Source organism: Phragmites australis, chromosome 19 (assembly GCF_958298935.1).
Source record: "Phragmites australis chromosome 19, lpPhrAust1.1, whole genome shotgun sequence".
NCBI lineage: Eukaryota > Viridiplantae > Streptophyta > Magnoliopsida > Poales > Poaceae > Phragmites > Phragmites australis.
In genome coordinates, this window is record NC_084939.1 from 7,930,600 (window position 1) to 8,002,688 (window position 72,089).

At 46.3% G+C, this 72,089-nt stretch overlaps 3 protein-coding genes across 3 annotated transcripts; 1 reads left to right on the forward strand and 2 right to left on the reverse strand.

The window, feature by feature from the left end:
• The first annotated feature begins 7,129 nt into the window (after positions 1-7,129).
• On the forward strand, positions 7,130-19,009 carry LOC133900171 (uncharacterized). The gene is made up of 3 exons (XM_062341301.1): positions 7,130-7,378; positions 7,442-7,873; positions 18,980-19,009. The coding sequence occupies exons 1-3, from the start codon at positions 7,130-7,132 to the stop codon at positions 19,007-19,009; spliced, it is 711 nt and encodes a 236-aa protein (XP_062197285.1).
• A 3,603-nt stretch (positions 19,010-22,612) lies between these two features.
• LOC133901070 (protein LAZY 1-like) lies at positions 22,613-27,270 on the reverse strand. The gene is made up of 7 exons (XM_062342366.1): positions 27,130-27,270; positions 26,911-26,982; positions 26,707-26,816; positions 26,165-26,234; positions 24,022-24,854; positions 23,094-23,361; positions 22,613-22,845 (listed from the first exon to the last, which is right to left on the reverse strand). The coding sequence occupies exons 2-7, from the start codon at positions 26,915-26,917 to the stop codon at positions 22,826-22,828; spliced, it is 1,308 nt and encodes a 435-aa protein (XP_062198350.1). The 5' UTR covers positions 26,918-26,982; positions 27,130-27,270; the 3' UTR covers positions 22,613-22,825.
• A 12,495-nt stretch (positions 27,271-39,765) lies between these two features.
• LOC133900811 (uncharacterized) lies at positions 39,766-41,564 on the reverse strand. The gene is made up of 2 exons (XM_062342061.1): positions 40,754-41,564; positions 39,766-39,781 (listed from the first exon to the last, which is right to left on the reverse strand). The coding sequence occupies exon 1, from the start codon at positions 41,474-41,476 to the stop codon at positions 40,757-40,759; it is 720 nt and encodes a 239-aa protein (XP_062198045.1). The 5' UTR covers positions 41,477-41,564; the 3' UTR covers positions 39,766-39,781; positions 40,754-40,756.
• Positions 41,565-72,089: the final 30,525 nt, after the last annotated feature.

Here is a 72,089-nt window from a genome sequence, read left to right on the forward strand (position 1 = left end):
GAATGATCATTAATTTGCGACTTTAGGTTTGTGAAAAGGCTCCTTATCGCGTCCCACGAGTGACTAGGGTCTATGATATCTTCCACTCAAGTGGACCTAAGGTCGGCCATAATAAGCACTCCGACTAGGTTCTAACGCGTCCTAGACTAATGAAGGAAGAACCAAGTAAGAAAATCATGATATGCTGTCGAATGGGTCTAGCATTGAGAACTCCCATCAAATGCAAAAGCATTTAAGATGAAAAATTCCTACAAGTCTAACAAGCTACCAAGTTCTTTATTACAGATTACAAGGCAAAGATTCTACAGTGAGGACCCAACTCCGAAGTCCATCGCAGCCACAAAAGCATCAGCCGCCCCCAAACACTTCCTCTACATTCTGCACTGACTCCTTATCTGTCTCCTCTGTGAAGCCCTCTTGGAGAATGTCGGTGTTGATGTTCGGGTAGTGTGCCTTCAGGATGGCTAGCACAAAGGAAACCATTTCTTCCATGTCCTGCTTGGCTCTGCTCGAGATGTGCTCGGTTACCTTCTCGTGGAGCCTCTCGTAGGCCTCAGCAAGCTTGGTCACACGAGCGACCAGTCAAACTACATCGCCATCTCTAGTAGGCTCCACCTTGATCCTAACTTCGATGAGCACCTCCTGGAAGATATTAAGAGTTGCGGTAAACTGTTGTCAGACAACATTCATTTGGGCCTCCTCCTAGACCATGGCTTCTCGGGTCTGAGAGAGTTTTGCAGAGCATCATGTTTAGAGTGATAAGGTGAAGAGGTGGTGCATCAAAGTTGTTGGAGTCTTACCTTTTGTCCGGCCCTCTAGTTTTGTGCATGATTTTTCCTTATCAGCAACCTCCTGGGAGAACTGGTGGCGCAGCTTGGTGGCCACCTTTTCAAGTTTGACTACTCAGGTAGTAGCCTTATCAGTGTCATTGTGGAGCTTACCCAAAAGCTTCTCAAACAAATACAAAACCTTAGGTCAGTACCTACCATTTCATGAACCAAGAGGCTAACTTACAGGCAAATGCTTACCCTAAAATAGTTGAAGACTAGGTCCTGGTGGTGACCCATCATTCCTTGAACAACCTCCCTTCAAGTCATATCCATAGGAAGCCCTTACATCCCTTTCATGAGTATCGAGGGTGTTGTGACCTCTGGTGCGGTGACCTCCACTTCCTGGTTGTTGGCAGTCAATGCCGGGGACTCGCCGGGCTTGCTCTCATCTACCTCAGAGGAGGTGGTGTCAATGATATGAGGAGGTTGAGATTTGGGGGGTAGAAGCACCACTTCAAGCAACCTGTGAGAAGAAGAGTCTAAACCATATGCTCCTATCAACATAGGAAAGATGTCTATAGCGACAAATATGTACCTAGGTCACTTTCTGGCCAGTGAGGGTCTTAGCAGGACCGGTATGGAAGCCGACATCTTGGCTGCCTTATCAGGGTCGCCTCCCCCTACCCCCTTCTCTAGCATGGTAAGGTTCATGGCACTCGACATGCCCATGATGATGAGTGCCTAAACATACTTAGAGTAAAATATCACAGTTGCAAAAGCTTTGGCTAAATGCATAACTTACCTAAGTCAGAGTCAATACTCCGAGTGCTCAAGTCGTTGTCGGATCCCCTGTGGTCATAGCTAGGATCGGATCTTCGGCTGTCTGAGCTATCACTGGATCCGTAGGAGGTGGGTTTGTGCCTTGGGCCTCGAGTTATGCAAGTGAAGTAGGTGGCATTGGCAAAATGGAGTCATCGATTGGTGATTCAATATCTATGAAGAGGTCGTCCTCATCCAGTGCCTGCCACCGACATAGGATGATGCATGCAACGTGGCACCGCCACCACGGCTTCCTGGCCTTTGGTCCCCGTGATCTGGAACTCATTTGGGTCCACATCCTGAACAACAGTATTCTTGGCTTTCGGGTCAGGCTACCCTCACCCAGGGAGCTTCATAATTTACGACAACCACGACTATGGTTTACGACTACTCAAAAAGAAGATAAATTAAGAAAATGAGAAGGTTCGTGAGACTTACTGACGAGATCTACTCTTGAGCATCGACCTCCACTTCTACGATGAGTATCGGGATTTCGAGCAGCCAGACTCGGGGGCTGAGTCAAACAGGAGATTGGTCCTCTGGTCCACTACCTTTGGTAGTAGATTTGCAAAAACAACAAAGACAATTCATAAGAAACGAGTTCGCAACTTCCCTAAATTGCTACTTAGGATCGATAGGTACATGTCTTACCTTCTCGGGTTGGGTCCATCTTGGCTGTGAGCTACCAAGTGCTAGAGATCCTCAACTTCAGTGGGCTCAGGCGATGCTTGATGAAATCCCTGGCAGCGTTGTACACTGTCAACCCTTTCTCCTTTAGATACCGAATCTCGTTTATGAGAGTCCAGTGGATGGAGGTCTCCTTTAGCTCCTCTGTCCACGTAGCCCTTGGCAGTGAAGCTAGGCCCCGATAAGGAAGTCCCAGCAGGTTGGGTTGGCGATAGAACCACTTGACCAAGAACTCTTAGCGAGAAAATTAATGTACTCTGCCATCTTTCCCTCATGGAGGCAAAATTCGGTGCCACCGACGACCTTGCCCTGGAACCCCTTCAAGAGGTAGAAATACCTGAAGAGGTCAAGGGACAGGCACATACCCGGAAGGCCTTGTACAAATGTGAGAAAATGCTAAGCGTAATAATGGAGTTGGGGTTGAGGTGGTTGATTTCAAGGCCATAGAAAGCGAGCACCTCAAGGAAGAAGCCGGAAGGGGGAAAGTAGAAACTGTAACAGAAGAAATCAAGGAAAACTATGGTCCAGGTAGTGTCCGGACTTGGGGTCGTCTGCCCTACCGCTAGCACACGAGTGATTAATGCCCAAGAAGGGATTACCTCATCATGCTCCACCTTGACCAAGGCCTCCTCTGAAATATCAGACTCCTACCAGGCTAGGTTCGCGCTCGTCACCATGCCAGCAGCGGAGCTCTCCACCTTCTCGATCTTGTTTTGGCCCATGGTGTTGGAGGAATCACAAGTAGATGGTTTTTAGGGTTTTTTGGAGGCAAAAAAAAAAGAGAGAGGCGTGAAGAGATGACAGCAGGTAGACAATGGAAGGGTGCACGCTGAGTGGGCTCCCCGTCTGCTTTTATACATGGCGGCGGCTCTCAAAAATGGCTCTTCAACTAACTCGTGGCATGACTGGAGTCCACGATCTCCTGCTTTGCCATCACAACGCATTTAATGATAGACGCATGTAGGAGTAGTTGGAGCAGTAACCCAGGGAATTATGCGCATTGCGCCATCATGCACGTATGTTTTCCTAGCACAATCATGACCTCCGGTGAGGAAAAAGATTCTCACCACTACCTGAAATCTCCACTATGACGATCCAACTTTCAAAACCGGTAAACAACAAATCTTATCTTCCCCGTCCTTTTGCAAGAATAGGATGATATTTTTTTTAGGTGACTCATAAATCCTACACAAATGGAATACCTTCTCGAGCTCGCTTGGAAACTCGATGGCATTCAGAACCCCAAATAAATGATCTAAGATTCCCAAGAAACCAGTTGGATGCATCATCCTAATCAGGCATTCGAGTCCTACTCGATGGCACAGTTAGCCAAACTTTTTACCTTTGATGACCAAGTATTTGACTCGTCAAAGCCTCATTTCACATACTGGTGGATGGTTTGATAATAACTAGTATGTAACTACCATATCTGGACACCTCATAGTGCATATATTTATCTTTATCTCTGGAAAAGGGATCCCCAGATAAATAAAAACTGCCTGTGGGCACCCAAAATATCTCAAAAATAGGGAGGTTTATCTTCAAGAATGGGAAAAAAACTCTAGATGATGTATGACACACCCCTTATATATACGGAGCCTGAGGACTCTACGGAGGACAATTTAGCACAAGTTATTAGAAGCCAAGACACAAGCCATCATCTACCTACAGAAGCTCTGCAAGCCTTTCACAGTTAGATCTTCTTTGACTACGCACAAGAAAGTCGCCGAACTACGTTAAAGCTACCTAGGCTAGCCACGCACCTCCTTGTAACAGCCTCAGAGATCAATACAAAGGAAACATGATGTATATCTATTATCCTAATGGAGGCCTGAATCTATATAAAAACCTATATGTGTGCTCTTTAATTCGTCTACTTGAATCATCCACTATCTCTTCTACAAGTTCATACGATCAGTGGTTCACTAATCATCGATAGTTGGGTTATCACCACCGGTTCAAGGCATGAACCGACAATGTTACTTATTTTCACTGCCAGTTCTAGTAGTGATAATCTGGATTATCACTACCGCTAATTCACCGCCTGTTCCAAAACCAACAATGATGCCAATTTTGAACCGATAGTGATAGCCTATTTTGTAGAAGTGCTTGACTTAACAAACTCTCATTGCTAATAAAATGTCAGCTTAGTCTTGCGCTGAAAGCTATATTTCCTCAAGTATTTTGTTATTTCACTACTGTCGGAGGGTTAACTCCTGTCGTAGGGATCCTGGGGGACCCCTTTTTAGAGATTCGGTTGGGGGGATGATCCTGAATATGTTCGTCGGAGAAATAAATGGGTATGAATACGATGGCCCGTGGGGTGGAATGATCTAATGCGGAATGGAGTAAATGCGCTGGTGTTTAGACAGGTTCAGGACGCACGGAGGCGTAACACCCTACTCCTGTATGGATACTATAAATGCCTTGAGAATGTCCCTCAAGGATGTTGCTGGTTACAAGAATGTCTGTCTATCTTAGAGCCTGGGGCTCCTTATTCTTCGGTCTGCGCTTCTCTTTGCTACCTCGAAAACTTCTTCAGCCAAAGACTCCTTTTTCCCCTGAGAGCTCTCCCTTTTGTCTGAAAGAAAAATTCTTTTTCGTTCTCTCCTTCTCCATCTTTTTTTTCGTGTCCGTGCGGCCGGCGGCTTTAAATACCCGCCGGCAGTAGCATGCCCCGAACGGGAGGAGGGCACGAGTTCCAAGATACCATAAATAGAAAGGGTGTCATCATAGCATCTATACGAAGTGACCGGGGGTGGAAAATGCGTCCCACGCCCGGTCATCCGTCACCATAAATGCACTGGCAACGGGCGCCGTGGAGAGGGCCCACCAGGCAGCCGCGGAGCGGCCTGGTGTGCCCGCCCTGTCTTGTTCTCTTGCCACAGCAACGTGGCAGACGGAACGCCTTGGCCCTTACGATGTTATCCTGAGACGGGCCGGATGGCACGGGATGGGACCCGTGCATTCAATGACCCCACGCCCTTCTGCCAGAATGTGGCAGGAACTGACACCGAGCGTGGCGGGAGCAGTTGGAGGTGACAGGCCACGCGCGCTCTTTAAATGCGGCCTTGGGCCTTTGACTGGCTGACACCTCATTAGTGGGCCCCTCGGGGGCCACTGTCAGGGGGCTCTCTGGGTCGTCGGGGAACCGAGTGCTCTGGGGTCACTATTCACCTCCCCGAGCACACTCTCCTGAGAATGCCCTTCTTGGTCCTCGGGGAACCGAGTGCTTGGGGGTACCGTTCACCTCCCCGAGCACTCTCTCCCGGGCACGCTTGTACGGATCCTCGAGGGACCGAGTGCTCGGGGGCCGCTGCACGCAGCCCCGAGCACTCTCTCCCGAAACTTCCTTCAGTGGATCCTCGGGATACTTGGGTGCCCAGGGGGCCGCCGCTCGCGACCTCGGGTACGTTTCTCCCGGTACTTAGCTTTCCTGACCGTCGGGGGACTCAGGTGCTCGGGGGCCACCGTATACCTTCCCGGGCACTTTCTTCTCGGCACTTAGACTTCGTAGATCATCGGGGAACTCGGGTACTCGGGGACCACTAATTGTGGCCTCGAGCGCCCCCTCCCGGGACTTAATCTTTTTTACCTTGCGGAGGAGACTCCACGGGATGGCGCCATGTGGCGGATTGCTGGCCTGGCTCGGGATTCTGGGACCCCCGGTTCCTGATTCACCGACAGCACAAGGGCGCTAAAACCCCTGGACTATCCAGATTCCCGGGGTGGACGAGGCGGCCGGCGAGGAGGCCGCAAGCGATCCGGCATAGACAGGTGGCCCGGGCACCGCAGGTGGCGAGCCGCAGGCCAGCGGTGGGGCTACTGCGGGCAGCAGCCACCAGGCCAGAGAAGGAGGCGCCGCCGACAGCGGGGCGGCGATAGCGTCGGGGAACTGAGGGAAGCGCCCCCGGACTTTCATTCCTACACCGGCGTCCCCGCCGTCACTGTCACATGGCGAGGAGGGAGGGCGGGGCGGTCAGTCATCCAGCGCGGGGCCGTCGGCGGGGGCGGCATCTGTGGTTCTGGAACTAGACTTTGATCTTCTTGGGCCTGGTCTGGAGCCTGGAGACCGCACGGCGGCCCCGTAGAGCCCCCCGTGGAAAAGGAGGTGGGAGGACTCCGGGCCAACGCCATCGGGCCCGGGTTACAAGATCCCGGCATCGAGGTGGCAATACCGAAGACCCACATCTGCGTAAGTTTCCCCCCTTTTTTCCAGAGCATACCTTGCCCGGAGTGACTTTGGAGACTTTCCTTCGTTCTTCTTTTGCAGGCCGCCTACGGGCGCCGTCGGAGACCAAGGACGGCAGGAGGCGTCGAGGCCGGCTCCAGCCCCCGAGCCGAGCGTGCCTGAGCCAAGCGCGCCGGTGGAGCCAGAGCCGCTGAGCGCGCCAGCCGAGACGGAATCACAGGCGCCGCCCAGCCCCGAGCGGGTGGCAGCGGCCGTGCCCGAGCAACCGGCGCCGGCTGAGTCCACCCCGAGTGCGTCGAGCGTGGGGTGGTCGACCTCGTCGTGGGCGGTGCCTGCATGGCAATTTTCGGGGACCCCGAGCCCCTCGGAGGAGGCTCGCAGGGGACCCAGCGCATAGCCGTCGCCCAGCCGGCCCACCGACCCCCTCCTAGTCGTGCTGGGAAGCGCCCGGGAGGTGATCGAGCGGCTGGAGCCGGCCGTGGCAGGAGAGATGACACAGCTTGAGGCAGACCGCGCCGCCCTTGCCGCTGAGAGGGAGCGGCTTGTCGCAGGCTGGAGCCTTTTTGAGGCCCGCGTCGCCGCGGCGCGCACCACCAACGAGAGCGAGTGGCGCGCTCAGGAGGAGGAGCGGAAGGCCCTATAGGGCACTCGCACGGAGGTCATGCAGGAACAGGAAGAAGCCGCCCGCCTGACCGAGGCATCGCAGCAGCAGGCTGCAAAGGGGCTCGCCAGGGAGAGGCAGGCGCAGGCGCGAGAGGAGGTGGTCCTGGCCCGTGAGAGGACGGCGGAGGCCTCCAAGGCTGAATTGGCCCGCCAGAAAGGCGAGGCTGACCAGATCCACGCCGAACTCCAGCACTGGGAGGAGGAGCTCCAGAGCCGGGAGGAGGATGTCACAATCAGGGAGACCGATGTCGGCATCACGACGGCAGATCTGGAAGCCCGGGAGGAACTGCTGATCCTACGGGAGACGGAGGCTGCCGAGGCGGTGCTAGCCTCAGCCGCTCGGGAGGAGCGGGCCGCCAAGTGGGAGTCCGAGCTGACCACCTGCGAGCAAGCCCTCTCCGCCCTCGTGGAGTGGGTAAAGCAGGCTGGAGCCCAGGCGTCCGGCGCGGTCGAGGGACAGGGCCTCGAGGAGCGGCTGCGGAGCGTGACGGAGGAGCTCAAGGCCACCAAGACCGATCAGGCCAGCGTGAAGCGGATGATGGAAGACATCCTCCGGCAAACGCAGAGGTCCATGAGGGTGGCTGGGCTTGGGCGAGTCCATGTGGAGGCAAAGGGGACAGGCCTCGGCCAGGATGCCCTTGGCTTTCAGAGAATCAGCCAACGCCTCGAGGCGCTTCCCCAGGCCGTCCAGGAGCTAGCCGCCCGAAAAGGGCGAGGCTTGGCCCAGGCAGTGGCCGAGCATGTCTTGGCCTACTACCGAAGCTGGGACCCAAACTTCTCGCTGGAACCAGCTCGGGAAGGGGTGGTCGAAGCCAAGGAGGAGGCCGCCCGGGAGGTAGTTCGGGGTGCCGCCGCCGAGGTGGCGGCCTGCTTTACGCGAGAGGCGCCGCCGACTCCAGACCCGGGGAGCAGCAGCGAGGGCTCCGATTTAGAGTAGGCTTTTGTAGTTTTTCTTTTTCTTTGTCTTGATGTACATATGGGAGTGATCCCTCAGAATAGCTATCATTTTTTGTGAATATAATGGAAGCCTTTCTTTGGGGTCGCAACTCCAGTATTCTTCTGAGTGCTTGATGAAGTTTCTGTTCTTTTCACTTGATGCCCCGAGGAGTACTCAGTCAGAGCGGGCCCAACCTTTCCCTCCTCGAGAACGAAGTCACCCCGACCACTCGTCGCCCAAGCAGTGAGGCCTTCTCGGCGCGTTCAGCCCCCGAGCCCTCGCGAGTCCGCAACAGCTAGGTCAAAAGATAAAGGCACGAACTTCCTTGCTCGGGAGATAGATCGATCCAGCACGGAGCACGCCATGACCAGTGAACACTTTCCCACTACGCGACCACTCAGCAAGTAGACTGCAGACACGTGCGGGCGGGAATGCGACCAAGAGTCCCCACGGTTTGGTGGTGCCCGGGCTTAGGACGGACCGGACCGAGCACCGATAGCCCGCCCCTGGGGCCTAGGCTCCGGACTACTTGAGCGGCTCGAGCGATAGGATTACCCGAGAACCCCAGGGACTCGGTAGTGCTCGGGGTCCTTTAAGCGGACCAAACACCACGACCACCATGAAAGACTTCGGTCAGACAATGTCGTACGTACGGTACACCTTTCTACTGACCGTTCTGTCGTTCCGGGAAAAAGTGGACACGTGGCAGGGTTTTATGCGCGAGGAGACCATCTCGTCGAACAGATTAGAGTACGAGGGCCCCCGAGGACAACTCAGGAACAATATATTACTGAATGTAGATTCGTATGAATTTAACCACTCACCAGACAGCTGTCAGCTTTTCGGCCAACCGATCCAGGAGAGGCATACGCTCCGAGCTCGGGGTGCCCGGGAACTTGGTTCCCACGGCTGGGGCGCCCGAGCAGTGGGGGCGCAAGGGGGGCCCCGGATCAGGCGATCCCGACCACTCATGCCTTAGTAGTAGGACCACCCGAGGACCCTTAGGGCCGAGCGGCGACTTAGGCACTGAGGCCCTCGCGGTCGAGCCGCTTTTGCTTTTGATTGTCGATCTATGACTTGAGAAAAATAGAGAAATTCTTTGCTTGGTGCGCTCTGTTAGTGCGGTACTCATTATAGACTGCTCTCGTTTCTCGACCCGAGACCTCTCGAATGCCCAGACCGGCGGACAAAAGCAGGCAGAGGCGTAACCCAGAGATCCTATGGTTCGGTGGCGCCTGGGTATGACAAACCAGACCGAGCACCGACAGCCCGCCCCTGGGGCCTAGGCTCTAGACTACTCGAGCGGCTCGAGCGATAGGATTACCCAAGAACCCCAGGGGCCCGGTAGTGCCCGGGAGACTATCACGACACTGAACACCACAGCCTACCACAATAGACGTAAGTCAGCGGCAACTGCCTGCGTGCATACCGATCGGGATTCTTTTATCAACGGGGAAAATGAGAGAGCGAACTTCTCTCGCACAATCGAGCATCTCACCAGACAGATTAAACATATGGAATCCAGAAAAATGAAATTTTGACATAAGAAAGGCACATTGATATATGTATTGTATTGACAATTTTTTTTACAAGGTTGGGTGACTTACCCAGTTAGTGGTAGCCCCCGGTCAACTTGGGCGGGGGGAAGCCCCCCGCCTGGTTGACCTGAGCCTGCAAACATGGCCATCTACGGGAAGAACTTGCGTAGGTGCTCGATGTTCCACGGGTTGGGGAGTGCCTGCCCATCTTCTGTAGCCAACCGAAAGGAGCCTTCTCGCGGGACACTGATCACGGTAAAGGGGCCTTCCCACATAGGGGACAGTTTATTCCTTCCTTCGCGCGATTGGACGCGTCGGAGAACTAGATCCCCCCCCCCCCTCGAGAGACCGGGCCCGGATGTGACGCTGGTGGTAGCGCTGTAAGCTTTGCTGGTAGCGGGCTGCCCGGACGGCGGCACGTAGCCGGCGCTCTTCCAAATAGTCGACGTCGTCGCGCCTTTGCTGCTCCTGTTCGCCTTCAGAGTACGCATGCACCCGAGGGGAGCCTAGATTGAGCTCGGAGGGGAGGACCGCCTCAGCGTCGTACACAAGGAAGAAAGGAGTCTCCCCGATAGTGCGACTTGGCGTGGTCCGATTGGCCCATAGCACGGCAGGCATCTCGTCGATCCACCCTTTCCCGTGCTTTGCGAGCACGTTGTAGGTCCGGGTTTTGAGCCCCTTCAGTATCTCTGTGTTGGCGTGCTCGACCTACCCATTGCTCCGAGGATGAGCGACAGAGATGAAGCAGAGCTTGATGCCGAGGTCTTCGCAGTAGTCCCCGAATAGGGCACTTGTGAACTGAGTGCCATTGTCGGTGATGATCCGGTTTGGGACACCAAAGCGACTGGTGATACCACGGATAAACTGGAGCACCGTGTTCTTGGTCACCTTGACAACTGGAACCGCCTTTGGGCACTTGGTTAATTTGTCGATGGCGACGTATAGGTACTCATAGCCCCCGATTGCTCGGGGGAATGGACCCAGAATGTCCATCCCCCAGACCATAAAGGGCCATGACAGGAGGATGGTTTGAAGAGCCTGAGCTGGCTGGTGAATCTGCTTTGCGTGGAACTAGCACGCCCTGCAGCGCCGAACCAGCTCGGAAGCATCCTGGATGGCTATAGGCCAGTAGAAACCTAGCCGGAAGGCCTTCCCGACCAACATGCGGATCGATGCATGGCCACCACACTCGCCCTCATGGACCTCAGCGAGAAGCTCGCCGCCTTCTACCCGGGTGATGCATTTCAGGAGGATGTCACCTACGCTACTCTAGTAGAGATCCCCATCTACTATGACATAGCGTTTGGACTGCCGAGCAACTCTTTCAGCAGAAGCCTCATCCCCGGGGAGGAACTTTTCCTTCAAGTACCCTTGGATTTTGTCCATCCACGAGGCATCTTGAGAACTGACAGCAAGCGCAGCGCACTCGCCGGACGGCGGCACCCTGTCGGGGCTTCCCACTTAGGGCGCCGCCAGGGTCCCCTCAATTGAGCTCGAGGGTTCCCCTTCGTCCTGTTCGGTAGGCAGGACGGAAGGCTGTGTAAGTCTTTCTTCAAAGACTCCGGCAAGGACGCGTGCACGGGAGGAGGCCAGGCGAGAGAGGTCATCGGCCAGAGTGTTGTCGCGGCGAGAGATGTACCGCAGCTCTAGGCTGTCGAAGCGCTTCTCCAGCTTCCTGACTGCCGCCACGTACGCTGCCATTTGACGATCCGTGCACTGGTACTCTTTCGATACCTGGTTGACCACCAGCTGGGAGTCTCCCTTGACCAGGAGGCAATGAATCCCGAGGCCCACCGCGCCTCAGAGGCCGGCGATGAGGCTCTCATATTCCGCCATGTTGTTGAATGCGTGGAACTGCAGCTGCACGATGTACCGGAGTTCTTCACCCGTTGGGGAGGTGAGAACCACTCCGGCCCCCGCGCCTTTCAGCGTGAGGGAACCGTCGAAGTGCATAATCCAGTACCCGGGCGAATCATGCCCAGGATATGTGGACATTTCTTCTTGGACAACCTCAGGGACAGGTGTCCACTCTGCCACGAAGTCAGAGAGCACCTAGCTTTTGATTGCCTGGCAGCTGACAAAGTGCAGGTCAAACTCCGCCAGCTCCACCGCCCACTTGACGACACGCTCGGTGCCTTCTTGGTTCCAGGGGATGGGCCCCAGTGGGTACGTAGTAACCACCGAGACCTTGTGCGCCTAGAAGTAGTGGCGCAGCTTTCAGGAAGCGATGAGCATGGCGTAGAGCAGCTTCTGAGCTTGGGGGTATCTTGTCTTGGCCTCCCGGAGGACTTCACTGACGAAGTACACCGGTCACTATACCCGGCGGGCCCGGACTGTGGCTTCACCCGAGGGCCCGCTACAGCCCCCGAGCTCGGCGACGTGGTCGGGGCTGACCGGGTGCTCGGGCTCAATTCCCTGGTCGGGAGGAGCCAAGTGCTCGGCCTCGACTCCCTGGTTGGGAGGAGCTAAGTGCTCGGGCTCGACCCCCTGCTCGGGGGGAGCCAAGTACTCGGGCTCAACCCCCTGCTCGGGGGGAGCCGTGAGGACGGCGGAGTGCTCGGGGGCGGTAGGGAATTGGGACCCAGCACCTAACCCCGTGCACTCATCGTGCTCCACCACCAGTACCATGCTCACGACCAGAGGAGTGGCCGAGATGTAGAGCAGTAGTGGCTCGCCTTTGGAGGGGGCCACCAGTATGGGTGGTGAGGTGAGATACTTCTTCAGATCGCGGAAGGCCTGCTCGGCCTCTGGCGTCCAGTCGAAACCACCGGTCTTCTTCAGAAGCTTGAAAAGGGGGAGTCCTCGCTCCCCGAGTTTGGAGATGAAGTGCCTGAGGGTCGCCATGCAGCCGGCGAGACGCTGAACCTCCTAGAGTCGAGCCGGGGGTCGCATTTGCTCGATGGCCCGGATCTTCTCTGGATTGGCCTCGATCCCTCGGCTGGAAACCAAGAAACCGAGGAGCTTGCCCGCAGGCACCCCGAAGACGCACTTCTCAGGGTTGAGCTTCAGGCGGGTAGTGCGGAGACTGTTGAAAGTCTCAGCAAGATCTTCGAGCAGGGTGGTGTGGTCTCGGGATTTGACCACGAGATCATCGATGTAGGCCTCGACGTTGCGGCCAACCTGCGAATCAAGGGTGATGTGGATAGCGCGCTGGAAAGAAGACCCAGCGTTGCGTAAACCAAAAGGCATCGATACATAGCAATAAGTCCCCACCGGAGTGGTGAAAGCAGTTTTTTCTTCATCCTCTATGGTCATGCGAATCTGGTGATAACCAGAGTTTGCATCTAAAAAACACAAAAGATCACATCCCGCGATTGCATCTACAATCTGATCTATGCGGGGCAAAGGAAAAAGATCTTTGGGGCAAGCCTTGTTTAGATCGGTGTAGTCCACGCACATGCGGAGCTTGCTGTTGGCCTTCGGGACGATAACTGGGTATGCCAGCCACTCAGGGTGGAGGGCCTCTCGGATGAATCCGGCATCAAGGAGCTTGCTGACTTGCTCCCGAATGAACTCCTGGCGCTCGGGCGCCTGCCGCCGGACCTTCTGCTTCACCGGGCGTGCATCCGGGCGCACAGCCATGTGGTACTCGATCACCTCCCTAGGGATCCCGGGCATATCGAACGGCTGCCATGCAAACACGTCGATGTTAGCCTGGAAGAAGGTGACGAGCGCACTTTCCTATTTGCCGCCCAAGTCACCGCCGATTCGGACGACCTGGGAGGCGTCTTCGCCCACCACGACCTCCTTCGTAGGAACGGAGGCGTCGGCAGCGAGTCGGGGTTTGGATGAAGAGGGTCCCGGGCCCCCTGGACGACCTTCGACCTCGGCTCAGGCTGAGACCAAGGCCGAGTATAACTGCTCGGTGCAGGAGGCGGTGCTGCTGGTCTCGGTGGACACGGAGATGGGGCCTGCTGGGCCCGGCGCATAGTGCGTGACCACCATGAATCGAGCAAGTGCCGGGCGCCCGAGGATGGCGTTGTAGGGGAGGGGGAGCTCCACGATGTCAAAGATGACGTTCTTCGTCGGAAGTTGTCCCGGCTCCCGAATGTTACGGGCAACTCGACCTGCCCGAGGGGCAGGGAATACCCGGGTGTCACCCCGTAAAACGGGAGCGACTGCTTTAGGCGCTTGAAGGGCACCTGCAGCTTCTCGAAAGCCTCCTTGGAGAGGAGGTTAAGGCCTACGCCTCCGTCGATCAGCACCCTACTGACCTTCACATTGCAGATGGTGGGGGACACTACCAGGGGTAGTCGCCCCACGCCTGCAGTACTAGCGGGGTGATCGGCCAAACTGAATGTGATCGGGGCGTCCGACCACTTCAGGGGCCTTATGGCCTCTTCACTCGGGGTCGCTGAGCACACCTCGCGCCGCCTAGTTTTGACGCTGCGGCGGGAGGAGGGCGTGTACGCGTCTCCATCGATGAAGGCGACGGTGTGCTCAGGCTCTTGGAAGCCGAGCTCTGGGTTGTTGGGGGCGGCTTCATCGTCGCCACCCTGGCGGGGCTCCTCGCGGTCCCTTTGGCGCCGCTCGATGAGGCCCTTGACCGTGCGGCACTCTGTGAGGTCATGCCACCTGGTCTGGTTAATCGAGCACCACTTCCCTGGCTCGGACGCCGCAGGAGCGGGGGCCCTTGCCGGAGCGGGAGCCCTTGCGGGAGCCGGAGCCCTTGCGGGAGCCAGAGCCCTAGGAAGGGCTCGGGCTGGAGCCCTTGTGGGCGCGGACCGTCTATCGGCGGTCGCCTAGCATGCTGGCCCGCGATCAGGCTCCTGGGCTGGCCCACGGGCGGGGCCCTGGGCTGGCTCGACGGGGATAGCCTTGCGCCTCCTTCTCTTTTTCTTTTCCTACCTGTCGGAGCGGGAAGGACCTGGTTGATCAGCGGCGGGGTGCTCAGGGCGCGGAACGTGCCACGCCCGAGCTTCCGCTGCCTTGGCGCACTTGTCGGCCAGCGCGAAAAGTTTCACGGTGGTCTCGACCTCGTGCGTGCCTAGCTTCTTGAGCATCCGCTCGTCGCGGACGCCCTTCCGGAATGCGACAATGACGGCGTGGGGGGTTATCCGCGGGATAGTGTTGCGGACCTAGCTGAAGTGCTGAATAAAGCGTCGCAGCATCTCCCCCTCCTGCTGCTTGACGGCGTGGAGGTCGCACTCCAAGCCGGGTCGCTTGAATGTGCCCTAAAAATTAGCCACGAACTGGTGGCAAAGATCATCCCAGGAGCTGATAGATCCTGGGGGTAAGTTCATAAGCCAAGAGCGGGCAGAGCCCCTCAAGGCAACATGAAAGTAGTTAGCCATCACCTTTTCGCTGCCACCAGCCACCTGGACGGCGGTGGTGTATATCTGGAGGAACTCGACGGGGTCGATTGACCCGTCGTACTTCTCTGGTAGCTCGGGGCGGAACTTGGTGGGCCATTTGACCCGGCGGAGCTCACTGGTGAAGGCACGGCACCCGGTGCCGTACCCTACGGCGCGGGCAGCGCCCTTGGGCAGTGAACGCCGGCGAGCCGAGGAGCCCCGGCGATCATGGGCTGGCAAAGAGGAAGCCTGGTCCTCAGCTTCAGCCTCCTGCCGGGTCTCCCGCTGGCGCTCGAGAGTGACGCGCGCGTCTTCGATGCCCCTCCGCTCGTTGAGGTGTAAGCGGAGGTCCTGGGTTCCGGAAGTGGCCAGGGGGGCGGCGCTCCGCCCTGGAGGCCCCCCAGCCAGCACGAACGCCACCCGACGATGGGCCGGTCCTAGCAGCGCCACACTGGGTGGTGGCGCGGGAACTCTCGGCCAGCACCTGGCGGCGGGCAGTGCCGACCAGGGCGGCGACTTCCTGGAGCCAGCGGCCCTCCAGGGTTTCCCCCGCCGCCTAGACTGGCGGATGCCTGAGGAGAGCGTGCGCCGCAAGCAGCGCGCTCCCGGGACTGGCCTCACCGAAGGCGAGTCTACGCCGGAGAGGTGCCCGGCGTTGTCCAAACGCGGACCTGGCGGCAGGAGTTTCAGCCGCCTCCGCCTGCGGGGGGTTGGGTGGTTCACCGGCGATGGCAGCGGCGGCCCTGCTGGGCCCAGTGCCCTGGTCCCCTTGAGAGGGGAACGCCGCGCGTGCAGATCGCGGCTGCTGTTGGGACGCAGCAGCGACTAGGGCCTCCTGTGCGAGGGGCTCCATTTCCCCGCTGGAGCTGGAGCCGGAACGCTGGAGGCGATGACCACTGGCTATTTTTTCTACAGAAGGAAACAAACAAACAAATTCAGGGATGCTTCCCCCCTACCTGGCGCGCCGGCTGTCGGAGGGTTAACTCCTGTCGCAGGGATCCTGGGGGACCCCTTTTTAGAGATTCAGTCGGGGGGATGATCCTGAATATGTTCATCGGAGAAATAAATGGGTATGAATACGATGGCCGGTGGGGTGGAATGATCTAATGCGGAACGGAGTAAATGCGCTGGTGTTTAGACAGGTTCGGGCCGCACGGAGGCGTAACACCCTACTCCTGTATGGATACTATAAATGCCTTGAGAATGTCCCTCAAGGGTGTTGCTGGTTACAAGAATGTCTATCTATCTTAGAGCTTGGGGCTCCTTGTTCTTCGGTCTGCGCTTCACTTCGCTACCTCAAAAACTTCTTCAGCCAAAGACTCCTTTTTCCCCTGAGAGCTCTCCCTTTTGTCTGAAAGAAAAACTCTTTTTCATTCTCTCCTTCTCCCTCTTTTTTTTCGTGTCTGAGCTGCCGGCGGCTTTAAATACCCACCGGCAGTAGCGTGCCTCGAACGGGAGGAGGGCACGAGTTCCATGATACCATAAATGGAAAGGGCGTCATCATAGCCTCTGTGCAAAGTGACCGGGGGTGGAAAATGCGTCCCACGCCTGGTCATCCGTCACCATAAATGCACTGGCAACGGGCCGTGGAGAGGGCCCACTGGGCAGCTGCGGAGCGGCCCGGCGTGCCCGCCCTGTCTTGTTCTCCTGCCACAGCAGCGCGGTAGACGGAACGGCTTGGCCCTTACGACGTTATCCCGAGACGGGCCGGATGGTACGGAATGGGACCCGTGCATTCAATGACCCCACGCCATTCTGCCAGAATGTGGCAGGAACTGACACCGAGCGTGGCGGGAGCAGTTGGAGGTGACAGGCCACGCGCGCTCTTTAAATGCGGCCTTGGGCCTTTCACTGGCTGACACCTCATCAGTGGGCCCCTCGGGGGCCACTGTCAGGGGGCTCTCTGGGTCGTCGCGGAATCGAGTGCTCGGGGGTCACTGTTCACCTCCCCGAGCACTCTCTCCCGAGAATGCCCTTCTTGGTCCTCGGGGAACCGAGTGCTCAAGGGTACCGTTCACCTCCCCGAGCACTCTCTCCCGAGCACGCTTGTACGGATCCTCGGGGGATCGAGTGCTCAAGGGCCGTTGCACGCAGCCCCGAGCAGTCTCTCTCGGAACTTCCTTTAGTGGATCCTCGGGATACTTGGGTGCCCAGGGGTCCGCTACTCGCGGCCCCGGGCACGTTTCTCCCGGTACTTAGCTTTCCTGACCGTCGGGGGACTCGGGTGCTCGGGGGCCACCGTATACCTTCCCGAGCACTTTCTTCCCGGCACTTAGACTTCGTAGATCATCGGGGAACTCGGGTACTCGGGGACCACTGACTGTGGCCCCGAGCGCCCTCTCCTGGGACTTAATCTTTTTTACCTTGCGGAGGAGACTCCGCGGGATGGTGCCATGTGGCGGATTGCTGGCCTAGCTCGGGATTCCGGGACCCCCGGTTCCTGATTCACCGACAACTATCATATAGAACAATTTTCTTAATGCAAATATTGCAATTACACAATATTCCTGGTCGACATCATGGATAAGTGAACCAATCATGTATAATCGTATCATTATATCTGTAGGAGACACTTGGATGTTTTAGTGGTTAGATATTGTGCCCCTCCCAGCGGGGAATCTGTTTCATCTCTCAATAATCAACCTAGATAGAGTGCAGAATGCGAGATATGATCACATAGTGTGAGAGTATATGATCACATAGTGTGAGAGATCATGTGTGATAGAAAATTGGTTTAGTGATAAAATTGGCAAAGCAAAGTAATTTAGGATTATAGCGTTGGTGATGTGCATGTGTTGATAATATGTTTCTTGTATGTATTACTACAGAACTGCCGATCACTGTCAATTCCAAATCAGCACCATTGCCGTTTTTGGAACCGACGGTGGATAAGTGGCAGTGATAGTCTATCACTGCCAAGCATTATCACTGCCAGGTTCCCAGCCGGTAGTGATGCATTTTTCAGAGAACAAAAAGAAAAGAATAAAAAGCCATACAACAGAGCTCGTTGTCATGGATCCCGTCATAACCCTTCCCACCACACGCCTCCACAGATGCCTCCATCATTGCCCTTCTAATGTTGCCCCTCCATGGATTCGGTAGCTACCGCTCTTCCAGTGTCACCCCTCCATGGATCCAGCCGTCGCTCCATAGATATCAGCTTACCTCTTCATGGACCTCGGAGAAGCAGCTGGACACAAGCTCATCCGCCCTCCCGTGCATGATCCACCGTTAGGGACAAGCACCCACAGGCTCCACACGAGCCCCTCGGGGACGAGCGCGTGTAGGAGGCGAGGGTGATCAGCGTTGCATCACCCTAAATTCTCATGATCTTCTAGGATTCTAGGCTGAATATGCTATCAATCAAATCCACCAAAACTATAAAGCGACATGACTCGAAGAGTGAGGAGAGGGGGCAGGAGGATCCACGAACCTACTTGTAGTGGAGCTTGATGGTATAGGAGAGCAGCATGGGCATGATGCCCCCGCGTTGGAGCACGAGACGATGACGATGGAGGAGTGCAGGAGCTCATCGGACACCCATGTCATGTTGGGCATCCAGAGCGACGATGATGCAGACACCACTAGGACCTCCGATCGCCACTCGGGCGCCTGCACTACCTCGCCCTCGGGCCAGGACTTCTCAAGAGGAAGAGAAGAAATGAGGGGGGAGACTTAGAGATAAGGAGCGGCCGATGGGGACTTATATGTTCCAGGTCAAGTTGATTCACTGCCGATTCATGTAAAAAAACCGGTAGTGATATTATCATTATCATATTTTATTTAGAACCGGTAGTAATATTGTAGTATCCCTGTTGGTTTTTTACATGAACCGATAGTAATACTGTTTTTCTTACAAACTAACAGTGATAATCTTATTATTGTTGGTTCTTTATGAACCAGCAGTGATAACTCGTCAAGAATAAGATGATAGTAGTGATATGCTCATGTTAGTATAGTAATATTTGTAATTTTTGTATATGTAATGCACTCATGTGAGTGATATTGTGTGGATTGATGCGAGTTAAACTTGGAGAAACTTATGCTCAGAATTAATTGTTTGTTTTAATCATATGCAGGGGTATCTTGAGGGTGGATGTGGTTGGTGATTGTGCACGCGGTTAGAAGGTCACACTGTATATTTAAGATATACAATAGTACATGTGAGATGTACGGACTATGATATAATAGAGATAGATCGCACTATAAAAAATAAATAAAAGATATACTGTCTATGATTTGGATGATACGTGACAGACAGACAGACGTCTGCAAGGTGTTAGTTTCTTATTTGACTCGGTTGTAGCTAGCAATTGGAGTCATCTTGGCCTCTTGAGTAGTTCGAAATGCATGCATGCATACACGATAGATTCCCACGGGTTGGGACTTGGGAGTCGTGTACGTGAGCTACCTGGTGGTGTGCTACCGAACAAAAAATGGGCATGGGCCCTAGCGGTTGCATCATTCTTCCTGTAAGGAGTCCTGCTGCCCACGGCGGGCTCAAAAGTCATTGGTGTGTATAAATAATTTTTCTATATGTAATATTACGTATCAAGTATTCGGTTAGTAGATATATATCAGATATTCAGTTAAGCTCACACCAGATGCAGCCCAACTGCCGAAGGCCATTGCCCAGTCCCTACTCCCCACCCTCAGTCCCCTGGCCTGACACAGTGATGCCTGACGGTCTATGCTCACGACTCCACCGGACGCACGAGTGACAAGTCCACATCTGACATCTCTACGAAACCACAAGTCCACGAAGCACGAACACGAATCAGTACGTCTAAGATATGGAGGGGTGAGAGTGGCGGTGGTGTGGGCATGAGCGTGAGGTTGGTGGAAGCGAGAGGCGGCGCCGGTGAGGGATGAGCTAGGCCCAGGCGGTCCACGGGGCACGGGCACTGCGGCGGCGGGGTGCAGCCGCGGTGGCACTGGCTCAAGCGCTGCAGGACGCGGCCGTGGCGGCGCGATTGGGCAGGTACGGTTTCCCCGATTGCGCCTGCATCTATGTTTTTTGTTTACTGTCGTCTGATGCAGGCAGTAGCAGTGGTACACGGCTAGACGGCTCGTCCTTTCTCCCATTACAGTAAGCTTCCATAGAAAGGCCATCTTGGCATCTTCCAACGGATAAGAAATTTATTGTTCTTACTGTCCATATTATAATCACAGTTCACAAGAGTCGTTTGTATCAATCAGACAATCACGAGCACTTCGGTAGTTTAACTAAACCAAAATTGTGCTGTTAATCATGGCCTTGTGTCTCACGGTAATTTGGTATCAAGAATTTCTTTTTTTATTATTAGATAACTATGTGGGAATCCAACAACCTTCTCGCCTTCTCGGCACTCAAATACTCAATAGGCATTTAACTATTAACTCTGGTGCACTTCATTGAATATTGTTATCTAGGAAATATACACATTGAATCGTTTTTGTTGGTTCTGTCCTGTTCACTGGCAACAGGGCATTAACCGGTTAATTCTGCTTTATTACCAGTAGTGCATTAAATAGTTAGAAACTTATCTAGCCAGGTCTCGCTTCTTGAGTTCTTGAGTTTACAACATATTTGATATTTGTCTGCTGTTTCCCTTCATACACAGAGCTTTTCATCCAGGTTTGGTGACCACGCAGAGAAAGCTTAGGGAATTTAGCTTTTGGCAAGCAGATATATAGATTTAAATGCTTGATTTAAAAGCTTAGGGAATTTAATTTTTTAGTTCTTTTATATTACCTTAGATGTTATTATTATTATGAATAATTTTTATCTTGGATTTTATCGTTATTTAATATTTATGGTTATAAAATATCAGCTATATATAATACTGTATATACACCTAAATTCAAAATGTTCAACCTGTCACTGCTGCTGCCAATTAAAAAGGAGAAATCTTTTCCACGTGGCTGGTGGCGTTGGAGTCCGAGATGGACACGTCTTGCGCTGCGATTCGGTTGAGGCGACTGTCCAGCCGGTAATAAAATCTCGGGCATGTTGTCCTCGGTGGATCAACATGCAGATAGACGGACAGAGAGAATAGAGATCAGAAAAATAGATGACTCATATAAGGTTTGAGATTTAGTAGAAATCATCGTAGGGATGCTGTATACATGTATTTTCTGAACTTATCCATACAATAAAGATTATATTTTGTAAGTTGATGAGCTGATGATTTATTTTTTCTATGTGTTCTTCGTTCTTGTCTTTCGGTTTAAGTTTTGGAGGATTCATTGGTTTGGCATATTTTGTCTTAGTTTGATCTTTGTAAATCATCCTAAGCATCTAGATAAGGTTTAAAAAGTTTGATCGGTTAAATTTTCATAATTCTACTTAATTATAAAATGAGTGTTTAATCTATTTTCGTCACCATCTATAACAGACTGCTTGCAAAATTATAACTATTGATCTAAAAATCTTATTGACCCGATTCTTGTTGTGTTAATTCTATAATATTGTATAATTGCTATTGTCAAAATTTAAAGGTAATCGGACTTAAGGATTTTTCTGTACATTGTTTTTAGTGATTTAATAGTAGTCTGTCTAGAACAGCAATCACCCTCCCCTGATCGCCTATTTAATAAGTAATGGTTCCTACACATAGTTTGTCCACGGTATTTTCTTTTGTGCAGTAAGCACAGAGTGAACTATTTTTTTACCTTTTACTCTTTTTTTTGTAATTGCTTTATACAACTTCGAGTCTCATAAAGTATATCATGTAACCAATTCCAATGTATTCTCGCAGAGGAGAATTAATTAAGAATTTTGATATTTGACGACTCATTTGTAAACTTCAGTGAAGTATATGTAATATCTAGAATTCGTAGGGGGCAGAGGTACGGTTTCCTACTATAAAGTTTGCGTTTGTAAATTTCTAAAGTATATTAAAACAATATTGTTCCGTACTGCTAGTAGATCACACAATACAGTTCCCTACTCTTACAAGAGCCACCATATTGAAAGATCACACAATACAGTTCCCTACTCTTACAAGAGCTACCAGACTGAAAAATCACCCAAGCTCTTGATTTGAAGCTTGAGTAGAACCTTCGTAAACTAAAAGTCTATCTGCTCCTACTGTTTCAAAGGCAGGCCAACAAAGTGAGCAATATGCAAAGGTCTCATGCTAGTTTACTACTGATTGTGTTTACTGAAAACAGTCTTTTGCACAAGACGGACGCACAAACTGCACTTCAGTCCCAACCAAACCGCTAGAGATCCAATCCATACATCACTGTGCCAAGAGCCAGATATGTACCATTCAGACTCTTGCACACATGTCAGAATGAACACTGGATCTGATGTACCCCCATGCAAACCCTTATGCATCAATCATACAAGAAAATGGCGAAATGGTGTATCAAAGTTCATAAACAGGGAAATAAGAACGATTCCCAGCTGAAGTGCATCCATCCTACTGCGGACAATGGCATGTGTAGCCAGGGCCATCCCTGTCACTGGATCTTCCTCTGCAATCAGGCCACCAACAAGAGTTCAAGAGCCAGCATGATTAGGGGGGCAAGTCCCCATTGTGCACTCAACCGGTTCCTAACATAACATCACATCACAGGTGATATTGTCACTGATACGTGAGCCAATTTTTAGTGGGCCTCACGTGTCAGCGACGACATGAACGGTGACATTGCGTCAGAGGATCTCTCTCCGTTGTGCACCACAAATAGAGCCACTAGCTAGGTCCATGGAAACACCAATCACATCTAGAAGCAAACCATACATTAAGTTCATCATACATTCACAGTCCTTTTCCCCACTTTGTAGAGTGACACAACTCATTCAGCATTCAGGTAACATGAACAAACATATAATGATTGTAGAGGCAACAAGCACACAAACATAAGTACACAACATACTCAATATACTCACTATGCTTGACCATGATGTCGGGCCAACAGATTCTGACTTTCTCTCCCTATAATTCCAGCACCAAATCTGCATCCAGTTAGAAAAAGAAGTTCAGTCAGCGCAGTACAAGGCAGGTTGCATCATCATGCAGTAAAAACTGTTTGATAGCTCCTGAAGATTGTTTGGTAATAACAGTATGAAACATCTCATTGTCAAGGCTGCTTTTTGTGACTCCAAATTATTGGTGAAGTAGGATGAATTACTGTGCTGTGATTGCAAGGTTTATGGATTGGGAATTAGGGACGTGGATGGGTGGATGTGGATGTCACACTCACATTCTGCGTCGGTCCTGATCCAGTGGCCAATCTTGCTGCTGTTGAGCTCGCCGTCGTCGTCGTCTGGAGAAGCGGCGCCACCGAAGGTGGCGCGGTTGGCACAGCAGCCGAATCCCGGCATGCGCTGCTCCTTGCGGCACCGGAGCTTGGGTGATGCAGGCGGCTCGGGCTCGTCGGCGCTGCTGTTGCGCTTGCGGCTCTTCTTGGTGAGTCTCCTCGCCAGGGCCGTGCTCTCAGGGTGAACTTTCCTGTGGAAGATTTGAAGGATCTGCAAATGAACAAAATGTTTCCTCCTTTCAGAATTCGTCACTTTGCAAAATGCAACAAGATTACCCAAGTGTGTCGAATGTGTAATTCACTGATTGTTACTAGCAAATTTCAGTATGGTATCTATCAATTATATGGGATGTGACACGAGTGGTTTCTGCGGAAGTTTCTTCAGAAATTTTCTTCGAAAAGTTCGATAAGAAATATCTCACAGATCAGGTGTACTGGTTTAATCAGAGGCTGAGGACAAAATGACAAATGCAATGTGCCATAAAGATAACACTGGACAGGAGATTGCAAACAAAACGCGGTGTCAAGTCGCTGCCCCCACTTCGAACAACAACTTGACTGCTAGTTGGTGTGCAAGATCTATAGCATAAAATGGACGTTTCATCGAAATATAACCAACTACGATGTGAAATTTTGATAGATTAAACTAGAAAAATTCTCTAAATATCGATATCTTTCAAAAAGACAGATTTGATTATCAGTTGTCTAGGTTTATGTCACTCAGAATTGTTAAAAAAGGTTTATGTTACTCAGAATTGTTAAAAATATAATGACATGGAAGTACTCTTCTGTTTTGTAGCAAAACTACTAACATTTCCCGAACCCGATTTAGGTGTTTTCGCTAAAACAAAACGAGAGCAATTACTTATACCTTCTGAAACTTGCTCTTAGTCACCGTTGCACTCGCCGGCGCTCCGTCACAGCCGGCGACCTTCTCATCCTTCACCTTCCACTTCTTCAGCATCTTGTGGCCGCCGCCGCCTTTCCCTGCTCTACCCTCCTCCCGTTCTCCGCCGGTGGCACCGTCCTCGCCCTCCTCGACGGCGACAAGCGCCACCTTCTCGTCGGCGAAGCGCGTGCGCATGAACAGCTCGCCGAGCGAGGTGCGCCGACCTCCCACGCTGTCCCGCGGCTGCTCCGGCCGCGACTCGACGTCGCTCACCGGGGAGCCGAACAGGAAGCCCTGCAGCGGGCAGTCGACGCCCATGGCGAAACTCACCCGCGCCGACGCCACCAAGTCTCCGGCGGCGCCGCTGTTGCGGCTGCCGAGAACCTTTTCCAGCTCGGAGCTCACCACCATGAGGTCGTCCTCCGTGGTGGCGTTGTCGTCCTTCTCCGCGATGGCTTCGACGGCAGCGACCGCCTTCTCAACCGCGGGGTCCTCCGGCGCGGTGGGGTAGGTGAAGGTGGGCGTGACCGCGCCATCGTCGACGTCTTCCACATTGTCGGTGCCATCGCTGTTGTCCAGCTCGGCGTCGACGTTGCAGTAGTAGTCGTCGTCGTCGTCTTCAGGTACAGCGACGGCGGCAATGCCTAGCGTGCCGATGGTGAGGAGGCCGCTGCCGCCGAACGTGAAGAGGTCGGTGGCCGGCGGCGACGGATGGTTGGTGGCGAAGGTGTCGTCAGCGAAGTATTCGTTGGCGGAGGCGAGGAAGGTGGCGGGGTCCGGCGAGGCCAGCCCGGTGATGCAATTGCAGCTCCCACCTGCAGTGACATAGTAAACACGTTATATGTTTGCTGAGTTTTTTAAGTTCGTTTATGGTATATTTTTGTTACTTCATGCTTTAGAACAGATGGATTTCGCAATGTAGTTCCAAAAAAATGAAAATAACTAAAGTATTGTAAAAAAACCTCCAACAAATATAACCTATAAAAGCAGTATAAAGATGTTCTCCAGTAAAATATCCTATATATAGAAGCAAGAAAAAATGTTCTCCAAAAAAAAAAAGAAGCCTAGAAGAAGCAGTACAGAGTACAGGCTACCGAAAATTCCTATTCAATTTGCTTGTTCGAACTATGGCCTACATCATAAAACGGAAAACCATTTCCCTCGGAAAAAAAAAGGACTTTTCCTTCCTGAGGTTTGCATCCTAAATAGAAAAACCGTAACTCGGAAATTCCGTGTGAACGCTAGAGTTATTAAGTTTGGTCAGTATAAGGTATCTCAATATGTGGATGTTTTATTTTGTATAATAGTCAAAGTTACATTTTCAGGCTATTGCACAATACAAAAGGAGTGCTTTTACTCATACAAAGAATACTCTTTTGTTTCTGGGGCTGTACAAAAGACGATCTCAAATTCTCAAAACTTAAACAACATGTTTACGCAAATATGCATATCTGTGTACGCTACATATGAACATCTTCGGTCAAACAAAATATCTGAAATTCGAACTACATGATGGCGAAGGAGATATCCTGAACTATTTCTAGGTCTAATAAAACAACAAAAATATCAACATGTGATCTCTGGTGAAAAAAAAAAAGAAAACCCAGCAATATGTATATATATAGCGTCCCCAGGATACCTTCATATGGGACAACGCTGCTATAAAAAAAATATTGTCTAGAAAATAATAGGTGTGTTGCTTGCTCTGCAATTGCTGGGCTAGACCTAAGCTGGAAAGAAGTGGCATGTGCCATGTCCGATGTGACCAACGCCAAGTGCAAGGATTTCCGGGAATACTCTTCAAACTTAGTTTTATTAGTTTTGTTTTGTTTCGAAAAAAATATATGTACTATCACTGACATGTGGACCCAAGCAAGAGTCTACTTTCCATGCACATGTACATGTCTCCAGCTCGTGAGTGATAGCTCACAACAATATGGAAAAACCAATCCTTATGGCCCATACACACCTATATTCCTGTTTACTGACTTGACAGACTAATTTCCAAAAGATCAGCTTGAAAAGTTGCTTTAGTTTCTACTTTCTGGGAGAATAAAAAGCCTATCTTCCAATCGAATAAGATAATAAGCTGCAAGAAGGAAACAGGGAAGGGAGATCAATGTACCTCCACCGGAGCTGAACTCTTTGAACACATCATTGTTACTCCGTAATTTTCGGTGCATCCAACCCAGGAGCTGAGACATGCATGAAGAAGGTTACAAGGGGGTGATGCTATTGTGAATTATAAATGTGTAGTTTTTAGCAGCTGTCTAATATTTTGATCAGATCATACTACAACAACAGAGTTTAAGTTTTTGCAGTATCAGTAGCATATTAAAAACTGTAAATTCAGAGGAGGGTCATGATCATGTCCTCCTCTCCTTCAGTGGATAAAATCATACATACATGGATCGGTGACGATAACTACGGAAGAATGGATGCTTAAAGAATGGCTATAGCTACACTGAGCCAGTATATATCGATAAACCCTCACCAACGAAGTAACTGAAGAAAGAATCCATATTCAGGAAAGAAGAAATTACTAACTTGCAAAAGGAACTCATTTGCTTGCAGCTATTGGAGAACTATCATTGGATAATTAAGCAAAGAGGAAATTAAATAATGCAAATTTTAGAGATGATCGTGAAGAGCAAGGAAGGAACTGACCTTCATCTTGGAGAGGTGTTGTGTAAGCCGAGAGCTGGAGCTGGAGGAGGCATTAATAGACGATGATGAAGAGAGAAGAAGCCGCCAGAGGTAGATTGGCCGCACTGCAGCTGCAGGAGTGATCCATCAGTGGGCAGATCAAAACATGGAGAAGGCTACAAATGGATCAGGTAGGGGCAAGGTCCCATGTAAGCCACACCACACCTTGCATGCACAACCCTACTTTGTGGCCTCGTATGTGACGCGTCCACGTGTGCACTGTGTCACGCCATGTACCTGTCAGTGATCACTTCACTTTGCATCAGCTAGCAGGTGTGTTTAGTGGTACTTCTACTTTGTTGCATGCTTTTCTTCGCCAAATTAATTAAGGATATCACTCATTGAGAAAAAGAAAATTGGTAGCTAGGATTATCACGTACTTACCAATTCAATATGATTTTGCCGTACAAATAACATTTATGATGAACATGAGATGGTGAGCGATCAACTGAACTCAGGGCATCAAGCAAGGATGATATCAATCAATCATCGAAGAAGATCACAGCTGGTTAACAATTCGGTTCATGGCAGATATGTCACAAACAAAAACCGAGCTGAAAGTTAGTGATCCGTCAATCTTCGTCACCAGTAAGCAAGCAAATCAATCGATAAAGTAGAGAGTGAGGATGGTGGGGCTAGTGATGTTGAGGTATAGAGTGAGGAAGGCACATATATTGATATGGTGAGCAGAAAAGGAGTTATGTTAGCTTTTTTTCTGAACATGTAGAAGAGTTGCATGTTATTATATTAAGAAAATGAAAAAAACGAAAAACAAGTTTGATTATAAAGCCGATCAACGATCATGTTAGTTTTTAAGTGAAAGGTCAACGATCATAGCCTAGAAGTTCAGCTCAACAAAGAACGTAACTGAACAACACCTCCTGAGCACCAAAGCCAGGCCTCCATACTAATCTCCCCTAGAAGACCTATAACCGAGAGACGAGCACCGTAAAAAAAGCATCAATTGCGGAGCTTCCAAATGAACCAAGCCACCAGGATTATTAAGAAGTTGAAATCCATGCGGACCTCCTTGGAAGCACCACGCTGAGCTCGCTGCCACCAGGTTTGGAAGACAGTATCAAGAGCCATTAGCGCCAACCTCTGCAAGCTTACTTGTTGAAGAACTTTGAACCAAATTTCCCTTGCGAAGACACAGTCCGTCAATAAATGTTGCACCGTTTCATCTGCTTGATCGCAAAACAGACAACTCTGTGAGTGCTGCAACCCTGTCGCGTGAGTCTATTCGTTGTTCAGCATCTATTGAGTGTTACTAGCTAAATAAAGAACTTGGCTCGCAATAGCATCCACGTCTTCCAAATTCTCTGGTATGGTTCAAAGCCAAATAATATCATACAGTTTGCAATACTTTCATCATTTATATGGAATGGGCTTACAATAACTTTGAATTAGAAAAATCAATCAATCTTACCAATTGTGCACTCCTTAATTGAATTAGAAAAATATCAAAAGGGGAAATTTCACTTGAATTTAATCCCCAACTGAACAGGTCAATAACCACATGGCCTGTGAGGACCTGAGAGCTGTTCTTGGAGCTGGCGTAGCTACTCGTGCGTGGGGGATCTTGGGACATGGGGCAGCGGCGGTGGATGAAGCGGACGAGAGAGGGGTGCGGCTAGCGCCAGCTTGCACCTGCCTGTGGGTCCAAATCACCTATATACCTTGTCAAGTGCCATGTGATCCTCTATATGGGGTCTTCTGCACCCATGGCATGTTTATACAAGGCAAAGTGCAATTCACTGACTTTACTTTCTGTCAACTAACCAATTATTGTCCTTTTTCAGGAAGAATTAAACCAGATATTGTTAGTGGCTTTCTTCTATTTGTGCTTTTTTTAAAACCATTGTGGATCATTGTGCATGAGATACCCGCAGAAGACATTTTCACTGTCCCTAGGGGTGTGGTGGGAGTTCGGTGCACAAGCAACAGACCTTCTGCATGCACTGACGAGGATACATAACGAAGGTGAAGCATATGGTAGCAAAAAAAAAAAAAACAACTCGGAACAAGGTATGAATAATGCATAGTTTATTACCTTTTCCAACAAGAAAGTTTCTTCTAATATTAAGAGCCTAGGTGTAGTTATGGGTAGAGATGATAGAGATATAAACAATTCTATTATTTCTATTAAGAATATTGAGATTGATAGATTAACTGTTACCCCTAAGTATCTTAATAATAAGATTAGCAAGAAACTTAGTAATAGATCTTTTAAGTCAAATATGCATGAAGATGAGGAAAATATTGATGAGATTGATAAGTACCTCAGTACATATGCCATGATTCAACTAGGGTCCTCAATGAAGAGGATTTTGATCAAATATGTTGTGATCTTAAAGCTATCCTATGAAGGAAAAAGTCCAGTCCCAGAGGGAGAGATATTCGCCCACCTAAGAAACCAAATATGCCATCCAAAATTAATCTCTAATGAAAGGGACCTTTTGGAATAGCAAAGGTCTACGGGACTTAGCTAAACACAACTATATTTCAGACTTGGTGAAGGAAAGACAGTTGGATTTTATAGCTCTCATGGAAACAGGAAGAAGCACATGCTCTGGTTTGCTTCTAAGACACCTTTGTGGTGGCTTAAATTTCCTGTGGCACATTATGCCACCTCATGGGAGATCAGGTGGGATAATCCTTGGTGTGAATATGATTGTATTTCATATTTTGTAAATCATGGAAGGTGATTTTTATACAAAATTCCTTCTTAAAAACAAGGATGATGGCTTGTTTGGGCATTATATGCGGTCTATGGGTCAGCTGGATTTGAACACAAAGCTGCATTCCTAACCGAAATGGCCAATGTCTACCATAGTGAAGAGAACCCAATGTTGATTGGGGGGGGGGGGCTTCAATATCATGAGAAAGCCGAAGGACAAGAGCAATGGACCCTTTAATTATAGATGGTCTTGTTTATTCAATATTGTTATAAAATCATTGGACCTTAAAGAAACTGAGCTATATGGTCGCCAATACACATGGGCAAATGAAAGGGATCTACCCACCTTTGAAAAGCTTGATCGGGTACTGTGAGCATACATTGGAAATTAAAATATCCTAAAGCATATATTGAAGCTCTAGATAGGTTGAGATCAGACCAAATTGTAGCGAAAATGGCACTATTAGACTATGATTCTAATTTTAGTGATTAATGATAATATAGCCAATGAGACTAATATGTTTGTCAAGAATATATGTTAGTAGGTCTCATGGATATAATACATGAAGAAGCCAGTGAAACTGGGATAAAGTTTGAATGAATTGGAGAAGTCCCACAGAAAATGACTATACTAGATAGTCCGGTGATACCAAAGGTATACAACAGAGTATTTTCCAGAAGGGTGGAAAACTGAGATGAAATTAGTTTATTCTCACCGAAAGTTCTAGTGCTCAGGAGTTTGTATGTACCAGAGTGATTTCACTCAAAGGAGGAAAGAAATGACTTCACCGGATAGTCTGGTGATCTATGTGCTCTACACACCGGAACATTTATTCCAGAGAAGACTGTAACTATTGAAACCTGAAGATCAATACACCGGAAGGTCTGATGACTAGATTACAATGCATATCAGAGTGTTTTCCAAAGAGTTGCAAAGAGATGGAAATCAACATATTAGAAGGCCTGGTGATCAGAAGATGTACACATCAGACAGTTGAACAGTGAAGAAATTGTCTCGGTCAGGCTCAAGTATACACACCGAATAGTCCGGTGATGGAGATGAAGTATACACCGAATAATCTGGTGTTTAGACATGGTTCTGAGAGGGTTCTAACGGCTAATTTCTAAGGTTGTACATACCGGATGGTTCGATGCTTGTACTACTGTTGTCATCAGATCATCCGATGTTCACAGTAAAGTTAAGTCATTGGAACAACGACAAGTTGGCAAGTTTAAGGCTATAAATACCCACCCACTCGGCCATTTGAAGGTGCTAGAGTCCAGAGAAGTCCATATACACTTGAAAAGACATCTAAGCTATCAAAGTGCCTAAATTATGTATCCAAGATGATTAAGCACACCATTAGAGAGTGATTAGTGCTTATAGGCCTAGAGAGAGTGTTGCTAGGTGCTGAAACCTAGAGAGTGGATCAAGGAGTGATCCAACCGTATACCGAGAGGTACGTCGGTGCCTTGGTGTCTTGGTGACTCGCCGGTAACTTGTTGACCCTCCGACTTGGTATGGAGTGGTGGCAAGAAGTTTGTGCGGGGACGTAGAGGCTTTTGTCTTTGTGACTAAAGCTTCGAAGTGAAAATGACGCACAAGTGATCGAAAGAGAGTTTAGTGGTGAGACCTCGTCTTGGTGGCTTGGTGGCGGTCGAGAGTATATCCTTTATGGAGCTCGATATTACAGGATAAGGGTGGCTTGTATGCCATCGATATTACAGGATAAAAATCCCTTGTACCAAGTTTGTCTCTCTATCTTATTTACATTTGCGCATTTATATACTTGTAATTTACCTTACTAGAGTAGGTTGTAATCTTCTTGAGCAGTAGAGTAGACACACTAGATAAAATCTGGAGCATATTTAGATAGAAATTGATATAGATTTATCTTATAATGTTTTTGGAGCCATTAGTTTTTAAGTGCCCTAATTCACCCTCTCTCTTAGAATGTCAATGTTCCTCACAATTTGGTATCAGAGTATTATGCTCTTGATAGGTTTAGCTGTCTAGAGTTGTGACGTCTGGGGTTGGGATGGATACCCAGAGCGCTCCACTTTTTGATGACACTAATTTTTTCGTTGGATAATTCTACAGGCATGTTATTTACAAGTCAAAGGTCTAGATGTTTGGAGAGTCACTAAGGAAAGGATAAAGCAATGTCTCACAAATAAAGAGAGACAATTAGATGTATTGGCAAAGAGTATCATTTTATCATCTTGAAATGTTGTATTTAATGGTGTTTATTTTCTCACCAATGCATATGATATTTGGAATAGTCTTATTAAAATACATAAAGGCACAAAAGATGTGCACAATGAAAAATATCATGTGCTTGTTACTAAGCTCAATAGAATCGAACAACTACCTAATGAAAATACTAATGATGTGTATTCTTGTTTGAATATTCTTGTCAATAGGATCAATGGGCTAGATTTGACCTAAATTGGAGATGATCGAGTGGTGAGAAGAATACTTCAAGCTCTTCTAAAGTATAAGCTAATCGTCTCCATCATCTACGACAACCATGATATGAACAAGATGACTACAAGCTAAGTTCTTGACAAGATCACCGCTCATGAGGTAACCATGAACATAGGGGTTGAAACTTCTACCTCAACCGATACCAAGAACCTTGCTCTCACAAGTAAGTAAGCTCATGTTAACATATGAAGGCAAGGATGAGGAGACAAGAGAAAGAGTGAAACTCAAACGAAGATGATAGTGATCAAGATGAAGATAACAATAAAGAAGATGATCAAATCATATCAAGCGATGAAGAAATTGACCCCAATATGGCCAAGCTCATGGCACAAGTGGAAAAGAACATCAAGAGGATCAATACCAAGATTGGTCATCCAATCTCTTTAAAAGATTTAATCAAAACAATTGATCATATCAAGAAAGAGAATAAAACTAATAACAAAAAAGAGACAAGAGGAAGAAACAAAGCATTCATAAGCATAGGAAGATGAGTGAGTGAAAATGAAGATTAGAGCTCAAGTGTTGAGAGTCTCATCATCCACTCCTCCAAAAGAAGCTCTTTCTCAAGGTCATCATCATGCAAGTCATCATCGCGTAAGTTATCACACTATTGCCTTATGGATAAAGGTATAGAAAGCGATGTAAGTGATGATGAATTCGATGAGAATTCACCCTCTCAAGAAGAACTTCTTGATTTAATCAATGAGCAGCAAAAGACCTTAAAGAAACAAACTAAAGAACTTAAGAAATCCAATACCCTTAATGACATTCATGCTACATTTATTTCTAATTATGAACAATTATTGAGAAAATTCAATTTGATAAACAAGGAGTATGAAGAGTTTAAGGCTAAATTTGAGTGTATTGAATATCAAAATACGGTTCCTTTGGAGCAATCTACATCTCTCTTTAATTTCAAACCTAACGCAGATGCTTTCACTTATTGTGTGGATTTGATTGATCTATGTAGCTCACCGCTTTGCAATGAGATATGTATTGAAAATGTTTTTGTAGAATCATCTAATAAACTCATTGTACAAGAGAATGATGAACTCAAGCAAGAAGTGGAGAAGCTCAAATAAGACTTAGAAAGATTAAAGGGCAAAGGACATGTCCAACCTCCTAAAGGTAACCATGATAACATGGTGAAGAAGCTTGCGGAGTGATCCACCGTGACATATTTCAAATGCCATCAAGAAGGTCATAAGTTCTTCCATTGCAAGCAAATAAAGAAGGAGACCAAGGAGAAGAAAAAGATGATAAATCTCTCTAAAAAGACCTGTAACATCTACACCAAGCCCAACTACAAGACCAAAATCAAGAGCACCTACTACAAGCTCAAGAAAAAGAATAATGGAAAAGTGGTTGTACATATGGTTAGGAGAAAGGATCGGGGGTAGAACCAACCTATTTGGGTGTACAAGGAAGTCATCATAAACATGAAGGGCCTCAATCGATTTGGGTTTCAAAGAAGACTTGAAGTCCACAAGTCGGCTCTGAGATTTAGAGACTTGGATCACAAGATGAAGTGAAGATTCAAATAAAGAAGCCAAGTATACAAGATTGGACGTATTAATGAACATCATAATCATCATATACCCAAATTTCTATTCAAAGTTAAACAAGGCAAAGATACTAGGTGCTAAATCCTCTAAATTGATAAATTTACTTGCCTTATCTAGGATTGCATGCTCTCAATTTAATTTATTGCAATGCCTAGTATAGATTTTTCATATAGTAGGTTGTTTGTGTTTCTCTCTTTTTTATGAGCAGCATACACATATGTTTCAAGTATATCTTTTCTAGTCACATGGAGTGATCAACAAGTTTTCGGAGGTATGCAATGCTTAAAAACTCTAATTGATATCATTGTCAATTTATTTATTCATTTAAGCTACCTTCATGCATAATGTGGCTTGAACTTTCATCTTGATATATTGTCTAGTTGTGCATATGTCTCTCTTATCATATGTATGTATATATATAAGGGGAATTTAAATCATATTATGTGAGTTTCATGAATTGTGATCAGTGTGATTTCATTTCAATTGGTACCATATTCTTGAAATATTATCTCTACAAGTGGTTTCCCTTCAATTGGTATCATTTCATTGGATCATGATTTATGAAGCTCTCTCACATGTCCTCTAACGCTCTTGCTTGAGTTTAACATGTGTTTGTAACGCTTTTCGAGATTGTTAACAAAAGGGGAGAAATTTGGCGACCAAAGCAAGAGATATGCCTAGTGGAGAACAAGAAAGATGCCAATCTTGACAAAGGGGAACTTATCCGTATTTGGTATCAAAAGCATGCAATGAAGAAGCTCTTGCATGGATCAATCAAGAGAGATAGTGGTAATAGAGAAAGGGGGAGCCACAACAAAAGAAGGACTAAGTAGTAAGAACGTATATCCAAGTAATGTGGCAAGGCTTTGTACTCTTTACAATGGGTATCATTTATTATTTGTCACTTGACTCAGTTGTGTTGTCATCAATCATCAAAAAGGGGAAGATTGTAGCGAAAATGGTCCTATTAGGCTATGATTATGATTTTGGTGATTGATAACAATATAGTCAATAGGGCTAACATGTTTGTCAAGAATATATGTTAGTAGGTCTTACAGATGCAATACATGAAGAAGCCACCAAAGCTAGGATAAAGTTTGATTGAATTGAAGAATTCCTACGAAAAATGATTACACCGGATAGTCCGATGACACCAAAGGTATACACACTAGAGCATTTTCCAGAATGGTGCAAAACTGAGATGAAATCAGTTTGTTCTCACCAGAAGGTCCGATGCTTAGGAGTTTGCACACACCAAAGTGTTTTCACTCAGAGGAGGAAAGAAATGATTTTACTAGATAGTCTGGTGATCTATGTGCTCTACACACCGAAGTATTTTTTCTAGAGAAGACTTCAACTGTCAAACCTAAAGATCAATATATCGGAAGGTTCGGTGACTAGATGACAGTGTACACTGGAGTGTTTTCCAAAGAGTTGCAAAGAGATGGAAATCAATACACCGAAAGGCCCGGTGATCAAAAGATATACACACCGGATAGTTAAATAATGAAGAAGTTGGCTCGGTCAGGCTCAAGTATACACACCTGATAGTCTGGTGATAGAGATGAAGTATACACTAGATAATTCGGTGTTTAGAAGTGGTTCTGAGTGTGTGTAATAGCAAGTTTCTAAGGTTGTACACACCGAATGGTCCGGTGCTTATACTACTATTATCACCGGATCATCCGGCATTCACATTAAAGTTGAGCCATTGGAACAACGGCTAGTTGGTGAGTTTGAGGTTATAAATACCCACCCACTCGGCCATTTGAAGGTGCTGGAGTCCAGAGATGTTTATATACACTTGAGAAAACATCCAAGCTATCAAAGTACTTATTCATCCAAGACGATTAAGCACAGCATTAGAGAGTAATTAGTGCTTATAGGCTTAGAGAGAAGTGTTGCTAGGTGCTGCAACCTAGAGAGTGATCAAGGAGTGATCCAACCGTGTACTTAGAGGTATGTCGGCACCTTAGAGTCTTGGTGACTTGTTGGTATCTTGTTGAACCTCTGACTTGGTGTGGAGTGGCAGCAAGAAGTTTGTGCGGGGACATGGAGGCCCTTATCTTTGTGACTAAAGCTCTGTAGTGAAGACATCGCACAAGTGACCAGAAGAGAGGTTAATGGTGAGACATCGCCTTGGTGGCTTGGTGGCTCATCGCACTTGAGATCTTGTCTTGGTGACTTGGTAGCTCAAGAGCTATGACTGGAAGAGACTTGGCGATCGGGAGCATATCATTTGTGGAGCTTTAACATGGACTAGGGGTGGCATGTGTGCCACCAATACCACGGGATAAAAAATCCTTTGTGTCGAGTTTATCTCTCTACCTTATTATACGTTTCCACATTTATATACTTACAATTTAACTTGCTAGAGTAGGTTGCAATCCTTTTGAGTGGTAGAGTAGACACACTAGATATACCTAGAGCACATTTAGATAAAAATTGATATAGATTTATCTTGTAAAGTTTTTAGAGCCATTAGTTTTTAAGTGTTCTAATTCACCATCCTCTTAAGATGTCACAGTTCCTCATACTTACCCCCCCTTCTCTTATGTACCAGTACATCATCCAATCATGGTAGGCCACCACTATTCAAATTCGAATTAGGTTGGCTTATTTTGGATGGGTTCTATGACATGGTTGCAAATATATGGCAGCGAGAGCAGCAAGGAAGCAATGACATTCAAAAATGGCGGAACAAAATTTGGGCCCTCTGACAATATTTAAGGGACCGGGCCAAACATGTTAGTGTCATGAACTGAAAAGAAAAGAAGATGCTTATCTCAAAAATTGATATCCTTGACAAGAAGGCTGAACATACTCTTTTATCAACCTATGAAATAGGATTCAAGCATTATCTCAATGAACAGTTAGCCCACCTATTAAGAGAAGAAGAAATTAAATGGTACCAAAGGTCCAAAGTGAAAGATCTACTAGAGGGAGATAATGACCAAATATTTCCATCTAGAGGCCAATGGGAAACATAGAAAACAATGAATATATAAGCTGGAACAGGAAGAATGTACTGTTATTGGAGATCAATAACTAAAAAAGTACATCACCAAATATTATAAAGGTCTCTTTGGGCCGTCGAACAAAAAATATTTCTCAATGGATGAGACAATTCGAGATGATATCCCTTAAGTGAGCGACCAAGAAAATGATCTCCTGATTGCTCCGTTTACAGAAGATGAGGTCTGGTGAGTGATTTTTTTAGATGGAACATAACAAAGCAACTGGTCCAGATGGGTTCCCAGCAGAATTCTATTAGGTGTTTTGGGAAATCATAAAGATCGATTTAATGGCCTTGTTTGCAGAGTTCCATCAGGGTTCTCTACCTCTTTTCAATCTCAAATTTGGAGTGATCACACTATTACCAAAACTTAAGAACGCTTCAAGAGTACAATAATACAAACCCATATGCTTACTTAATATCAGCTTCAAAATATTTACTAAAGTTGGCATTAATAGAATTGGGGAGGTGGCTAACCAAGTGGTTCGACCTACACATACGACATTCATGCTAGGTTGAAATATTATGGAAGGAGTTATAATCCTCATGAGACCATTCATGTCGGGTCGAAATATTAGTATTGATTAACTCTGTCCTTTCTAGTTTGCTAATATTCATGATGTCTTTCTTTGAAATTCCACATGGTGTCCTCAAAAGACTAGATTATTTAAGGTCCAAATTCTTTTGGCAATACGACAATCACAATAAGAAATATAGACTCGCCAAGTGAAATATCTTATGTCAACCTAAAGATCAAGGAGGGTTAGGAATAATTGGTTTGTCAATCCAAAATAAATGTCTCTTAAGTAAATGGTTATTCAAATTCCTCAATGAGGATGGAGTTTGGCAGCAACTACTCAGAACAAATACTTAGGGAGCAAAAGCCTCACATAGGTGGATGGTAAACCAGGAGATGCCCACTTCTGGAGTGTACTAATTAAAGTCAAACATGAGTTTATACAGTGGGGCACATTCCAAATAAGAGATGTAGCCCAAATAAGGTTCTGGGAAGACAAATGGTTAGGCTCCACACCTCATAGTGAGCAATATCCTTCTCCGTATCAAATTGTGAGACACAAAAATGTCACAATAGTGAAAGTAATGAGCACTATACCGCTCTATATATCTTTTCACAGACCAATTATAGGAGACAAATTGGTAACTCACTGATGAAAGTGATGTTTTTCATCCGATCTATATATCGGCAAATGACTAATAATAGCATTTCCTTTCCTACTAGCTTTTTGTGGCATCTAAAACTCCCTTTAAAGATCAAGATTTTTCTTTGGTACATACAACAAAAAGTGATCTTGACTAAAGATAATTTAGCAAAACATAATTAGAGCAGAAATTTGAATTGTAGCTTTTGTAATCAATGTGAAAGAATACAACGCTTGTTGTTTGATTGCTATTATGCTAAATCTATTTGGCATGTTATCAAAATTGCTCTTAATATTGACACACCATAGAGTATTATTCATATGATGGGCAGATGGTTAAGGGTGTGTTGAGCAAAAACAGAAGAATGCTATTTTTTGTCAGGGTAGCTCCCTTATGTTGGGTAATATGGCTATATCAAAATAATATAACTTTTAATAAAAAATCAATCATAACTTTTTTGCAGGGTATTTTCAGAGGAACCTATTGGCTAAGGCACTGGAGTCTGTTGCAGAAGGAAGAGTACATGACCATTGTACGCACGTCGTGCTAAAGGTTGGAAGTGGTTGTGATGGATATTTTCGCCAAGAATAAGTGGTATTTTAGTAATAGACTATGTGATGACTAATTTGATATCATGCAGTTAATTTTCATATTGTTATTTCGAAGGCTGTATTTTTACAGTAATGATGTAATAATGAATTGGATTATGTGTATTGAACAATTCAGAGACCGAAAACTATTTTATTTATTAAAAAACAACCAATTATTGTCATTTTACGGGAAGAATTAGCCAAATATTGTTAGTGGCTTTCTTCTATTTGTGCTTTCTTTTAAAAAAACCATTGTGGATCATTGTGCACGGTTCAATTTCCCCCTTCTTAGCATCCATCGTTGTCATCAGTGACGTGTCCTGACAGACGACGTTAACCATCGGCCGAGCTAGACGGCGGCCGGGGGAATTTGCTGGACAAGTCAGTCACAAATCATCAGAGCCTCCGATTGGTTCGTCGATCGCCCAGAGGGTTGCACCTACCATGAAGGACTACGGCAAAACGCGAGCGCCGCCGAGCCCCTGCTTCCTTCCCCGTTCCCAGACGACAAAACGGAATCGTACAACGACTACGGCACCTCCGTCGTCGCGATGAACGAAACGTCAGCCACTGCAGAATTTTGCTTCCCTATTGACAGGGTAAGGAATGGAATGGAATGGAACGGAAGCCAGCGCCGGCCATCCTCCTCCGGGAGTCAGGAGACCTGCGTCCTCCCTGATGTCTATAGTCAAACCGAATCCCCATGACTCGTGTCTGACTTCGCCTGGTATACATGCAAGCAAAATTTGCCTCCTAAAACTCGAGGAAGCTGCTGAACTCACCTTTCGGTCTCTGTTATAATACTACTAGCAATCGAGCACGAACGCACGTGGCAAACAAAACCAATGAACTTGTTCTTTTTATGTTAGTCTGGGATCATACAGTTTGGAAGGATGTGCGGTGTCATTGGAGCAACATAGACATAGGCAATGGAGCTTGTGCGTTTTGTAATTGATTTAGAGGCTCCTTAATGACCTCGGGACTTCCTAACTCAGTGATAAATTAATTGATTAGGAGTTCTCTAATTAAGCGGTAAATTGATTGAAGCAACATGGGCCATTTGATCAAGACGAGTGGATGGCTAAGATCCTTCGGATCTGTCAAACTCGTGTTTTTTATATCGAAGAAGTATAGCTGGGGATTCGACGAACTGATTGCCACGGTGCCACCGCCACCTCAACAATGTCCAACGATATCATTTGCACAAGATTTCAGAGAAAATAGTTCTATTTCCGCAAGATTTGGGATGAACTCTTGTGCTCTCGGAACGACTAAAGATCACGAATCAGAAAATACAAACCAACCATAACATAATCAGGCATCTATCATCTATTCATGAACTCAGCATACACACATAGATGGACAGGTACGATTCCACTTGGCAGCTTGCAAACTAAACCAAGCCAGATTCTGCCTTTCCATGGCAAACTAAACCAGTGACGCCTGCAAGGCAACCAAACGCCGATTCCTGGCACGAGTTGCGTAAAAGATGGCAAAAAGTGGGCAGCGAATCAGCCGCACAAAAGCTCCGGGTGCCTACAAACATGATGCTTCCTTCTTTCGCTTAGCTCCCAAGCAAAAAACATAGCATTTCTACTGGTTGCCAGAATTAGCTTTAACCAACTGGCAAACTAACCAAAATAAGAAAACGATAGTGATCACATGGTTCCCGGATATTTCGGTACAGTTAAACGGCTTAGATCACCAAGCGATACAAATTCGATCTATCACATGAACAAGGGTAAAATAAATCGAGGGCCCCGGACGCGGGAATTTCGCAAGAATTTTGTAGGGATTTGCCTCCTCTCATGAGAGCCCTAAGCTGCAGAGGGGGAAGGGAAGAGAAGTGAGAAGGGGACAGTGATTGCTTTCTTTTATACGGGAGGTGATTAGCGAGTGAGCTCAGGCCTCCGATTTCCTACGCCTGAGTCCGGCAGATGCAGCTCAGGCAGGTAGCATCAGACATTTCGGTTCAGGGTAGCAACCAAATACTGCTCCGGCAGGTCACAGGCATAGGCTCAGGTCAGGCACATGAGTTGCAGGTTGCAACCAAACATGCCCTTAGTTTCTCAGCGCTACAAGATGAGCCTTTACAAGCAAGAAGCTTTTGCAGAGATAAATATAAGGGGGGCAATTGAGAGTCAAAAGTCCTAGGTTATTCAAATCATTTGCAGCAGCTGAAAGTCCTACGAATTCAAATGATTTGCACATACATAGTACACTACATTTACATTACACCAACCACACATTGTCAAAATTCCACAAGCTCCATATGTACACAAGCAAGAACCTAAGTACACATACACATCCAGGGATGAACACCACATGATGATCAACATTATTGTTATGGCCTGGAATATGAGTGTCAAGAGTAATTTGAGTGGCTAAGCACGTATTAAGCATCCCCTAATCAAACCTGCATCTGCTAAACCCCCCAGTACCAGAAAAAGGCATCAAAACCCCAACAACCAAAGCACAAACCTAACTGAGCAGGAGAAGGAATCTTACCGACTAGTGGGACCCCCACAAGCCCCACCCCCTCCAGTTGAGCACGCCGCCCCACCCGCGCCGCCGCTTCTCCTCATCGCCGCCGCCGCCGCCGCTGCCGCCATCCTCACCGGCAGTATCCACAGCATCCTTCTCCTCCTCCTGCTCCTCCGCCAACTTGGCATCCTCAACGGCGTGCTCCACCTTCGTGGTCTCTTCCGGAACAGGGAGGACAGCCGGCGTAACCGGCGGCGGCGGGAGGGGGTCGACGGCGAGCTCCGTGCCCTTGCCCTTGTCCTTGCCAACCTTGTCTTTGGCGGCGGCGGCGCGCTTCTTGCGGCCGCGGCGTCCCTTGCCGCCAGCCTCCTCCTCCTCCTTCCTCGACAGGTGCTCCTCGAACGCCTCGATGGCGCGGTGGATGGCCTCGCGGTCCTCCTCCGGCGACCCGTCCCACCGAGACCAGTACGCCGTGTAGCACCCGAAGCACCCGCACGCGAGCTCCGGCCGGTGCGCCCTCGCCTCCTCCCCCCTCCCCCCATCCCTCGCCGGCGTCGGCGGCGCCGACGACCGCAGCGAAGCGAGGACCAGGTACGCCAGCACCTCCTTCCCCTCCGCCCCTAGCGGCGCCGCGGCCGCGAGCACCGCTGCGGGCAGCAGCCGCATCAGCACCGCCTCCGCCGTCATCTCCCCTCCTCCCCCAACCGCCGCCGGCGACGGTGACGGGTACACCTTGCCCTTCCCCATTCCTTCTCGAATCTTCGGCTCCTCGCAGATTTTTTTTCGTTCCGGAAAATAATTCCGTGGTTGGTTGGCCTGCTTGGGTTTTAAGCGACCTCTGGCAGGCTTCTCGTGTGGGGCCGTGTACGTTTTTTATGAGGAGGGGGCGAAATGGATTAGGTGCGGCTGGATCTTCTGCGGCGGGGCAGCGGGGTTTGGTGGGGTCGGCGCGGAGCCAGGCGTCGGATTCGGGACAGACGGACGGGATACAATGGGAGGTGGGGACGTTCTAGGGGCTACTATGGGATCAGGGTGTAACTGTATAGGCCTGTGTGTGGCACAGTTGTGACGTTACGCTTTCGCATAAACCCGGTTCGCTTGCAGTACGAGTTTAATTTTACAACGATTCTTTGATTGTGTTAGGAGATGAGGCACGATCCGCTAGGCCAGTATTAATTACTCTTGTGTTGTGGCAGGAGCAGTACAGGATTGTGCGACAGCCGATGACCGTATTTTGCCCTATCTTAGACAGCGCTAAAATGCACGGAAAATAACTCTCCTCTAAATTTTATATCAAATACTCCCTCCATCTAAAAATACAAGACACGTTTTATTTTAGAAAAAGTTAAAATTTGTAACTTTTGACTAACCATTAGTTTAATTTTAAATATGTTCAGTGAACCGTACAGCTAGATTGATATTTTAAAATATGTTCATACTATATTTATTCTGTAGGTATATAAAATATATTTTGTAAGTAAATAATTGTTAAAATTTAATTGGAGACGGAACTACAATAAAAATACGTCATAGAGTATGGATGCTGTATGCGCAGGCTACTAACAACTCAGCTGTGAATTTTGACGGCCACTTGATTGACGTCCAGTCGAAGCGCTTGCCTATCTCAATCGAGTTTACCTTTGAGATGTACCCAACAAACCACCAACTCCAAACCCCATTATGAGTACGATCAAGTCCCATCTCACAGTACAGTACGCCCCCATCAAGCATCGGCCAATCTCCTCCCCTTAGACGGCAAGACCCTAACTAAGCCAGCAGGCCGAGTGTCACGCGTAGAGCAGTGGTAGGTGCAAGGTGGCAGCGGCGACGGCGACGCTCACCCTCCACGTGCACCGGAACAGTAGCAGCGCCGTGGCGGAGAAATAGTATGAGACGCCACGGGAAGCTTGTAATACGTTTCTTTTGACAGAAGAGTTACTTCAATATAAAATAATATTTCGGCCTTTATATGTAACCCTAGAAATATTTGACAAACCTAATTTGATTAAGAACAAACAAAATGATCACTGTACATTTTAGTTTTGCTCAGCGAAATTAAAATGTGCACATGGCCATTACACATAGAAAAGAAAAAGAAAAAAAGAGCTGAAATCTAGTATGCGCAAAGCAATATCAAATTTCAAACCAAGATCTTTAGCTCCTAACAGCGGAAAACTATTAAACTATCAGATAGACACCTAAAGCGACTCACAAGCATCCAAAGCCAAACTCTGTGGTCAACTGATGTAGAGAGGTAGAGGTTTGTATATATGCAATGACACCTCTAAAGAGAAAAATGATGTTAGCAACAACGTCGTCACCTGATCCAGTGGAAAATTGGACCAAGGATTTTCATCCTAAAAGACCATGTGTGAGAAACTATCTAATTATATTCGTATTAATCATTTGGTCTATCATTTAATAAGATGAGAGCTAGCATATGTCCATCTCTCGACATGCTACATGTTAACCCACATCTCACCATAACAATTGCAGTCACCAATGATTAACATGAATCTAATCTCGATAATTCTAACATGTATTTTGTGTCTAAGATCAGAGTACACGTCTTTACAACAAACCTCATCACATCAATGCATAATAAAGAGCGAGTAACATAAATATATTACAAGCTTTTAGATTATTATAAGTTCAACAATTTACGGATCATTGATTGCTAGGAGAACAAAGTACAACAAGTTCATTTATTAGCATGTTAAGAGTTACTACGCAGTGGAATTAACATATTTATACAACAAAAGAATTGGCACCATTTACCCTAAGGCACCACTGAGTCACCACGAATAGCCCACCACTACTTTTGTTCATCACCGTTATACGGACATGAAGTAATCGTATACTATTTCACCCTCACCTATAAAAACTCAACAAAGTAAGATGAGTACAAAGGTACTCACAAGACTTACTCCACAGTAGGTACATATAATAATCCGACTCCAAGAATCATACATTTAGAGATGCGTAGTAAGGAATCGACCACAAGGTTAAATAGATTTATACGTAAATCTATTTATCAACTCAAGAGTGTGAACATCTAAAACTTAACAATATGTACCCTCCTATCATGTGATCATAACCATGAACATGTCTGTCATTTGAAGATACTCTTCTTGACATCAACCATCACTAACAAATTCCCAACATACCATAACAACCCTACATTGGAACTCTATTATTGATGCGGATAGATATAAGTATACTCATAACCGAGAGTACAACAATTCAAATTGATCTTACACCCTACAGGAGTACATCTTTACCCACATGATTTGGATCCATCCACTTGGCGCCCCCTATACAACCTTTCTCATACATGGAATTACCCACATGCGCTTGCCCCTATGGCTCCAGGGTTACCACGAGCGTGTCTCGAACACCTCTAGCTCTCCGTCACCTTGCTTCTCATCATTCCTTTTCTCTTATGCATCTTTAGGACCGAGAATGCCGACTAGAGGGGGAGGGGGTGAATAGGCGCCTAACACATCTCTTTTGAAACTAATATCCTTATCCTATTATGGTCACCCAACGCACCTCAAAATTAAAGCGGAAGCAAAACTGGAGAGAAACAAGTTGCTATGAAAATCACAAAGAAAGAATAACTCTCATGTTTGGCATTGAACACTAGGTTGCATTACAATCCAATCCATGCGTCATCGCATAGAAAAGCTTGCAACTTGAAAAACGAGCATTTAGATCTAAACAGATAGACTACGGGTGAACAAACTCTCCAAATTGATGATTTAGAGGCAAGGAAATTCAAGACTCACTTATATTCATTTGTATATGAATTTTATGTCTTTAGCAATAAGAAGGACAACTTCAACAAGAGACAAAATTTTAGCCCTTAAGCAAAAATGAAAATTGCGACGAAAACCGACAAACTCGCAACAAAGCAATAGAGCCAATAAAAGAAGACTAGAAGGAGATGAACATAAGTATGAGAGCAAAATTAATCTTCATTACTTGCATAAGTTAGCCCTATTTTTGGTAGATTACAAAGTACTTTGCTCATAAAAAGCACTCACCTAATAGATAGGCTAAGTATCCTCTCTCTACTCTAAAACCCTAGCACTCAAACTCAAATGGTTCTCACTCTCTCCCAACAGCCCTTCCCCATTATTTATATGCTTTGTGAGCTTTTTTGGATGCTAAGTGTCACACCCGGTTTTAGAAAGGGGCAAAACCAGATGTAAACCACATGTATGCTAGGATCAAGTTTCATACATGCAGCAACTTCATCAGTGTATCACATCCAGTGTCATTATTACAACGCTTTAACTATAATAAATAATGAGACCAAAAGTCTTTAATAAAAAGCACACAGCGATACTCCGTGAAACTCCAACTTCCACAGGCATTTGACCGGGGGAAACGCCAGCCTAGCAGTCTTCCTCTTCATCATCGAAGTAATCTGGATCTCCTTCATTGTCTGAGCAGCGTTTGAACAGCATTTGGGGTAAAAACAACAAGTGTGAGTACAACTAGTACTCCGTAATAGTGGGAAATAAAATGCTATGCAAGCTTAAACAAGGAACAGGTCATAACAGTTAGAGTTTTGCATAAAAGCCAAATGTACTAATGAAGTTTTATGAAAGCAACCTACTTAACTAGGTTCATCATCTTTAGACCTCCAGCTCGTAGAACCATCTCCACAGTTTTTTCCTCCACCTGAGTTCCCTCATCAGGCTCCCAACAGACCAAAATGACCCAACCCTCTTGGCTAATCATGTGAGGATCCAAGTCTCTCATAACCGTGAGCACGGCTGTTATAACAGTTTTTACACTCTGCAGAGGTTGTCCAGCTTTTCCCACAAGTCGTGATTTTCTTTGTTGTCGTGTCCGCGAAACACTTAACACACTCCAGTGGTGTGTCGCCCGGAAAGTCACTACAAAGCCGTTACAAAGTTTCATCCAGTATGTGCATACCCGCTAGGTTTCACCGCCGTCAAAGTGGCATCACACCACCCAGAAGCCCCCTTTTGCGCCTCGTAGCTCCAGGAAGTTCTCACCCTTCCCTTCCACTACACATCTCATACCACTAACCAAATGGTTCTGGCCTTTGCCGTCCCTACACAACCACCCTTCCGTTTGGCATGCACAAAACTGGAATCCACTAATTAATAGGCTAGGCCTGTCCCATACCAGGTCTCGTGGTTGGTACGATATTTCTTAGGTTGTCGCTCCACGAACCGATCCTTACTTAGGTTACTTGAGCAAAGACTAAACCAACATCATAACTTCATCATCACTGACCCAACTTTGCTCAAGGCCTAAGATTCCATGTTGCTATTGCCATCATTAATATTCCCCACTCAGAAATGCATTGGTTAGTTAATCATGTTTTAACCCTTAACCCTTCAATCCCTTTTGTGCGAAGCTAAGCATGGCTACCCATCATATCCTCTACTATCAACACGGCGATAAGGAATTATATGGAACAGGGTACTACACATACATAGGATTCAGGATTAACAGCATGCATGTTTGAAAAGAATGCATTTTAAACAAACTGGGATCAAAATGTTCAAGGGCACTTGCCTCTCCCAACTTGCTGCTCAGACTCTTCAAAAACTTGGTCCTGAAGGTTCTCGAACTGCTCTTCGTCTGCTTTCGACACGTACCGGAAAAGCAAACAACAAAACCAACTAAGAACAGTACACCACACAGTAACTAACATCTATGAAAAAGGTACTACAAGATAGTACACGTTGCTACGAATGCGGGAGCGCGAAAATCATCTAAATCGGAGCTAGAACGAGAAAGTTATGCTAGAAACAAGTTTTAGGGTTATTCTGAAAAAGAAAAGGGACCTAATTTGAATTAAACAGAAAGAACATGGGTCTTTTTGCAAAAACAGAGGGACCTAATTGTAATTATGGGAAAGATCAGGGACTAAACTGAAAAAAGACAGGGGCTTTTAACTAATTTCAGAAGAGTTCATGGCTTTATTGCAAAAGTACCAATTTATGGAATTCTTGGAATTATTTTTGTATTGAAAAAGGCTGATTTTGCTGACTGGGCTGCTGTGGTTGACGTGGCATGATGATTGGGATGACACGTCGGCATGGGTGCTGAGGTGGCAGGCTGACGTGGCGCTGACTGGGTTTAAGTGGTGCCATGTGGCGGCTCGGGATTGGGTGGCCGAAGGGGTATCGGGATCTAATCTGGGCCGTCCAGAATAGATCTAACGGCTCTGGGCGAGGGGAGGCGCTCGGTGGCGGCGGCAGAGCAGACGTAGCGGCGGGAGGGGAACGGCGTCGGCGACTTCGCCGACGAAAGCGAAGACCTCATCGCCGAGCACGGGGGACGACGGTGAGTGGTGGAAAACGGAGAGGGGCACACGGGGAACTCGATGGACGGCTCACCTTTGACGCGCGGCTCGAGAAGGGGGTCGGCAACGGAGAGGCTTCGGCGACGCTCGGCTCTTCGTCGGGGATGGGGCTCCGGCGGCGGAAAGGCGACGACGAGCGGCAGGGGATACTCTACGCAAGCACGCGGTCACAACGGTGCTCTCAGAAGCGGCGGAGAGGCGGCGGCAACCGCGGACGGCGAGCTCGGCCGAGAGCAATGGCGGGCGGCGGCGTAGCTCAGCGATTGGATCTGGGTGAAGGGAAAAAAGGGGGGGCTCGGGGCTTTATATAGGCTAGGAGGGCGCGGGGATAAGCACGGTGCAACCGATTCGGGCTCGGGTTGTTGGGATTCAACGCGAAGACGGCGGCGCGACGTGGAGACGGACTCGGCGAGCGGCGCGGCGTAGAGACAAAGACGACGCGGGACCCACACGCCAGCGACGGGCAGCGAGGGCGAGCGCGAGAGGGAGGAGAAGCTGGGCTGGCGCGGCTCAGCCCACGCGAACGGCCGGGGGAAGGAAAGGGAGGAAAAGCGGGCCGGGCCGGAAGAAAAAAAAGACTGGGCCGGCGGAAAAAGGAAGAAAAAAAGAGAAATCGGCCCGGAAGGATTTTTCTGAATTCCTGATTTAGGATTTTGCAATGATTTCTTCCACGATTTTTAAACGGCTTCTCACGGGGGTTTTCAAAAGGGACTTTCCACACAATAAAACCCTAATGCATCTACTCCAACATGAATGCGACAAACAATTCCTAAATTAATTATTTGCTTTATAAATTAATGTTTTTCTCTCTAGGGTTTTCAAGAGCTAGCACAACACTTCTAACAAAAATTCTTTACTATTAGGAAAAAGTTAAAAATTAGTGTGTTACAAACCTACCCCCCTTAGAAGGAATCTCGCCCTCGAGATTCGGAAAGATTGGCGAAAAGATGCGGAAATTTTGTCTTCAGATCTGCTTCTCTTTCCCATGTTGCTTCCTCTTCGGAATGGTGTCTCCATTGTACCTTGCACATGCGCACCTTTCTGTTCCTGGTAACTCTCTCTGATGTCTCTAGTATCCTGACAGGACCCTCCAGATAGGTGAGGTCCTCTCCAACTTCTACCTCCTCTAGGGGCATCTGCTCTTCGGGAACTCGTAAACATTTCTTCAACTGTGATATGTGAAAAACGTCATGAACATCTGCCAATTGAGGCAGTAGTTCCAACTGATATGCCATTTCTCCTCGCTTTTCCAACACTTTAAAAGGTCCTATAAACCTAGGTACAAGTTTTTCTTTTACTTTAAATCTACGAAACCCCCTTATCGGCGACACTCGTAAATACACAAAGTTGCCTGCTTCGAAGGACAATTCACGACGTCAGTGATCTGCATAACTCTTTTGCCGTGATTGAGCTGTTCTCAAATTTTCCCTAATCTGTTGTACTTGTCTTTCTGCCTCTTTAAGAATTTCTTGGCCAAACACTTGATTCTCCCCAGTTTCATTCCAGTACAGCGGCGTCCTGCATTTCCTTCCATACAAGGCTTCAAAGGGTGACATTTTCAAACTAGCCTGAAAGCTATTGTTGTAGGAGAACTCCGCATAGGGAAGATTTTTATCCCAACTAGTCTTATTTCTCAAGGCACAAGCTCTCAACATATCTTCCAAAATTTTATTTACTCTCTCGGTTTGCCCATCGGTCTGCGGGTGATATGCTGAACTGAAGTTTAACCGGGTGTCTAGTGACTCATGAAGTTTTTGCCAAAACCTGGAGGTGAACTGGCTCCCTCTATCAGACACTATCCTCTTGGGTACCCCATGCAGACATACGATTCTAGCAATATATAGCTCAGCAAGTCTAAGGCCTGTGTAGGTGGTCTTGACTGGGATGAAATGAGCCACCTTTGTCAAGCGATCCACTATCACCCAAATAGAATCATATCCGTTTTGAGTTCGGGGCAATCCAACAATAAAATCCATACTGATCTCTTCCCATTTCCACTCTGGTATTTTCAAAGGTTGAAGTAAACCTGCGGGCCTCTGATATTCAGCCTTGACCCTTTGGCATATATCACATCTCGCTACATATTCTACAATTTCCCTCTTCATTCCATACCACCAATATCGATCCTTCAGATCTTGGTACATCTTGGTGCTCCTGGGGTCAATTGAATATGCAGACTCATGAGCTTCTCAAAGTATAGTTTCTTTGATAGGCTTAATATCCGAAACACAGATTCGTTTCCCAAACCATACCGTCCTGTTCTCATCCTCGGTAAAACCTAAGGCTTTACCCTCTTTAATACGGTGCCTGATTTCCTTAACCTTGTCGTCCTCAAGTTGCCCTTTATGAATTTCTTGTCCCAAAGTCGAATCAACCTCCATCACCACAGCTTCTGCACTGTTTACCAACCCCAGATTAAGTCTCTCAAAATCTTTGCTTAGCTCAGGGTGTCTATCTTGTATGGATATTAATCGAAGATAAGTCTTTCTACTCAAAGCGTCAACGACTACATTCGCCTTTCCGGGATGATAGTTAATTCCTAAATCATAATCCTTGATAAGCTCCAACCATCTACGCTGTCTGAGGTTGAGATCAGGCTGAGCAAAAATATACTTCATGCTCTTATGATCCGAATATATCTCGCACCTCTTTCCAATTATATAGTGCCTCCATATCTTGAGTGCGTGGACTACAGCGGCTAACTCCAAGTCATGTGTAGGGTAGTTCTCCTCATGCTTCCTTAGTTGTCTCGATGCATAGGCAACAATATGGCCTTCCTTCATTAGCACACATCCTAATCCATGACGGGAGGCATCACAATAAATGAAGAACGGTTTCTGCGTATCTGGCATGACCAGGACTGGCGCGGATGTAAGTCTTTCTTTCAACTCTTCAAAACTTGCCTCACAAGAAGGAGTCCATTTAAACGTTTGTCCTTTCTCCAGTAATTTGGTGATGGGCTTCGCAATCTTGGAAAATCCTTCTATGAATCGGCGGTAATATCCCGCTAATCCAAGAAAACTACGGATCTCGGAGACACTCTGGGGGGATTTCCAATTCAAGACATCTTCTACCTTTCTTGGGTCAACTGCTATTCCTCCGGCTGAGATGATATGACCGAGAAATGAGACTTGATCTAGCCAGAACTCACACTTTCTCAACTTAGCATACAACTGATTATCCCTGAGCTTCTGTAGGACCAACCCTAGATGTTCTTCATGCTCCTTTTTATCCTTTGAGAAGACTAGGATGTCATCAATAAAAACTACTACGAACTTATCCAAAAACTCCATGAACACTTTGTTCATTAGGTACATGAAGTAGGTAGGGGCGTTGGTCAATCCGAAAGACATAACTGTGTACTCATATAATCCATAACGGGTGGTGAAGGCGGTTTTAGGGATGTCCGAAACTCGAAATCTTCAGCTGATGATACCCTGAGCGTAGATCGATCTTGGAGAACACACATGCACCTCTAAGTTGGTCAAATAAGTCATCTATCCTGGGAAGAGGGTACTTATTCTTGATTGTCACCTCATTCAAGGCGCGGTAATCTATACACATTCTTTGGGTGCCATCCTTCTTGGGTACGAAGATCACAGGTGCACCCCATGGTGACGAACTAGGTCGGATATAACCCTTATCTAACAACTCTTGCAATTGCTCCTTAAGTTCTGCTAGCTGATTAGCAGCCATTCTATACGGCCTCTTAGATATAGGAGCTGTACCTGGTACTAGTTCTATAACAAACTCGATGTCACGGTCAGGTGGCATACCTGGTAATTCTTTTGGAAAAACATCCGGATAATCACGAACAACTGGAATGCTCTCCATCAGTGTTCCATCAGCTTGATTAACCATTCCTTTGTCCATTGGGGAACCTTTTTCAACGTATTCCACTTCTTTTCCTCCTCTCGCAGACAGACGAACGGCTCTTCTTGCACAGTCAATAACCCCATTGAACTTGGTTAACCAATCCATCCCTAGTATGATGTCTATTCCTTCGGATTCCAAAACGATAAGGTTTGCCGGGAAATCTACCCCCCTTATCTCAATACTAAGGTTTGGGCATACATGCCTTGCTTTTATTTCTCCACCCGGAGAGCTAACAACCATTATATTCTTCATAAGAGATATAGGTAAATTGTGGCTTGCTACATACTTGGTTGATATGAAAGAATGCGATGCTCCAGAATCAAAAAGTACGGTAGCGGGGTTGGAGTTGATGAGAAACATACCGATCACCACATCCGAGGCATCCTGAGCTTCTTCCACTGCCACGTGATTCACACGGCCCCTTGCCATATTCTGCTTTGTTTGGTTCTGGGGTTGATTCTCATTGCGGTCCTGCTGGTTTGCACCTTGGGTGGGTATATGATCCGGACGCTTATGAGGGCATTGATATGCAAAATGTCCCTCTACTCCGCAATTGAAATAGGGTTTTCCTTTAGTGGAGGCTTGAGGATTGTTACCAATGTTGTTGTTCCTTTGAGGGATCTGACTGGAATTGCAGGGAGGTTGAAAATTGGAGCGCTGGTTCTGTCCTGCATTCCTGGATGAGTTATGATTTGTTGACTGGGCCCTGGGTTGATTGTACTACTGACCGGTACGATTTATAGATCCAGACTGAGGGGTGTCATAACGGGGCCTAGCATTACTGCCTGACTGACCCGGGCGATCCATCTTGCTCTTGCGCTCAATATTGTTTCTCTTATGTTCCAGGATAAGAGCATGATCTACCAGGGACTGGAAATTCTTGAAATCTCGAGAAGCCAGAGAATACTGCAGTCCATCATTTAGTCCTTCCAGGAAATAATCTTGCCTTTTCTCATCGGTATCTACATCCTCTGGTGCATACCGGGACAACTAGGTGAACCTGGTGACGTACTCACTCACGGTCATTCCTCCTTCCTTGAGCGACAGTAATTCCTTTCTCTTAATTTTGATAGCTCCTTAGGGTACATGATGAGCTCGAAAAACGTTCTTGAACTCCTGCCAGTTGATGCTGTCAGGTTCTTCATGAGCAGCGACATAGGCATCCCACCAGTCTGCAACAGGTCCCATCAGTTGGTGTGAAGCGAACAGAACCTTCTCCCTGGCGTTGCACTGGGCGACTGAGAGTTTCTTTTCAATGACCTTGAGCCAATCATCAGCGTCCATAGGTTCAACCGCATGAGAAAATGTAGGCGGTTTAGTCCTTTGAAATTCTCCGAGCTTGTCACGGGATTGGTGTGGTGATGCTGGTGCGGTGACGAGTGGATTTTGCTGCATTTGGGTCATGGTTCGAGCCACTCCTTGTAGAATCTGCGTTTGCACTGCCAAAAGTTGCTCGAGGGATGGCTGTGGCGGTGGGGAAGGATTATCATTGTCTTGCCCGTCAGAAGTATTGCCATTAGCGTTGGTGCGGTTCCTTAGGTTCACCATCTGAGATCAGGGCAGGTAGATGAGGAAACAAGGAATTTATGAAGAACAACAGAAGGAAAACAGAGATAGGCCCCCAATATAACTATTATATTAATTATAAGGATGCATTCGTGAAGAGAAACTTCACAAAACATCACTCACTCAAACAAAAATCCAAATCATTACATATCACACTACTAGATCAACCTACTCTCTAACACACGATTTGCTAACGATTCATAACCACTAAGGGGCAGCCTCCTAAACAATTACTATTTCTGCCGAAACCTCAAGGGGCTGGAGCTGGATGATGCTGTGCCTGAAGACGGTGCGGGGAACAGGGAGTCTCTTCCTCGGATCCAGAGTCAGACGCAGAAGATTCCCAGCAGTCCGGGTGGTGACGCTTCTTGTTGCGTAGCTCACTCTTAGCTTGAGCTAACTTGCCTCTGACGTACTGCAACTCCTCGGTGGTTCGATCCAACTCCTGACTCAGCTCCAAGGCCAGTGCTGTTTGTTCTCCCAGCCTGGTGGTTCCCTCCGCGATGACGGGTGTAGCGGTGATGTCGGTGAAGCCGCTGACGCGCTGAGGGTAATGGCTGAATTGCGTGAAGATCAGGTCGTCGCTGTGGCGGTGGCAGAGGACTAGCAGGGCTTGGCGCACGGTGTCACGTATTCCAGCCTCGAAGGTAGCTCTTGGTGAGATGGCGTAATGAATGCTCATCACCTCATAGGCTCCACGCTCTGGTAGCGAACTGTAGATCACCACTTCGACTTTCCACTCAGGAGGGGCATCCGCGTACTCCGTCTTCACTCCGGCATATTCTGGTGCCTTCTCGGATCCCAAATAATGAAGTATCTCCCAAAGCTTGGCGGGAATCCATCCGGCGCGACGTCCGTCAGAGTGGTAGACACGGCTCCATCGTTGAACTCGGGGTGGCTGCTGTCTTGCCCAAGCCATGGCACGAGTCGGGGTCAAGGGTCGAGCAGGAAGGCGGCCGTTGGTACTCTTTCGCGCTGTCTTACGTGTCCGGGCCATCTACAATCATTTTAAAAATAAGGGGAGTCAGCAGCATGGTTTTAAATAGGATCAGCAAGGAAAGTATGAAATAAGAAGGAGCAGAGTTTTCAAAATTAGTTTGCTTTAGCAAAATAGTCCTTAGAAACTCGTCCATTCTAACTAGGCTTGCGACCTACAGTCAACACGGCTCTGATACCACTTCTGTCACACCCAGTTTTAGAAAGGGGCAAAACTAGATGTAAACCACATGTATGCCAGGATCCAGTTTCATACATGCAGTGACTTCATCAGTGTATCACATCCAGTGTCATTATTACAACGCTTTAACTATAATAAATAATGAGACCAAAAGTCTTTCATAAAAAGCACACAGCGATACTCCGCGAAACTCCAACTTCCATAGGCATTTGACCGGGGGAAACACCAGCCTAGCAGTCTTCCTCTTCATCATCGAAGTAATCTGGATCTCCTTCATTGTCTGAGCAGCGTTTGAACAGCATTTGGGGTAAAAACAACAAGTGTGAGTACAACTAGTACTCCGCAAGTGTGGGAAATAAAATGCTATGCAAGCTTAAACAAGGAACAGGCCATAACAGTTAGAGTTTTGCATAAAAGCCAACTGTACTAATGAAGTTTTATGAAAGCAACCTACTTAACTAGGTTCATCATCTTTAGACCTCCAGCTCCTAGGACCATCTCCATAGTTTTTTCCTCCACCTGAGTTCCCTCATCAGGCTCCAAACAGACCAAAACGACCCAACCCTCTTGGCTAATCATGTGAGGATCCAAGTCTCTCATAACCGTGAGCACGGCTGTTATAACAGTTTTTACACTCTGCAGAGGTTGTCCAGCTTTCCGCACAAGTCGTGATTTTCCTTGTTGCTGTGTCCGCGAAACACTTAACACACTCCAGTGGTGTGTCGCCTGGAAAGTCACTACAAAGCCGTTACAAAGTTTCATCCAGTATATGCATACCCGCTAGGTTTCACCGCCGTCAAAGTGGCATCACACCACCCAGAAGCCCCATTTTGCGCCTCGTAGCTCCAGGAAGTTCTCACCCTGATTTTGCTGACTGGGCTGCTGTGGTTGACGTGGCATGATGACTGGGATGACACGTCTGCATGGGTGCTGAGGTGGCAGGCTGACATGGCGCTGACTGGGTTTAAGTGGTGCCACATGGCAGCTCGGGATTGGGTGGCCGAAGGGGTATCGGGATCTAATCTGGGCCGTCCAGAATAGATCTAACGGCTCTGGGCGAGGGGAGGTGCTTGGTGGCGGCGGTAGAGCAGACGCAGCGGCGGAGGGGAACGGCGTCAGCGACTTCGCCGGCGAAAGTGAAGACCTCGTCGCCGGGCACGGGGGATGACGGCAAGCGGTGGAAAACGGAGAGGGGCACACGGGGAACTCGATGGACGACTCACCTTTGACGGCGCGGCTCGAGAAGGGGGTCGGCAATGTAGAGGCTTCGGCGGCACTCGGCTCTTCGTCGGGGATGGGGCTCTGGCGGCGGAAAGGTGACGACAAGCGGCAGGGGAGAATCTACGCAAGCACGCGGTCACAACGACGCTCTCAGAAGCGGCGGAGAGGCGGCGGCAACGGCGGACGGCGAGCTCGGCCGAGAGCAATGGCGGGCGGCGGCGTAGCTCGGTGATTGGATCTGGGCGAAGGGAAAAAAGGGGGGGCTCAGGGCTTTATATAGGTTAGGAGGGCGCGGGGATAAGCACGGTGCTACCGATTCGGGCTCGGGTTGTTGGGATTCAACGCGAAGACGACAACGCGACGCGGAGACGGCGCGGAGATGGACTCGGCGAGCGGCATGGCGTGGAGACGAAGACAGCACGGGACCCACACGACAGCGACGGGCAGTGAGGGCGAGCGCGAGCGGGAGGAGAAGCTGGGCCAACGCGGCTCGGCCCACGCGGGCGGCTGGGGGAAGGAAAGGGAGGAAAAGCGGGCTGGGCCGGAAGAAAAAAAAGATTGGGCCGGCGGAAAAAGGAAGAAAAAAAGAGAAATCGGCCCGGAAGGATTTTTCTGAATTCCTGAATTAGGATTTTGCAACGATTTCTTCCACGATTTTTAAACGGCTTCTCAAGGGGTTTTTCAAAAGGGACTTTCCACACAATAAAACCCTAATGCATCTACTCCAACATGAATGCGACAAACAATTCCTAAATTAATTATTTGCTTTATAAATTAATGTTTTCTCTCTAGGGTTTTCAAGAGCTAGCACAACACTTCTAACAAAAATTCTTTACTATTAGGAAAAAGTTAAAAATTAGTGTGTTACACTAAGTTTCCTTGTTCCCAAAATACATTTCTCTTGTAGTACACTCCTATCTACCATCAAGGGTATTTTGGTCTATTTTCTTCTCTATCCATCGGACGACCGTGACACCTTTACAACTTAGCTTTGCCTCGACGCAAGCTTCACAATGATGCCATGTGCACTCCATCCTTCCATGGTTTTGAGGCCAAACCACAAAACCGCCTCGCATGCTTCTCAAAGCGTGACTCATTACCATTTGCTTTCACCTTAAGCAAGCATCCTGATATCGACACATGTACTCCATCTTACAATCTTGACCACCGACAAGTCTCTCCTGCTAAAGATCCCCTGGGCCACCTTGTCACTTGCACCAATATCCATTTCACTTGACTTTTTTAACACATCGTCTTTATCCATTTTTCTCATGTTTTGCTTGACCTCCATGTGTACAGCTAGGATCACCCTTGACTCCACCTAGCCTCCTTGATCGTCCGACACCAAGCATCCCGCTTGGTAATATGAACAAGGGTTCCCGATCTTCCGAAAGGTTCTGGTAACTCTCGATTTGGTGGAAACGAGACACAAGTCGATCCGGCTTCCGAACAACACGATCCGAAACCCCGCAATCGCAGCACCACGTCTCCTCTGGTTATCAACCGGCGTTGCACGGTTGACCTCGCCAAGAAGGCTAAAATCCTTGCCTGCGAATCGAAGAACACAAGCAAGAACAAGGAAGAATGCAACCAAATTGCAGATGAATGATTAATCTCACGAGTTGGGGTCTCACAAACCGACGAAACGGCGAAACTGTTCTTGACAGAATAATCTAAGCAAAACCCAACCCTAATTAGGGCGACGGCTACTGTATATAAAGGATTAGGGTCGGCCAAGGACCACTAGACGCGTCCCTAATGGACTCCAACACGATACATGGCCCAACGGACCAAAAACGGTGACGCAGCACCGGGACAGATTCTGGACGCTGACTTGTTTCGACGTTTTCCGTTGACTCAGAAGGAATTTGGACCTCAAACCAACGCCATTGGTTTCCTTATGAAATTATCTTTCCAACCATATGTGAATCGTCGAAAACGGAGTCCGGATGCGTCCTGGGCGTCCGTTTTATTGCTCGCTGGTCCTGGAGGCCGAGGCTGATTCGGACTCGAGTTGGACTGGACCTCCTGCTGTTGTTGGACGTCCTAGCTGCTCCTCCACGCCTCCAAGCCTTCCTCTATGTGTTTCCTTGTCCTCTCTATGATTCCTAAACAACACATAATCATTAGGTAGTAATCTATTCTCAAAATTATATAAAGAGTTGCTTAGGAACGAGCTCACCTCTAAATTTAATTGTCGTGCGCGAGCTCTTGTGATTGGACCTTGAAAGTTCAATGGAGGATCATTGTATGTATCCGAGGGAGTGATGTCCTCATCATCCTCCCCCTCTTGAATTGGAGTCGTCCTCGACTCAAGCTCATCATCGGCTCCCAAGTAAGGTTTCAAATCTGCAATGTTAAAAGAAGGACTAACCCCGAACTCGGGTGGCAACTCAAGTTTATATGCATTATCATTTATTTTCTCAATTATCTTGTAAGGGCCAGCAGCTCTTGGCATTAATTTAGACTTACGCAACTCTGGAAACCTATCTTTTCTTAAATGTAACCACACTAAATCACCCGGTTCATGCAACTTACGAATAAAATCAGCACGTGCACTAGCATCACTATGTGTTCTTTCAGTGGTAGGTAAAGGCAAAAGATCAATAGCAGCGCGAGGGGTAAAACCATACACTACCTGAAAAGGACTTACCTTGGTGGTAGAATGTGTTGCCCGATTATAAGCAAACTCCACGTGGGGCAAACATTCTTCCCACATCTTCAAATTTTTCTTCAAAATAGCTCTCAACATGGTACCCAAAGTGCGGTTCACTACCTCCGTTTGGCCATCAGTTTGTGGGTGGCAAGTAGTAGAAAACAATAGTTTTGTACCCAACTTATTCCATAGAGTGCGCCAAAAGTGACTCAAAAATTTAGCGTCGCGATCTGAAACAATAGTAGAAGGCATACCATGCAAGCGAACAATCTCTTTGAAAAAGAGGTCAGCAATATAAACGGCATCATCACTTTTATGACAAGGTATAAAATGTGCCATCTTAGAAAAACGATCCACAACAACAAAAATGCTATCCCTCCCCCTCTTAGTCCTAGGCAATCCCAAAACAAAGTCCATCGAAATATCTGCCCAAGGAATAGAAGGAACAGGAAGAGGCATATACAAACTATGTGGATTCAAGCGAGACTTAGCCTTTTGACATGTGGTACAGCGTGCCACGAACCGCTCAACATCTCTCCTCATCTTTGGCCAAAAGAAATGTGTGGCCAACATATCCTCCGTCTTCTTAGCACCAAAATGTCCCATCAATCCTCCTCCATGTGCTTCCTGCAACAACAAAAGACGAACGGAACCAACTGGAATGCATAGACGGTTAGCTCTAAACACAAATCCATCATTGATCACAAACTTGTTCCATGTGCGTCCCTCTTTACAGTTCAGCAATACATCTTTAAAATCAGGATCAAGCACATATTGTTCTTTTATTGAGTCAAGTCCAAAAATTCTATAATCAAGTTGGGACAACAAAGCATATCGTCTAGACAAAGCATCAGCAATTATATTATCCTTCCCTTTCTTGTGTTTGATAACATAAGGAAAAGATTCAATAAATTCAACCCACTTAGCATGTCTACGATTCAGATTATTTTGAGAACGAAGATACTTAAGCGATTCATGATCTGAATGTATAACAAATTCTTTAGGCCACGAATAATGACGCCACATCTCTAAAGAACGTACAAGTGCATACAATTCCTTATCATACGTAGAGTAATTAAGAACAGGGCCATGCAATTTTTCGCTAAAGTATGCAACGGGCTTACCTTCTTGCATCAAAACACCTCCAATGCCAACTCCACTAGCATCACATTCTAGCTCAAAGGTCTTACCAAAATTTGGAAGTTGCAGCAATGGCGCGTGCGTAAGCTTGTCCTTCAAAGTGTCAAAGGACTCCTCTTGTGCCTTACCCCAATGGAACACCACACCTTTCTTTGTCAACTCGTGTAAGGGGGCAGCAATGGCGCTGAAATCCTTCACGAAACGACGATAAAAACCTGCAAGTCCAAGAAAACTTCTCACCTGTTTGATGTTTTGGGGCACCGGCCAACTCTTTATGGCTTCAATTTTCATCTCATCCACCTCAATTCCCTGTGGAGTAATAACATAGCCAAGAAAAGAGACTCGATCCGTGCAAAAGATGCATTTCTCAAGGTTACCAAATAAACGTGCATCACGTAAAGCATTAAAAACAGCACGTAAGTGATCCATATGTTCATCTAAAGACTTGCTATAAATCAATATGTCATCAAAGTAAACCACCACAAATCGTCCAATAAAAGCTCTTAAAACCTCATTCATCAAACGCATGAAAGTGCTAGGTGCATTAGTTAAACCAAAAGGCATTACTAACCACTCATATAATTCGAATTTAGTTTTGAAAGCTGTTTTCCATTCATCTCCAAGTTTCATTCTAATTTGGTGGTAACCACTACGCAAGTCGATCTTTGTAAAAATTACAGAGCCACACAACTCATCAAGCATATCATCAAGTCTAGGAATAGGATGGCGATATCGAATAGTAATGTTATTGATGGCTCTACAATCAACACACATACGCCAAGTACCATCTTTCTTAGGAACCAAAATCACAGGAACAGCACAAGGACTAAGGCTCTCACGTACATACTCGCGGTCCAAAAGCTCTTGGACTTGCTGCTGAATTTCCTTAGTCTCCTCGGGATTGGTTCGATACGCAGCACGATTTGGCAATGTTGCTCCCGGGATCAAATCGATTTGATGCTCTATCCCTCTCATAGGTGGCAGTCCCGGGGGTATCTCAGCTGGGAAAACATCCTCATACTCCTGCAAAAGGTTAGTGGCAGCAGGAGGTATCGAACTAATAACATCATCAAGCGAATACAAAACTCGTTTGCAAACCAAGGTGTAGCAAATATCATTATTAGAAATTTCAGCAAGGTCACTTTTTAGTGCAAGCATAACACCACCCTTCAATTTTATGCCCTCTACCTTAGAACTAGGTGTAGACTTATCCTTTTTAGGTGGGTAAAGAGAATTAGCAACTTGCTGATTTTCAGATTTAGTATCACGCAAATTAGCAGCTCGTTCTTTATCAGCTTGTACAATTTCAGCAGGGGTCATAGGAACCAAAGTAATTTTCTTTCCTTTATGCATAAAAGTATATGTATTACTTCTACCATGGTGTATAGCATCATTATCAAATTCCCAAGGTCGACCCAATAAAAGTGAGCAAGCTTCCATAGGTACCACATCACAGTCAACATAATCAGCATAGGAACTAATGGAAAAAGAAACTCTGCAAGTTTGTGTTACCTTAGCTTTTCCAGCATCATTAAACCACTGAAGATTATATGGATGGGGGTGTTGGCGTGTGGTCAAGCCAAGCTTCTTGACCAAATCTGAACTCACCAAATTATTACAACTACCTCCATCGATGATGACACGTGCTCGCCGATTTTGGATGACGAAGAAAATCTGGAACAAGTTATGGCGTTGCAGCTTCTCTGGTTGTTGTACCTTTGTGCTGAGCGCCCGCTGCACAATGATGCTCCTATAGGTCGCTGTGTCATCACTGCCCAAGATTTCGTTGCTCTCCTCAACAACTGGTTCTTCTTCTTCTTCAATGTCAGAGGCGCTGATGTACCCATCTTCCGTTGCAATGTATGCCCGCTGACTTGGGCAATCCTTCTGCACATGACCGAATCCATGGCAGCGACGGCATTGAATGCCAAAGGTGCGTCCTGTTGATGCAACAGAGGAAGCACTCTTGGAAGGTCCCTGCAAAACAGAATTTTTACCTGAGCCCGAAGGTCGTGTAGTGACAGGATTTGGTGCCGTAGCTGCTTGTTGCTTGCTCGCTGGTGAGGGAGCCCTGTAAGTGGATGGTTTGGACAGCCCAAAGGATGGTCCTGTGCGCGGCGTGTATGTGGTGCTGGCCTTGTACTTGCCCTGCTGCTCACGCCCCTGCAACTCCTTCTCTGCAAGCATAGCAAACTGAAACAACTGGTTGACATTGTTAAATTCTTTATAATCAATAATATCCTGGATTTCACGTCTCAAACCCGAATAAAATCGACAAATAGAATCTTCGTTTCCCTCTACTATGCCACAACGCATCAAGCCCTTTTGAAGCTCACCATAATAATCCTGCACAGATTTATCTCCCTGTTCTAAGCGCATCAATTTCTTACGCAAGTCTCTATGATAAGATGGGGGAACAAATCTATCACGCATAGCAACCTTAAGCTCTTCCCATGTACGAGGTGTGGCACCATCTGCAGCTAAACCAGTCCACCAAATAATAGCAAAATCTTTAAACTCACTAGTGGCTTGTCTAACTCTATGTTGTTCAGGTACTTGATGGGCACTAAATTTTTGCTCTACTGTCATCTCCCAATCAAGATATCCCTCAGCATCATAATGTCCCGAAAAAGAAGGTATAGTAAATTTAACCTTAGCATAAGGATCTTCAGGAGCTCGATTATACATACCTCGATGGTGGTGGTGATGTGGAACGCCACCCATACCTGTGGTGTTAGTGCGAAGACGACGCCGTAATCTGTTTTGCAATGTCGCCGCTGGATCAACATTAACATCGTCATCATACAACTCATCACCGGTGTTGCTTCCATTCACATCTTCGTTGTGCACAGGACGGTTTTCCAAAGCATTTACTCTGTCGGTGAGCTCGGATAACCGTTTGTCCACCCGCTCAACCGCGTTTGCGAGTTTCATCTCAATTATCGCTTCAGTGACAGCCTTGATGACTGTCTCCCTCATCTCCTTCTGAGCATTGTCTACAACAGCTTGTAGCTGCTCTTGGCTGACACACTCCTTGAAGTCCTTTGGCGTTTTATCTCCTTCAATTGACATTGTGGAAACAAACACAACAACAAACAGTGAAGGTTATCCCTAATAATCGTACTACAAAGGTGGAGTGGTGCCTCTCAATCAAGATCAGCAAAGGTAGACACCTTACCAAGCTCTTACCAGGGTTCTTACCAGCAAAGCAAAGGATACCTGGAAGGCGTGCGAGCTATTGCAGGGATGCAAACCAGTGCTGTCCAGAAGAATCTGTGGGGCTTGGAAGGCACACAAAGAGAACAAATATGTATATGTGGAACACAAATCAGAAACAGATAGTAATGCTGAATTATAGTCCCAAGTACTTGTTCTCGTTGCTAGCCTAAAGTGTTGCAAGTACCAAGTATGTGTGTGAAACAAGGTGGAGAAACAAGTATGATGGATAGCAAGAGCAACAGAAACAAAGAACTAAACAGCACACGCTAACACAGCTCACTTTGCCCTTCTCTATGTGCTCCTATAGATATTGTTCCTCTTTTGCCCCTCTCTTTTTTCTATTTTTTTGGGCTGTCGTTGTTTTTTTGGGAAAATTCGACTTTTTCTTTTTATTTTTTTGATATTTTTTTTATACTTAGGAGCACACAAGAGGGAACCACAGAAAATTTGAGCTTAAACAAGTGAAAGACGTGGCCTGTAGAATTTTCTGAAGTTCAGCCGTAAAATGAGAAAAATATTTGGAAATTGAAAACTCAAACTTCGGAGGCGAATTTGGGAATTCTGATTTCGCCAAACCCGGCAAAGCCGGGGACGAACGGATCCGAAACGCTGTTTCAATGTGAAAAACTCTATGACTTTTCTGAAAACGGAGTTCGTATGCGAAAGTTATGCCCGATTTGAGAAACGACTCCGAATTAGAGGACAAAACGGGAAGAAAGTGGGGAAAATATGCGACGGAGGCTAGGGTTTGATGGAAACGGTGGGGGAAAACACACGAACTGGACTCTAACACGACCTAACCAGCAACAAAACCTTGACCAGGACACAAACTCAACACGACGAACTCTGAAACTGAAATATGCAAAAGCTAAAGGCGCGGAAGGGTTGTAGGACAGGAAAAAAAAAACGATATGGCAGTGGACTATGGAACGAAGGCGAAAACACTCGAAACTAAGGGTAGATATGAACCTGACGGTATACCTGAAGCTCTGAATACCACTTAATATGAACAAGGGTTCCCGATCTTCCGAAAGGTTCTGGTAACTCTCGATTTGGTGGAAACGAGACACAAGTCGATCCGGCTTCCGAACAACACGATCCGAAACCCCGCAATCGCAGCACCACGTCTCCTCTGGTTATCAACCGGCGTTGCACGGTTGACCTCGCCAAGAAGGCTAAAATCCTTGCCTGCGAATCGAAGAACACAAGCAAGAACAAGGAAGAATGCAACCAAATTGCAGATGAATGATTAATCTCACGAGTTGGGGTCTCACAAACCGACGAAACGGCGAAACTGTTCTTGACAGAATAATCTAAGCAAAACCCAACCCTAATTAGGGCGACGGCTACTGTATATAAAGGATTAGGGTCGGCCAAGGACCCCTAGACGCGTCCCTAATGGACTCCAACACGATACATGGCCCAACGGACCAAAAACGGTGACGCAGCACCGGGACAGATTCTGGATGCTGACTTGTTTCGACGTTTCCCGTTGACTCAGAAGGAATTTGGACCTCAAACCAACGCCATTGGTTTCCTTATGAAATTATCTTTCCAACCATATGTGAATCGTCGAAAACGGAGTCCGGATGCGTCCTGGGCGTCCGTTTTATTGCTTGCTGGTCCTGGAGGCCGAGGCTGATTCGGACTCGAGTTGGACTGGACCTCCTGCTGTTGTTGGACGTCCTAGCTGCTCCTCCACGCCTCCAAGCCTTCCTCTATGTGTTTCCTTGTCCTCTCCATGATTCCTAAACAACACATAATCATTAGGTAGTAATCTATTCTCAAAATTATATAAAGAGTTGCTTAGGAACGAGCTCACCTCTAAATTTAATTGTCGTGCGCGAGCTCTTGTGATTGGACCTTGAAAGTTCAATGGAGGATCATTGTATGTATCCGAGGGAGTGATGTCCTCATCACTTGGCTTCGATCATCCAGCCGTCGACCGTCAAGTCATCTCCATCACATGTACAACATCAGACAAGTAAACACATATCTTCAACTCCGTTATAGATTAGTCACAATTAAAATCCTTAGTCGAAAGCACATCTTAGAGAAAACATGAATGCCAGATGTTTTGATGTTCACTCCTCCTGAGCGCCGGACCATCCAGCATGTTCAACTCACCATACCGCCTATTTTGTAATCTCTCTGCAAATATTAGTCCGACGTTCATTTCACCCTATCGCCGGACCATCCGACGATTGCAAGTCCACTAGAGCCAATCTGCAACCTCTCTGAAACAAATGCTCCGATGTACACTGCTACGCAATGCCGAACTATCCGGTGTGTACTTCAACATTTTCTTCTGAGTTGAAATGCTCCGGTGTGAAATGCTTCTGAACATCGGACCATCCGACATGTTCAATTCCCGAGCACTGGATCATCCAACATATACAATTTTTCCTAGTACAATGACAAAACACTCCAACTCAATTTCTCTTTGCAACTTCGATTAGTTATGATCATAATTGCAGTACATAAACATGTCCATGCAATCCAACAAATCATCAAGCCAAAACAACAACCTTGTCAATCACTCATCACATATAAACCAAGACACATTTCAACTTGGTTTCTCAATCTCCCCTTTGATGAGTCATTAACAACTCTCAAAGTACAAAGATTTTGATTTAAAGAAATCCAACAAGAGAAGCTCATCCAAGTGATCAAAAACTCAATAAAGAGCAAAAAATATCATTTGGCATTAAAAGGATTGCAAAAACCCGAAGAGAGGCAAAGAAAAGCTCAATGCAATGCTCCCCCTTGACGAGTGCATAGTTTCATTATGCAAGATTCTTCTTTATGATTTAGTTCATATTCTTTCCCCTTTGGCAATGCAAACATCAAGGACAAAACACAATTCAATGCATGAACATGCAACCCTAATGAGCTTTCACAAGTATACCACAAAGCATTTGTAAAAGCTAGAAATATCAAAGAGCTATGAAGAGTAGAAAGTGGAGCTCACAATTGTAGAAATGCTAAAAAAGATACAGTGTCACAAGAACGTGAAGCTACACAAGCTAAACCAGAAGAATTGTTGGCTTTTGTAAGTTCACATAGCCAAATTATGGTAAAAGTAACCAACACATAAGGATCCACTCGTGCCGAGGCAAGACAAGCATTAATGGCTAGCAAACTTTAATTTCAAACTAAGCAGGCAAGCATTCATGATAGTAGGCTTCGTTAGATCAAGTGATTAAAGCAAAATTGATAATTTAGGCATATTTCTTTGTAATTCACTTTTATTCTCAAGTTGACTTGAACTACCATGGGTTCACTTCTTTAGCAAACCACATGAAGCATCAAGATAATAGTATTGGATCACATTTTAGCACAAGAAACTTGATTATTCAAGATTATTCAATTTGCACAATTTATCAAGTTTTCACAAGATCGAGTCAAGTAGTGTCTTTGCGACATAAGAAACATATGTTCCCCCATGGTTCTATCACGAGCTAAATATTTAACAAAGACAGAAAATATAGTGCAATATTTCCTAATCCACTATCTTGAATCAAGAAGCTTAGAGCAAGATATTCATTAAACTAGCCTTAACACAAGCATTGACTAAGCCAAATAATTACGAACATGACGATAAAGAATGTAGCATTTCATAGTCTATATGATTCATAAAATTGCCAAATTTTATCTTTAGAAAATTTAGCCTGTTTGAAATGTTTCATATCAAAGCATCAAGAGAAACCTAAGATTAAAGCTTGCTCCACACAACTACTCAATTTAATATAAATTCAAGTTTAGCAACAGAAAATGTTAAAGACATACAAGTCAAAGCTCAACTACTATGATTAACTTACAAGATGCAATGCAAATGCAACAAAAGTAGATAGAGTATATACAAAGATAATTTCCCCTCACATAATGCCATAGGGATGACACACACCAAAGCTTTCCCCTTAGAAAAGCAAACATTATTACATCTAGAGGCTTGATAAAGATATCGACAAGCTGGTGTTGAGTATCTATGTACCTCAAGTCAATGTCTCCATTCTCATTATGGTCTCACAAGAAGTGGAATCTCACATCTATGTGTTTGGTTCTGGAGTATTGGACCGGGTTATTGGCTAAGTTTATGGCACCGGTGTTGTCACACAAAGAGGCACAATCTTGGAGTCTAACCCAAAATATCACAAAGTAGCAACCATCAACAAAACTGAGAACAACAGCTAGCGGTTGCAACATATTCAGCTTCAGCAGGTGACTGCGCAACACTAGATTGTTTGCGAGAAGACCAATAAACAAGAGAGGTACCCAAAAAATGACAAGTACCTGAGGTACTCTTCCTATCAATTTTACAACCAGCAAAATCCGTATCTGAAAAACCTCAAAGGGAAAGCGAAGAAGGTGCATAAAACTAAATACCATACTCAAAGGTGTGTTTGAGATACCTCAATATGCGCTTCACCATTTGGTGGTGAGATGTCCTTGGTGCTGCTTGGAAGTGAGTACAAAGACAAACAGCGAAGTGGATGTCATGTGTTGTCACCGTCAGGTACTGGAGGGAGCCAATCATGCTCCTGTACTCTATTGTTCTACCTCCTCGCCATCTTCATCCGGATCAAACATGGTCGAGTTAGCCATTGGTGTTGCCAAGGGCTTCGCATCGCTCATGTCGAACTTCTTTAGTAAATCCTTGGTGTACTTTGTATGATGGACGAATATACTTTACTTGTATTGCTTGATTTGAAGTCCAAGGAAGAAGTTGAGCTCGCCCATCATCGACATCTCAAATTTTCTGCTTATAGTTTCTGCAAACTTGACCACAAGAGAGAGAGAGAGGAGCCACAAAAAATGATATCATCCACGTATATCCGAACAAATAGGAAATCATTGCTATTCTTAAAGGTAAATAAAAGTTTTATCCATTGACGCTATCACATACCCATGCTCTAACAACAAGGACTTAAGTCTATTGTACAAAGCCCTAGGTGCGTTCTTAAGCCCATACAAAGCATTATGAAGCCTGTATACTCTATGTGGGTATTTGGGGTGCTCGAAAACTAAGGGTTACTTAACATAGACGTCTTCTTCTATAAAACTATTTAGGAATGCACTCTTGACATCCATTTGATAAAACTTGAATTCCTGAGATGACATGAATGTAAGGAGAATTCTAATGGCTTATAGTCTAGCTACCGGTGCAAATATCTCTCCAATATCTATCCCCTCTATTTGAGTGAAACCCTGAGCCACAAGTCTAGCCTTATTTTCTAACTACAGACCCATCCTCCCACTATTTGTTCTTAAAGACCGATTTGGTGACTATGGTATGAATATTTGGGGGTGGTTCTACAAAACCCAAACTTGGCTTCTCTCAAACTTTTCTAGTTCTTCATACATGGCATTGAATCAATTTGAATCAGAAAGAGCGTGTCCAACATCATGGAGCTCAAAAGAAGCAACAAATGTAACATCAGTGAAATACGTGTGTTGAGCAGACTTAGACCTTGTTATCCTTTCATTGAGATCACTGATCATCATCTGTGGAGGGTGTCTCTGCTGAATATGTTGAGGGGCCTCATGTTGTGAGACAATCTCTCCCTCAAACGTAGCTGGTGCAGGCTCGAAAGCAGTTGAAGTGGAAGTAGAGGCTACATGAGCCTTTGCTAGTGTAGAAGTAGGAGCCAACTCTGAACCATGTGTGATAGCAGGAAGTAGTGGATCATCCTCATTACCACCGAGAGTTGAAAGGTCACCATCTATAAAGATGCTTTCACCAATTTCTTGATCACCTCCACACTCGAAAGTAGTACTAACACAAGGGGTTGATTCATCAAACGTTACATCATAGGATTCCATGATGGTATTAGTGGAAAGATTATAAATCCTACAAGAATGACCATGAAGAGAATACCCTAAGAAAATCTCATCAGAAGAACACGACTTGAACTTATCAAGATTGCCACGCTTTAGAATGAAGCACCGGTAGCCAAAAACTCTCATGTGAGAAGCCTTCGGCTTCCTCCCAAAACACAACTCATAAGAAGTCATATTCAAAATTGAGTGTAAGAAAATCCAATTGAAAATATAGCAAGCGATGCTAATAGCGTCTGCACAAAAGTTTCTAGGAGTCCTATACTCATCAAGCATTGGCCTAGCCATCTCAACCAAAGTTTGAGTCTTCCTCTCAACCACGCCATTCTACTGAGGAACGCATGGGATAAAAAATTAATGCTCAATGCCATGTTCAAGATAAAAAGCATCAAAGAGATAGTTCTTGAACTCGGTGCCATTATCACTGCCTAACAAGATTTCTTGAGCAATTTATCCTGTCTAACAAGCACATCATTTAAGGTATCAACCTGAACAGAAATCTGATCGTAAGAAGGTGATACCTCAGAAGGATCAAGCTTCAGTCTTGTTGATTCACTCAGTGTCCCGGTATTGACTTTGATGAAACCTTAAGTCCTGTCGTTAAGCCTACCACTATTCGGATGGTTCTTACTATTGCTCTCTCTCTCTCTCTCATGATTAGCCTATTCATTAGTTTGATGTGAAGAATGCATTTCTACACGGCACCCTCACGAAAACAGTTTACTGTGTCCAACCTTCTGGTTTCGTGGATTCTTCTAAGCCTGATCATGTCTGTTGCCTTAACAAGTCATTATATGGTCTCAAACAGGCACCTCGGGCATGGTACAGTCATTTTGCTACTTTTCTCCTCTCCATTGGGTTCACTGGTGCCAAGTCTGATTCGTCGCTCTTTATTTTTCACCGTGGCGATGACACCATATACTTATTGATTTATGTTGATAACATAGTCCTTACTGCATCCTCTGAGATTCTACTTCGGCAGACCATTGATGCCTTGCAACATGAATTCTCCATGAAGGATATCGGCCCTCTTCATCATTTTCTGGGTGTCTATGTCAATCAGTGTGATGGTGGTATATTTCTATCTCAGAGGCAGTATATTCTGGATATTCCTGCTCGGGCAAACATGAGTGACTGCAAGCCGTGCTCCACACCAGTTGACACCAATTCCAAGCTGCCCTCAGCTGACGGTGTCCCAGTGGCTGATCCTACCCATTATCGAGGTCTCGCTGGTGCTCTGCAGTATCTCACCTTCACCTAGCTTGATATTACCTATGCTGTCCAACAGGTCAGCCTTCACATGCATGACCCTTGAGAGCCCCATTTTGCTTCGATTAAGCGGATTCTCCGGTACTTAAAGGGTTCACTTGACTTTGGCTTACAACTACACCACACCTCCGTTTCGGAATTGGTCAGCTACTCTGATGCTAATTGGGCTAGTTGTCTGGATACCCGTCGCTCTACATCTGGCTACTCCATGTTTCTTCGAGACAATCTTATTTCCTGGTCCTCCAAGTGCCAGCATACAGTCTCCCGTTCCAGTGCAGAGGCTGAATACTAAGCAGTTGCTAATGCTGTGGCCGAAGCCTCCTGGTTGCGACAATTGCTTGCTGAACTTCACCATCCTCTACAGCGTGCTACGCTCGTTTACTGCGACAACATTAGTGCTGTCTATCTCTCCACTAATCCGGTTCAGCATCAGTGGACTAACCACATTCAGATTGAGCTACACTTCATACGTTGCTGGAGCTGTGCGTGTTCTTAACATCCCGACAGCATCTCAGTATGCGAACGTATTCACCAAGGGTCCACCGTCTTCGTTGTTCACGGATCAGGTCCAATCTGAACGTCCGCTTCACTCCTGCTCTGACTACGGGGGAGTGTTAGACATATAAACGTGCACAACACGTATGAGCCGGACGCGCAGCGGGAGGCCGCCATCCCTCCTTCCTCTGATTCCTCTGATGGCGCTATTCATTTGGAAACGATAAATCAGGAGAGCACCTTCCTTCTATTCCCATGCGTGTAATCTCCTAGTTTAGTGCATGTAATCTCCTAGTTTAGTGCATGTAATCTCCTAGTTTGTTTCCTTTTGTTAACCACCGTGTACTCCTTTTATATGCCAATCTTGGCTAATGAAAAGTATTACGAGTGATTACACAAATATTCAGCTTTCAAATTGGAGTAAGGAACATATTTAAGAATGATCAGGGAAAGGATATAACTTACAATAAAGCAACCATTCAAATTTACATTGCTTTTTTTCATGACTGCCACGTACAGAGGAATTTCAGATCTGATTGTGCTAGCCATTTCTATTATTTTCTCGTCTTGTGCCTTGGTTAGACGGCACCCTCCTGGCTGAAATAGTCGGGCCTAGCTGGCATCTGAATATGTCGAGGATAAGGCGTATCTTTTGCTGCACATATACGAGAACATTGGTAAAATAACTACAAAAGCACTGTACAAAATATTCATTGTAAATATGTAATTCATCCAACTATTTGGAACATGATGACCGTAAGAAGTGCTGCGAGGAACGGCTCCAAAGATCTCTGAAGGTGGATGAACACTGGAAGAAGTCTTTTGGCCACCAGTACGTGAACTGAAAATTTGGACCTCAAATTTGGAGTTCCCACGGTACTTGAAGAGAAAGAGTTATTCTCTTCTACGTGATGTGCGGTGACAAACACATCCCAGCCAGAGCGAAGAACTGTATCTCCCATCTCCCTGCAAACTGCAATATCGTATACGCAACCACTTGGAGCTTCCAGTTTGATAATTTCAGAAGACTAGCCTAACTTGTGCATGATCTATTTGTAGAACCACTTTTTTCATTCTCATTTTTTGTTATCTCCATGCTATTTGCGAGTCGTTTTGCTAAAACGAGTTTTGAAATAAAGCAGATGACGCTTCATTGAAACCCATAATAGCATATTGTCGTAGTGTAACAGGAGGATGAGATATATAGACTGTCAACTTAAAACTAAAAACCTATGAGGTGTCTTTTGCCAGGAAAATCAAACAGAATAGTTTTAGAATTTAAGTTCCTTCAGAAGGGGAAAAAGAGAGCAGAAATCATCAAAGATGAATCAAGAATTCCATTTTGCAGAATGTAAGAAAGTTTTGCCTTTGCTGATGAGATATATAGACTGTCAACTTAAAATTAAAAAGGTACGAGGTGTCTTTTGCAAGGAAAATAAAACAGAATAGTTTCAGGAACTAAGTATAGGAGGTATCGAAAACACTTTAACACACAATATCACAGGCTATCCCTTTGTGAAGTTGCACAACGTTTTCAAGCATGCACCGGAATGACAATTCTCATTTAATACGAAAGCTTCGTTATTTAAGTTTCTTGGCCTATTGTGGTTGACAGCCACAGAGTAATAGTATCATTTCAACATCAAAGTACTTAGACACTGAAAAGATGGAAACATATATGATTTGGGACGCAAACCTGGGAAAGTCCTTAGGCCACTGAAAAAGCTTTAAGCTATTCAATGTAAATCCTTCTTCTGAAAATGGAAAATAATTACCCCAACCAACATACACAGACAAGTCTTTAGTCTGTGCTGAAGGTTCAAGCATCAGCCATTTCATTATTTCAAGACAAAATTTGAAGCGAAACAGCCATGTTAGCAATGCAAGCATAACAACAATGATGTACGTAGACTCCCTTTTTAAATTTGCACACACAATATCACAAGCTATCCCTTTGTGAAGTTTGTGCAATAAAATATGTACCACATGATCATCTAGTCTCATTTGAGTTTTTCTTTCTTTTAGTCATAAGAAAGTAGCTTTGACTTTTGAACACACAAAAAACAGAATTAGTATAGACTAAATTATCAAAACAAACGACATCCACAACTGATGATCTTACTCAGAACTCTTTTCAGTAGATTCCTTGATGTACAATCTGATTGAAGATTGAGATAGGAGTTCAAGGATGGTAGCAAGGATGTACATAGCTTTCTTTCTATAAACAAATATGTTTAATGTGGTTCTTGATCCCAAAATGTTCAACGAGGTCAAGGGCATGACTGAGGTCTCACTTGTGAGAGAGTACCTCACGAACTTCCCAATGTCTCTCGGGCCTATGTTGCAACATGTTGAGAACAATTGTACTATACCATGTTGCGGTGAAGAATAAGGGATCGCCGCACACTAGATATTAGCTTCTGTTCAGAGGATGCTTCATGCACCTTGTGGTGTGTGTAGTACAAACGTTCTCATGGGCAGCAACGAACAATAAAACTTAATTTACTTGGAGAAAGAAGCACAATATATATGGTCCTTGCTTTAGTGCTGT

Excerpts from the sequence above, each read along its gene's own strand:
- LOC133900171 (XM_062341301.1), top strand. The coding sequence starts at position 7,130 with ATGCAGGAACAGGAAGAAGCCGCCCGCCTGACCGAGGCATCGCAGCAG. Across the intron at positions 7,379-7,441 it reads TCACAATCAGGGAGACCGAT|GCTGCCGAGGCGGTGCTAGC; the intron begins GTCGGCATCACG and ends CGGGAGACGGAG. Across the intron at positions 7,874-18,979 it reads CCCAGGCAGTGGCCGAGCAT|GGGTATCTTGAGGGTGGATG; the intron begins GTCTTGGCCTAC and ends AATCATATGCAG.
- LOC133901070 (XM_062342366.1), bottom strand. Across the intron at positions 23,362-24,021 it reads CTAAGAGCAAGTTTCAGAAG|ATCCTTCAAATCTTCCACAG; the intron begins GTATAAGTAATT and ends GTTCATTTGCAG. Across the intron at positions 22,846-23,093 it reads GATCAGGACCGACGCAGAAT|ATTTGGTGCTGGAATTATAG; the intron begins GTGAGTGTGACA and ends AACTGGATGCAG.
- LOC133900811 (XM_062342061.1), bottom strand. The coding sequence starts at position 41,476 with ATGGGGAAGGGCAAGGTGTACCCGTCACCGTCGCCGGCGGCGGTTGGG.